The 72,089-nt window shown below is 47.6% G+C and overlaps 1 protein-coding gene across 1 annotated transcript; it reads right to left on the bottom strand.

Moving 5' to 3' along the window:
- Nucleotides 1-34,207: 34,207 nt before the first annotated feature.
- LOC134056896 (serine/threonine-protein kinase PAK 3-like) lies at nt 34,208-52,430 on the bottom strand. Its single transcript, XM_062513853.1, is given in 15 exon segments — nt 34,208-34,294; nt 35,631-35,768; nt 37,210-37,406; nt 37,861-37,960; nt 38,652-38,769; nt 40,154-40,266; nt 44,144-44,485; nt 44,751-44,831; nt 45,986-46,108; nt 46,544-46,581; nt 46,966-47,084; nt 51,410-51,499; nt 51,771-51,917; nt 52,150-52,230; nt 52,363-52,430. Coding segments are annotated over 15 exon segments (1,842 nt in total).
- Nucleotides 52,431-72,089: the final 19,659 nt, after the last annotated feature.

The following is a 72,089-nucleotide window of genomic DNA, read 5'->3' on the forward strand; positions in this document are numbered from 1 at the left end:
TCCCCAAGGATTCTTTTCTCCTTCCAAGGGCTGCTGACACACTTATTAAAATGCTCTACCTCCTCCCACTCAGTTCTCTTTCCCTGCGCCATCTTCGGGACGTGCCCAACCTGCAGCATCTCTGATTGGGAAAGCTCCCGTGTCTCTCGTCGACCACGGGGCTTTTTGTTTCCAGTCATTTGCTGGAAGTCTTCACAGGCTGGCACGTGAGAAGTGAACATTTCCACCTCAAGTTAAACAGAACAAAGCAGTCAGAGACTACAGGTTGTCCCTGTGAGCCAAGAGTCATTGACTGTGAGGAAAGGGAGAGAACAGATTTACTAGGGTTACAGACTGTTTGTTCCAATCCTCCATCTGGGTCACCATGCCCCTCTGTAAAAATACCTCAAGAAAAAAGGCATGCAGGAACAGCCCAGCAGGAATCCATTTGTATGAGTGCTAGCATAAAGGCGAAAGGACTAGCCTCACTGTGCAGGGCAGCTTCAGAGATTTGGCATACCAGGAGAAGTCCTTCAGAGTGGCTGTGATGGACCCTACAGCAGGATGGCACTCAGAGGCATCACCCCACCCACTGCTACTCTACACTGGAAAGGCAAGAAGGGCAGAGACCAGCAGATGGGTGACTGCACTGGCTATTGATGTTCCACTCACTTGCTTTTGTACAGCCTGAAGCAGGGGATTATGTTTCTCTCTGATAAGTTTTATTTCTTCCCTCAGCCTCTTCTCTCTTGCCTTCATCCCAGCCTCAATTTCATGCAGCTCTGCATGCAGGTTGTCCTTGAGGTTCTGTAAAAAACAAGAGACATCTGTCACGAGTGGAGTGTCTTCCACTCTTGCACTCACCTGGTTTTGTTGATCGCCTGTCTGCTGATGGAGATTCATCTCCTCTTGGATGCTTCTCATGTCTTCCTTGTGCCTTCTCCTTACTGCCATGATGGCAATCGGAGCTTCGGGCAGCTCTGCTTGTGGCTCTGCCTTGATGTTCTGCACACACAAATGCAGAGCAAGTCACAGGGAGCTGCCACCAGGCTCAGCTTTTTCCTCTTTCAGCCTCAAAACCAAATTCATTCAGCCACTTCTTTCTGCTCCCCTACCCACCTCTGCTTCCATTGTAACCCTCCCGTGCTAGCGCTGATCTCTGCACATCACAAGGCCCTGTCCTTTCAGTGTCTGTGGCACTCCTGGCCTCCTCGGTCCCAAGAGCTCTGTTTTATGCCTCTGCTCCTCTCCTTCATTCTGGCACCTGGGGAGCCAGGCTTACCTGGCCATTCTCCTGTACCTCTTCCACCTGCTGCCTGAGCTGCTCCTCCTGCTCCTGGGCTGGGAACAGCTCTCCCCGAGTCTGCTGTGGCACCTCTGATAAAGCACTCTGCTTGTGCTCTTCCTCTAGAAGGACCTGCACAGAAAGCAAGACAAGAAGGCTTTCAACATCCCATACAACATTTGTGGGCCAGGTCTCAAAGACTGATGGCTTCACACGTTCCCAAAGCACTGTGCTGCTGCTGCTGCTCTCCTGGCTCGTTCTCTGCCCATGGGGAGGCACAGATTCCAAAGTGACACTGGCAGTACAATCAGGGTCCATCTGGGACTGAAGCTCCAACAGCCTCTTAGGCAGCTGACAGGGAAGGTGTGGCATTTCTCAAGGGTCTGCTGAGGGCCTCCCTCCACTTCTGCCGTGTCCATTTTGTCTTTCCATCGTGACTGACACTCATCCCTCTCTCACAGCTCCATCCTGCCCACTGTGGGCTCACTCCTTGTGAGAGACACTTCTGGAGTTCACGTTCTCTTCAGACCTGCCCCACCATTCCTGCCTTTCTGACATCTACCCTCTTGTCACAAAATCCTGCTCATTCAGGACATGAGGATGCCTGCACAGCTCCTCTGATGAAGGTCAGACAGCCTCTACAGCCCCCTCAGTATCTGGAGGAGGGCCAAGGTGTTTATTCTTCCTCTTTGTCAACTGAGAATTCAGACCAGCTCTAAGAGAGACCCTCCTAAGGCCCCATCAACAAATGAACTTTCACATCCTTAGGGATGCCAAGGATGAAAATCATGTGGCATGTAATGCATGTATGACCAGATTCACCAAACACCACCTAAAACATGGAATTGTTCCACGTCACTAGGAAGGGGAGAAATGCAAAGAATGAACTGGGGGCTTCAGGGCAGAAGAGGCTGGAGGACAATTGCAACTCTGAGGGGAAAGAACAACCATTTCTGGAGGGGCAACATCTCAGCCTGCTCAGGATCTGTTGATAGAACACATCTCTCCTCTTCTCCTGAAGGGATGCCTTTGGGTGAGCTTTGCACCTCCAGCTGCCTCTGCCCAGAGCCAGGAATAGTCAGTTATGGAATAGTTACATAGATAGATGGATAGATAAATAGATCTCGTGTAATTTGTCTTACTGTATTTTCTATTATGACACACCATAGCACGTGGCTGCCAGTGCCCCCATCAGCAGCAGGAATCCTGAACTTGCTCTCCTGTTGCTTCATTAAACCACATCCCTGGGGAATCTGGAGCATGTAGGTCCTTATGGAATGAGATTACACCCAGACTACTGCTCTAGGAACTGAACTCCTTGTGCATCAGTGCTTGGGCAAGTTCTTCTCTTGCTCACAACCACACTGACAATGCTCAAGTGGCTGTAATCAGAAATGAAGCCCAGTCCCTCCCAGCTCCTCTGATCTCTGAGCACCAGCCAGAATGCAAGGGACTTGATTTCCTGTCTAATGCCCAAATACAATCCTGATTGAATTATTTGACAATTGCTGAACCACAAGGCTGCCAAAAGGTAAGGGTTCTGTCAACACGAGAGCGATGTGCTGGCTGGCCTGGCATCAGAGCAGCTCCTTCTGCACCAATGTCCCTGCCCCAAACTACATCCTCTCGTGCAGGAGAATGTTGTGATAAAGCGCCTTTGCTAGCCAGAGGAAGAAACTAAACAGATCTCCTCCTAGCAAATCAACAACCCAACAAAACAAACCATCAAAGTGACACCTAGTCCAGTGTCTAAAGCATCTGGGTGCAGTGAGGGGATTCTTGTCATGGAAGTGGTCCTTGTGAGGAGCACTGTCACGTAGGCATTTATGGAAGTGTTCCTGGAAGGACTCTCATGAGCCTCCCTTTCCCCAGGCTAAAGCTCCCTCAAGCACCTCCTCACTGGGTTTGTGAAAGCTCCCACTTCTCACCAGCTCCCTTGGCCTTCTCTGGACTTGCTCCAGCCCCTCAATGTCTTTCTGCATGAGAAGGGCCCAGAACTGGACACAGCACTCGAGCTGTGGCCGCAGCAGTGCCCAGCACAGGGCACAGCTCACTGCCCTGCTCCTGCTGCCCCACTATTGCTGACACTGGCCACGATGGCCTTGGCTTTCTTGGCCACCTGGGCACACGCTGCCTCATGTTCAACTGCTGTTGACTGCAACCCCTGGGTCCTTTTGAACAAGTTGCATGTGTGTCTTAAGATACAGCATCGGGAATTCCAAGATGTCTTTCCTGTAGTTATCAACACAAGACAGCAGTCAAGGACTTGCAGCTTCACCTAAACTCCAGGCTCCAATGGAGTTTTCAAATCTGCAGACTACACCACAAAATGTATCAACAGAAACTTGCCCTTTCTGGTTTGTGCCTCAGAAGAAGGGTTCAGAATTATGCCCTGGGTTTCTTTTGCCACAAGGGACAAGAATGTCCCCCACAGCTTCACGAACAGCACAATCATCTCTTTGCAGCTTATCAAAAGCCAAAAGACAGGTGGGCAAAACCAGTCTCTGGATGTGAAGAATTCCTCAAGGAAATGGCAGAGGAATTCCACAAGCTCCAAACACAGCATTTCAGAAAGGGAAAACAAACAAAGCCCTGTGATCTGCAGCGCTACCACATGTGCCCTTTGGCCATAGCACTGCAGAAGCCAAGTGTGCTGGTTTTACCCTGGGGGAAGGGCACACTAGGAAGTTTTATCTGCATGAGAATTTCCTCTGTGGATTGATGGGACCACTTGGAGGCTGGTTTAGATGTTGACAGCCTGAGAAACCAATTGGAAAAGTCGGTTTGCTCCGTGAATCCCATTTGAAGCAAGTAAACCCCGGGAAAGCTCTCTTGCATTGCCGGCCTTTCACAAGGTAACACTGACCTGGCCCGGGCCCGCTTCCAATGCGGCCAGGGCCAGGCGGGAGCGGGCTCCGGAGGCTGCTGGGCCTCGTTTTAACCAGGGGTCCCAGCGGCCAAGGGGAGGAGAGCCCATTGCTGGGATTCTCGCCTTTTCCCGGTGTGGCCGTGCTCGGCGGGGCCCTGCCCAGCCGCCCTCACGGCCTGGGGGGAGGCAGCTGGGCCCGGTTTGGGAGAGCCCCCCACGGCTTTGTGTGCTGGGCAGGGCAGAGGGAGAACCCCCGGCCCGCGGCTGGAACTGAATGCAGTTAGTGCGGGAAGAAAGCCATGGAGCCAAAGGCTTGTCACCCATTTCTCCTCTGACTGGACTAGGTAGTTTTCATCCTGCCCCTCCAGCGTGGCCTGGGCGGCCTGAGATCCTGACACAGCTCCAGCATGGCCTGGCCCAACTCCTGCAACTTCCGTGTGAGATTTTAATTTTTTTTCGTAATGTTCAGATATCACTTACAGACTTTTGTCTTTCCTTGAGTGAGAGGGAGAAGAACAGAAAGGATACACTAAAATCAGTGAAATAAAAGCTAAGTCTCTAAATGGAATGAGAATGATGAAATGACATGAAGGTTGGCTGAAATATCTTTTTGCAAGTTGTAGGCATGGACTGTACTTCACGAATAAATTCCTTTAAACTATGGGAAAAAAAAAGACATGGGGGGTGGAGCAAGGTGTAAAGTGTTTGAAGAATCCTTTGCCCTGAGGAAAAGGAGGGGAATCTCTCTTCCTGGGAATGAACTATAAACAGAGAGAAGTGAGCAAAAGAGAACTTTTGCCTTGGAGTAGCTCAACCTTAAAAGTAATACCTGATGACTATTTAACATGGTCCGCAACTCAGTTCTGAAAAGACTGTATAGTGGGAGGAAATTCATGATAGCAGGTCCCAGGTGCCAGTCAATCATGAAAAAGTGGATTCCAGAGAGCAGTGGGGATTTCCTCTCTTGATAAAAGATCCTTATAGCTAAACCAAAAGAAACTCCTCTCCCTAAAATAAACTGAAGAAAATTATTTAAGTAGGGAATTGACTGAAGTGTTCCTGTGTGTTGTTCTTCTGTAACAACAGGGGAAGGAGGAACTGGCCTGAAAATCTGTTCTGAATTTACTATTTTCATTCTTTGTGTTGTTAATAATTTTTTTTCTTTATTGCCTTTTTTAAGTTTTAGGGTTGCTTCACTTTTACTCCTAATCCTATTTCACAAGAAAAGGTAAATATATTACAATTGGCAAACCTTAAACCATTACACCAAGAGACAGAGCGTCACTGAGCCAAGGATCCAGATGCTCACCCAGAGGCACCAGATTTTTGGTACCTCAACATGACAGACCAAAGCCCAGTTTCCAGCTCTCACTAGCTGGGGGAGAATTGCTATGTCCCAGCAGGTCTCCAGCTCTCAGCATCCTCAGCCACCAACAGCAAGTGCTGGCTGCTCAGAATCTTGCAGCTCTGTCTTGCACTAAAGACAGCACCAGCCAGAACTGGCACTTACCGGCTCGGAATATTCAGGTTGTGCTGTGAGCACAGCTGGAGGATTGCGGTCATTCAGCTCCTCTTTGGCCACATCTCCAGGAACTGAGAGAGTCAGTGGAGAGTCTGCTGTGGGTTCAGGGCTCTGTGAACAGACAGCAGCATGAGGGACAGGCAGTTACCTATCATTTATAACCTTACTCCTATTCAGCTCTACAACCTGCTCGACTAAGGACAAATGATAAACTGCCATTGCAATGTGATTCTAAGTCACTCCAACAAAATTAAAATGGGCTGGTTCAGCAGAATTTCATATGGCTCTGAATTCAATATTCCCTGTGCTTACTATCAGCAGGTAAGGTTCCCTCTGAAAACTGAGCTTTGAGTGTTTTAAAGCTCCGAAATGGAAAATTAGGAAACAGCCAGTGATGCCTTTGCAATTGCTGATTCAGGTATGGGAATGGATTTTCTTTTAAACTACCCAGCTGGCCATCTACACCCTACTACCACAGGCCAAGCTCACAGATTCCTTCACAATTTTTAAACGTCAGGAACATCCAAGGTTCCTTTCTCACTCGCCTCAGGATCAGCATGTCTGAATACACGTCTCAGGTGTCCTGTAGAGGGCAGGGAAAATGAAATAAATTATTTGAGAAAACTGGAGAGAGCCGTAATGTTTTTAGAAATCCTTCTGAGAACATCTCCCAGTCTGCGTTTTCAAAGTTGTCCTGCTTGACCCAGCAAACTGAGGAAATGGCAGACTCTGCTGCCACAGACTCTCCCGGGGAGGGAATGCAACCCCTGCAGGTTCCTTGCAAATGCTGCCCGCAGCTCCCTGGCTACAGACACCCCGTCTTTAGCAGAACAGGTTGACAGGAGCTGTACCAAACCAGTGGCATCCTCATGCTCTTTCTGTTCCAAAATCAACCGGGTCACTAAAACAGAGCAGGAAGACATCTAAAAGCCAGATTAGGTTACACCCAGGGAAAATCTCTACTTACGTCCCAGGCTAGTCAGATAATATCCTGAATAACCAATGCCATAAACAGTGCAAACTGCAGCAACGAGTTGCTCAATCATGGTAGCACTGCTGTGCAAGTTTGCAGACTCTTCTGAAACACTAGAAAAAACAAGGCTCCTGTCACAGTGTGCAGCTGCCCACTGACAAACAGGAGGATGCTCCTGCACTGAGCACAGGCAAGAGCTGCTCTGCCACTGAGGCCTTGGGTGCAGCAAAGCAACCTTCTGATGTCACCACAGCAACGTGGCAACCGTGCCCTGACATCACAAAGCAAACGTTCTGCATTGGTCTGTGAATTTATGCAAAGCAGCCCAACCCTCCCTACAGCAAACACAAAATCACCTGGGACGTTCTCCTCTGTCACAAAGCAGCACAAACTCCCCTGGTGGGACAAGCCCTGTTGTTCAAGGGATCCTAGAGTAACTTGGAGATAGAAAACAAAGAAAACTTGTAAGCAGAGTGCTTACAAGAAAGCTACTCAGTGAAGGCAGGATGGATGTAAAAATGTCTCTAAAATGGCACAGGTGTTGGAGGGAAAACTATCTAAGCATTGGAGATGAAAAGGTGAAGGCAGTGACAGAGCTGTGTGCAAATCAGAAAGGGAAAGCTGTGTCTTCCTACACTGCAAAGAGATCTCACCTGCTAGCACTAGGGCACACAGGAGAGTTCCAGCTGAAACACACACCAGTGTATCACAGATATATTGAAAAGATCAATCATTTCTGACAATTTCTCAATAATAATTTCTTTATGAGTTTCAGCATCCTTGAAACACAGCTAAAGGTAACTTCTCATTCTTAGCCACAGAGTACTGTGGAAAAGTCCATGTAACCACAACTATACTACAGGTGGGACTAAACACTCCAGTGGACAATGCACTTTTCAACCACCTGCTTCCTCATCTCCAGCAGGCCACAGGGCCACTATTCCTGTGGGTCTCATGACTCACAGAGATTACAGAGGAGGCCTTAAAAAAGAGGCTTTGCTTGATGCAGCAGCACACAGATGGACATGTGGGAAATAAGGGCCATGCAACATCAAGACAGATGTCCCCTCTTTTCTGAACTCCCCTCTTCTCCTGCTGGCCTATTCATCAGGAATTTTGTTGTAATTCAGTTGCTGGCTTACTTTCTGGCAGGTTTCTTACACTGCGTTGAAAAAAAGACCAACACCATCCAGCCAAGGTGCAACATTTGTAATTCATGTTCTGTTTGAAGCTATTTAAGATGAAACGGGAAGAGATTTTCTAGGCAGCGCATTTCAATTTTTCTGAGAAAGCCAGCACACAGAGGAAAAGATAACAGGGCATCTTGGAAACACTCACTCCAAAAGACTGCTCCAGAATGTGATGGGACCAACAATCCTTGTGTCAGCATGTCACCCACAGGGCAGTGGCTGAAGTGACAGGGCTGGGCTCCTCACAGAGGGACCTGGAAGGAGGGCAAAAGAAGGCAGTGTCGGCCAGAACTCCAGGCAAGCTGGACGTAAGGAAAATACCCACTGTGTGTGGGGGGTGAGCTTCTGCCATTCCACCCAATATACTCACATGAGGCCTCATGGTGAAATGATGGAAAGACATAAAAAAAGGGGCATGAATTAAAAGAGATGGGAGAAATAGGTCTATATTTCCCTGCTCTGAAAAATTTTTCCATTTCAAGAGAGCGTTTAAAATAAAAAGAAGAAGTGACACTAAGCAGATCATTGCTAGATCACCTTTGCCGGTTTACGTTGAAGAGACATGGTGGTGGGAGGGATTTTTACATTGTAACTCTCCCCTGATTGTGGGGAAAAAAAAGAGAAGAAAACATTTCTGAGGAAAGAAGAATGCAAAACCTCTTAGTGAAGACAGCAGCATGAGTTCACTGTCACTGTAAGCAATGAATGCCTCGGCTAAAGCAACATCCTTCCAGGCAGCAGGACTCTAGGTCTGATGAAAATGCTGACAAAATTGCTGCCCCTTCCTGCTGCTGCTGCTTCTATCTCCAGAGAGTGAGAAATGTGCCAAATCTGCTGAGGACAGGCATAGACAGCGAGAAAGAAGCAATCAGCTGGCTGGAAAAAGGGGCAAAAAGAACGTCTTCCATTCTCTCTTTCCGTTTCCCCTTCTCGCACTTGACCTCCAAAGGGTTTGCAGCTCACCCCGCCCCGCCCCGCCCCGGCCCGCCCTGCGGTGCCCGGCCAGCCCCGGGAGCCGCCCCGCCCGCGCTGGTCCCGCAGCCCCGGCTCTGCGGCGCTCGTCCCCGCCAAGTCCGGCCCGCGCGGGGGCCGCGAGCGGGGCCGAGCGCAGCGCCCCCCTCAGGCCGCGCGCCGCCGTTGCAGCCGCGGCCGTTGCGCCGCGGGCGTTGTGGCGACAGTCGGCGATGGGCGAGATGGCGGAGCTGCCGCTGCCCGCCGGGCTCAACGCCGACACCTTCCCCGCCAAGCTGTGGCGCCTGGTGAACAGCCCCCGCGTCGTGTCCGTGCGCTGGGACGGCCGGGCCCAGGGGCTGCTCGTCGACCGCTGCCTGTTCGAGCGGGAGCTGCTCAGCCCGGGCGGCGCCCACGGAGCGGGCGCCCAAGGGGCGGGGCCGGCCCCGGACTCCTTCCAAGCCACGCACTTCGGCAGCTTCGTGCGCCAGCTCAACCTCTACGGCTTCCACAAGGTGCCGGGCGATGTCGGGGGCTGCCTGCACTTCAGCAATCCCAACTTTCGCCGCGATCGCCCCGACCTCCTCCTCCGCATCAAGCGCCTGACCAGGGCCAACAGGCAGCGGCTGGCGGCGGGGCTGGAGGTGCGCAGCCGCCAGCCCAGCCGCTTGCAGCAGCTCCACACGCAGCGGCCGCTGCTCGCCTTCTCTGCCGGGCAGCCCCCCAGAGCCGGTGAGACGGGGTGGGAGCTGCGGGCGCCGTGGCCGCTGCTGCTCCGTGCCCGGCCCGGGGATGCTTGGGGAGCTCTCCGTGAGTGAGTGTGAGCCGAGGGGCTCGGTCGTGGTCAGGCCCAGCCGGAGGGAGCCTCCTGCTCCTCTGGGGCGCAGGGGAAGACACCTGGCAGTTGGGTTCCTGGCAGTTGCTTCCTGCCAGGGAATGGCAGCAGGACACTTTTCCCAGGCAGTTGAATGAACAGGGGAGAGCTAAGTAGGCAAGGAACTGGGTATTGAATAGCCCCAGAATATTTTTTTTCCTTTTTGCTTCTTCTTTTTTCTCACCTTATTTGGCAGGGGGGGAGCTTTTTGTCTTCCCTGACAGAAGTGCACTTGCTGCCAAGGGAAACACACGCAAAGACCACTAGTGACCCAGGCTTTCCTTTGCTTCCTTTCTTCTCTCACTGCTGCATAGCTCCGTCATGCCAGAACTTTGCTGCTGCCTCAGCTGAGGATGCAGAGCTGCTTCCAGGCTCTTCCAGGGGACGTGCAGGTGCTCAGGAGTCTGAGGCTTCCCCACCACCTGCCAAGAAAGTCTGTGCCTCCTCTGGACTTTCTGGGGCTTTAGCAGTGGAAACATCAAGGGAGCTCCTGCGCAGATTTAATCTCCACCAGCTCACCATTCCGCTGGTTCACATCGAGCCTGAAGCTGCCTGCAGGGCCCTTGGAGAGAGCAGCAGCTGCACCTCTTCAGGGCAGCACATCCCAGCCAACAGTGCTGCCTCACCTGAGGATGCAGAGGTGCCTCCAGGCACCTCCAGGACAAGTGCAGGTGCTCAAAAGCATCAGGCTTCCCCAGCATCTCCTGAGAAAGTGTTTGTCACCTCTGGACTTCTTGGTGAGTCCAGATCAGTGGAGGCAGGCACGTACAGATTTCAACTCCGGCCTGAGCTTATTATTCCACTGGTTCCTGTGCACCAGCAAAGCACTTTGGTGACAGTTCCGGAGCGGAGCAGCTGCGCATCTCCTGGGCAGCGCTTGCCAACCTACTGCCCATCAGGTAGGGAAATAGTTTCTACCCTTGCTTTTCAGAATGGTCATGAAAATTAAGCTTAAAATATTTCCCTGCACTGCTCTGTCATGGGTAGGTCTCAAGTGATAATGAGGAGGAAAGGGGTAGGTGTTCTAGGAAGTGGAACCATGAAAACAGAACCCATCTCTGTCTGCTTTTCCTGTCCTTGCTGCAGATTTGGGGGCGGGTTCTGGGCATTTTCCAGACAGCCAATCTGTAGGGGTGCAAGGGCAAGGAACAAAAACCCTTTGTCTACAACTGGTCAGTGCAAGGTAAATGGCCATCTTTCTCGGAATGAAGCCAAACTAGGAGTCCGATAGGGTATTGCAGTGTTTCTAGGTTGTCTCTCCTTCAAATAATGCTATTAAAATTCAGTGAGCTCTGTGTGTTCCCAGAACAGCTGCAGCGGCAGAATACAGCCTCACCCACAAGGCTGCTTTTTAGAATAAACTCACACTTTAATTTCAGCATGTGTGTCTGCAGATCTGGGCTCCTCCTGGGTGAATCCACTTTCTGTGGTTTGTTGTGATGAGAAACTGCGAAGCCACCAAATCCAAAAGCTAATGGGGAGATAGAAAAGGCAGTGATTGTCAAGTGTTTTTTTGTATGTGTAGATCAATTTTAGAATCCATCCTTTAATATACATACACGTCCTTTAGAAGAAAGACTTCTCAAGAGCTAGAACTCACTCTTCCTATTTCCTGGGAAATTTGAACACAGGTCTGGAAGTGAGGTTGCTGTGTGCTTCTTGTGATGTTTCATCCAAGGCAGCATAGAGCTCAGTGTCCCAAAGCCGCATTCTGGAGCCTGACCCATGCGTTTGAATTGTTGCAGCCAATCCAGGCACTTCAGCCCCCAGTGCTCCAGCTGGCTGTGCTGCTTATGCACCATGGAGAGCCCCCAGCTGGCTCTGGAATACTCCTGGGGAAGAAGAGTTGCCACCCCCGGATCTGGACATGGTGCTTGAGACACTGGAGGAGATGCTTTCGTCCTCCCCATGTGAAAGGTCTTGCTGTGCTCAGGTAAGTGCACTGAAGAGGGATGAAAGGGACTGGACGGAGAGCTTTGGAAAGTTGTTACATGGCTGAGAAGCAAAGGCTTCTTGAATTCAGTTGTGAATGGACAGGGAAGGATTTGCTTGCTAAAGGAAGGTTTCCAAGGGAAGGGGAATGAAAAAGTGTGTGCCCTTGGTGAGGATGAGAGGTGTCAGCCTGTGTTGGCCAAGTTTGGGTGCTCCTTTTCCTGGGCAGAATGCCTTCTGCAGGGGCATTAGCGGTGAGGAAGTGGAAGCTTTGTGCATTCAACCAGGCTTTGTTTGATGGGGAAGAAGAGAGGAGTGTTTGGAGAATGCTACTGAAGGCCAAGTGTCCCTTGCAGGGAGGGGCATGCGAGAGGTGCCTCTGCTGCAGCAGCAGATGTGGGCTCTGCCTCTTTGGTGTTGGAAGGCCAAGGGAGAGCAAGGGCTGGGCTGGAGCTGCTGCAGCTGCTGTGTGAGCCCTGCTGTGTGTGTAGGTGCTCCCAGAGCTGTGTTTGGGGATGGGCTGGAGCTGCAGCTCTCTTGCCCTCTCAGTAACCTGGTGCCTGCAGTCCAGTTTCTGTCTGGGAAATCCTCCACTGGGCAAACTGGCCAGTCTTGCTCTCCATGTCCCAGAGCTCGGTCACCTTGCTGTTGGGCATGTGTGTGGGAAGAGTTGTGTGTTCCCACACAGTCCCTGCAAAGCTGCAGCCTGGGTGAGACTGTTCTGCAGAGGGCTATGGAGGGAGGAGCACATCCCTGTGCCAGGAGCTGGCAGGACTCCTTCCTCAGCAGCCAATCTATGTGTTCAGTGTCACCGCCACACTCAACACTGTCAGCTTTGACAGCTTTTGGATCATGTTGGAGAAGTCAAATCTCTCTGGCTTTTCAAGGTTTTTGGGGTCCACATTTCTTGTTAGGAACAAGAGATGAAGTATGTGAGCCACAGAGTTGTTGGACCAGATGTCTTGTGTAACTGGTAGGAAGGGTTTATTTCTTTGTGTTTCTCTTTCAAGGGGAATATTTATGTTGCCCCTGAGTCTTCAGGAGGGGAGCCTGTGACCAAGGCTGCAGCAGAGGGAGCTTTGCCTAGCGCTGCGAGCTGTGGGAACAGTTCCCAGGAACACGAGGAGCTTGGTAAGGACAGAGCCCACATTGGTTTAGGGAGGTGTGGGACAGCTGCTCTGAGCCTGCGTGTGGCAGGAAGGGAGATGAGAAGAGTTGAGTTCTTGTCTGCAGGGTTGGTGCTTCTGGGAGCCTTTAGTTCCAATTCTGCAGTGACACAACCTCCCTGAGCCCTGCCCTCCACGCTTCGCCAGAGGCTCTGACACTGAGTCCTCTGCTGTGGCAAGAGAGCCAGGAGTAAACCTGACCTTGTGGGAGTTGTGTCAGCCCCAAGCCGGGTGTCCCCATTTGGTTTCCTAACTCAGCTGCCAGCAGCCTTCAGCTTCAGCCATTTCAGAGAGGACTGATGTCTCTGTCAGCACAGACAAAGAGCAAGGCTGGGTTTCTTTGTGGGAGCTGAGACTGTCTGTGTTTCAAGGTCTGGATTTGGGTGCGATTTGCGCCGTGAGTGTTGAGACTTTATCGAGATACTGCAGTGCTATCCACAGGTTTGAACGCTTGGATGGATCCCTGCTCTTTAAAGAGCAGGCTTCCAATTCCCAAGTGAGAGTCTGCCTTTCAGGCCATCTTTTACACTCTTTGATAGAAGGACAGTTACTTCCAAAGGAACAGATGGACACAGGCCTATATGAACTCAGTGTTTCCTTTGCTTCCCAGATATCCACCTGATCTACCTTGCCAGGAGGGCTGCCCTGCGTGCAAAGGAGGGAGCAAGGGAGAGCCAGTGATCATTGGGCAGGTGGAATCCCTCTTTTTATATGTAGAAGTATAGGTGTCTATATAGTTATATTTATACATGCTTATATTTACATTTATAGATTTATGGAGTTATGTTTATGCATGTATATGTATTTATAGACCTATATAGTTAAATATATATATATCGAGTTATAGGTTAGATTAAATCATGTCTATGCAATTATATTTATAGATTGGCAGAGTGCATTTATATATGCGTAGCAAAATATTTAAACATAGACGTAATATTTATAAGTACCGTAAACATAAGTAAGTATGTAAACTTGCAAGTAATAAGAAGTAATATTGATGAAGTTGCATTGTTGCATAGTTAAAGTTATATGGATATTTAGGTGGATAGATGGATATTTGTGCAGGCTTAGGCTGCATTTTTACTTTCTTTTTTCCCTGTCGGATGCCTTTCTCATCTCTTGTCTTTCCCCTCTGTCCCCTCCTCCTTTACTGGGTCCGAGCTGGCGGCCGGGCCGGGCGGAGCAGCAGTTCCAGCCCCGGGTGTCCCTGGAGAGGTGGGAGCTGCCGGTGGCCCCAGGCACTGTCCCCTGAGGAGCTGCTGAGGGACGGTGAGACTGAGGGGGCTGAGGGGGCTGAGGAGGCGGTGACACTGAAGGGACGGTGACCTGGAGGTGCTGCTGGGGCTGAGGCTGTGGGGCAGCAGAGGGCAATGGTGGCACTGAGGTGAAAGGGAAGTGGCACAGGCTGAGGAGGGTGATGGCGGGTCTAAGGGGATGGGATGGGTCAGAAGGGACTGAGGGGGGTGAGGGAATTGCGGGGCTCAGAAGAACCTGAAGGGGACTCGGGGTTTGCCGAGAGCATGGCGGGGCTGAGGGGATGGAGGGGGCCATCAGGGAGCACAGAGGGCTGAGGGACTGCAGCTCTGGCAGGCCTTGGAAGCCATTGCTGAGCCTCCACTTGTGCCACAGCTGCAGTGAAGATCTGGAAGACAGCAGGAGCACTGACAGGAGGCAGCAGGGAGGAGCTGAAGGGCAGGAGCAAGAGGAGTGAGCAGGGAGCTGCTGCTGCCCCACGAGAGCCTGGGTGAGGGCACAGGGCCGGGGAGGCAGGGTGGGGGCGAGGGTGCCGTGGGCTGTGGCCGTGGGCACTGCCCGGCGGAGCAGGAGCGGGCCCTGCCCGTGCTGGGGCTGCTCAGCGCAGCTGCCCCGGCCGGCACAGGGGCTGTCCTTGGGCAAGGCAGCTGTGCCGGCAGGGCCCGGGAGCTGTGCCGGCTGTGCCGGGCTGCCGGGGGCTGTGGGACAGTCCCGCCGCGGCTGCGCTCACCACAGCCTGGCCCGCTGGGCCTGCTTTTTCTTCCAACCCTCCTGGGGAGGTGCTGAGGTTTTCTCTTCGCTTCCCCGATGGAAGGGCAGGTGCTGCCAAGGGAAAGGGCCTGATCATGACTCCGTGTTCCCTTTGCTTCCCAGATGTGCCATGTGCTGTCCCTGTCCAGGAGAGCTGCTCTGCACGGGACGAGGAGACCGAGGGAGAGGCTTTGGAGCTGGGGCTGCTGGAATCCCTCAGCGTCCTTGTTCAAGATAGATGGACTTGCACATAGGCAGCAGTAATTATATGGAAATAAACATATGTGGATTGCTATTTGTATAGAATTATATTTATACGTCTGTTGTTATATTGATGGACCTATGCTATGCATATATGTATGCATACACATACATATTTGTTTGTAGTTCCAGATATGTGTATATATGTGTCTAAGTAGATGTGTATATTATGCTATCTACTTTTAGTTCTGTTTCCTATGTATACGTTTTTCTGTACATATGTATCTATTTGTTTTGATGCAATTATAGGTAGATGGCGTTTTAAATAGGTATATTGTTATTTGCATAGGTCTATATGTTTTATTTTTAGATGTGTAATAATCAATTTCTAGATGTCATTCTATTCACATTTGTATCCAATTGAATAGCTCTGTATTTGTACAGGTGCAGTTATATGCACATTTAGTTTGGCACAGAGATATTTTTAAATTTATAGATAGGGTTTTTTATATATTTGTTTACCTATATTGTATTTAATATGTAATATTTAATCTATCTTTACATCTGTGTATAGTTATATGTTTATATGTATTTATATATATGTATATATGTATTAATTGAGTTCTATTTCAACGTGTATGGAGTTGTAGAATGGTATAGTTTTATCTATTTAGAGAGGGAATGCATATATTTGTACTTCTATATGGACTGTACACTTGTAGTAGTATGTAATAAATTAGGTTGTTCAACACTTAATTGATCTTTGTGTATAGTGAGTTGTTGTAGATGTTGGCAATAAATTAATCTTTTTGTTAACTGGAGTTAGTATTTGTATATATTTCCATAGCATTGTTGTCCTAATGTAATAAATTCCTTTTTTTAACCTTAACAGAGATTGGTGTCGTTCTGTATTGTCAGCACGGGTGTCACAATTTGTAACAAACTCTATTTTTCAGCTGAAATCAATATTCTTGTGTGTTTGTCGATCAGCAGTGTGGCTGTAGCAATGTGCAAGAAATGACATTTGTCGGCTGAGATGGGTGTTGTGTGATTTGTGCTGTCCAAAGCAATGAGCAGGTGTAAAGGCGATGGCGCTGGGGGATTTTGATTGTGAAAATCTCCAGCCATGCCCAGCACAAGTCCCACGTGCACTCAGGCTGGGCAAGGAAAGGGCAGATTTGGGATGGCAGCAGAGGCACACGTTCAACCAAGAACTCCCTGCAAAGCCTGCTGAGGAAACTCCAGGACTCCACTGGGCACAGAACTTGTGCTCTGTGGATTTTCAGATCATTCCATTGATGTTTGGTTCTTTATATGCCAACATCCATATATACAAATATATATATATATATGTATATGTATATGTATATACATGTAGGAAGTACTCAGTGAGCTGGAACACAGGAAGGAAAAGGATAGCTTTTCTTTAGTCATGCAGTGTGGAATAAAATGGTGTAGGAATAGCCACCAACTAAGCTGTGGGAACAGCTCATTCTTGGTCTTGACAGGACATTGGGTACAAGAAAACACCAGAATCGTAATGATTCACCTCCTGACTAAAACCAAAATGGTTCATGGTGTAAAACTACCTGGTGATGGAAATAACCAATGTCCCTGGGCTGGGGCAGAAGCCTGGGAGTCAGACGCTTGGAAAAAGAGACCTGGCAAAGCCAGCCCAAGGTGCAGGCACGTGTTTGGCTCAAGGCAAGAGGGAGCTTGGACTGCCAGCACTGGAAGGCACTCCAGGCTAAGGAGCTGGCCGGTGGCAGGGAGCAGCTCCTGCTGGCACTGCAAGGGAAGGACTGGCAGCACGCAGGAGGAACGGGCACATTGCTGATGGACAAGGGAGGTGTTCCTGAGCTGCCAACAGGACCACTCCTGGAACTGCAGTTACAGATCAGTTCCCCATCCTGCAGGCTCTGCTTGGCGTTTGGAGCTCAAATCCACTGCCGAGAGCAGACCTGATTATAAATGGGATCAATGATAAGACTTCAGCGCTTGTTGCCCCACTGTTAATGCTGATTTTTTACTTTCTAGGCTATCTCTGCATTACATACCCTGGGTGTTTCAAAAGGTAGTGCTCAGCATTTAGAACCATGTCTTCTCTCCTTTAGCAGATTTCTAGAACACTCATGCTTCTCTGTGAAGAAAGGGCAAATTTAAGAAAGGTTTTACAACAGCATGGTTCCATAGAACTTTAGTTCAACTTATTTTCTAAGGAACCTCTAGTATCAAGACACTTTGCTAAAGCACTTAAGGGTGAGAATTGCAGGGCTGGTTTAGAATTGAATCCAAATTCTCTTTCAATCTTTGCAATATTTCCATTAAATCAGATTAATGTCCAGGAATCAAAATCTCGATTTCCCTTTTGTTCTCTTTCTTCCTAGTAAACAAGGCGTGTGTATATTTTTGATTTTGATTTTAATGCCAGTAACCCACTGAACTAATTGATACCATGCAACTTCTTTATCATTTACAATTACCCATGGTTCTCAGGAACACAACTGTTAAAGGAAGGGAAGAGAGCAAATCCTTTAAAGCAATGACCTGATAGGTATTTTGCATCAGTTTGTAAGCCCTTAGGTAAATACACTATAATCTAAATACACTGTATATATGTATAGGTATGAAGTATCAGCTGAAGAAATGCTCTACATAAACAAGATCTCATCTACAGTTTTTGCCAGCTTCGTGTTTTGTTCTTTCTTAGTAAAATCAGGAAGAGAAATACTACTGTCCTTTCCAAAATTAATTGGTTAAAAAATTGACAAGTTTGATGAAGTTTGATTTAGGATAGTTCAAATAATAATTTTAATTCTCTCTTGCTGAAGAGAAACAAAATTGACACTTTGTGAGTGGTAAGCAATAGACATTATTAACAGGAGCGTTGCACAAAGTATCTTTGGGATATTGTAGAGCAGTTAATATGAAGATCTCATAAATGACGGAGATAAGAGACCTCAGTGCCGAAGATGAAAACATCATTTGATAACAATAAAAAGAGCTTATCTAGCTCATCTTAATTATACTTAAAATGTGCTTTATATGGATTAGATGTATAGTGATTGAAAACTCATCACTTCTTTTATGTTGCTGAATAATTCATGCTGATCATTTTAGTCTCAGCCCACAGATTTAAAAGATAAACTCATTGCTGCAGCTTGCAGTATTGAAACAGTGTCACTTGATTTGGCACTGAAGGGTCAGAAAGCGTTGTGAATGACAGAGATTGCCAGTGTCAGGTATTCCCAGGAGCTCTTGAACATTGCAGGAAAACATAGGTCTGATTTGCTGTCTGCCAGCCGATTTGCTGAGAGCAAAACAAATCTCAGAAATAGCCATGGCTATAAAGCAGAAGATGGGCCAGTAGAAGAAAACTTGGTTGACAGATATTGTAAGAAATCATAAAATGACAATTAAACCACATGATGCAGAATTATAAACACAAGTGACCAGTATCATTGTATCCTGTTTTGAAAGGCAGAAAAAGTCAGTTTCTGTCCTAGTTGATTATTGTACTCATTCATCTGGCAGTTGCTGAGGCAGCAGCAATGTAATTCAATCTTAAAGATTGGTTCTTGTTTAGACCACATTATAAAATTTCTTGATTATCCATGTGCAGCATGATTTATTCTATCAGCTAATATTTGTGCTTTTCTTAAAAGGACAGTGCAGCTGTGGATTGTAAGAGAAATTTTAGATCCCAGAATTTATGCTTTCCATCTAGGAAAAGTAATAATAAAAAAGCTTTCATCTTCTCCCCCTCTTATTATTTTAAGCCATCTAAACCCAGAATCACTTTGACTTCCATTTTTGTCTTTGCTCTTCTGGGCTCCTCCACGGTTGTGTATGAAGGATTGTCAAACCTGTGATAACCAGATATCTAGAATTTAATTCCATGGTTTCAGCACAGCCCTCTGGAACAATTTTAAATACAAAATGTCCATAAAGGACCTACGGATATGACACAAAAGCTGTGGAACACAAAAGCCCTTTTGGATAGGCAAATAAAAAATGGCATCTACCTTTCAAAATGCTATCAAACACTCTCAGACAGCTCCACGAAGTTTCTCTAGTAGGGCTGCATGTTCTTTGCATTCCTTATATCCCCAGGGAAAATAGAGGTGTACTAGAGTTAGATAGTTCATCATTCAGGGTTGTCCTTTAGTTTTCCACGTACCTGTGCCTCCAGGGGAGCTGGGTGTCCAAACTGCCTTTAGGGCTGGTGGAGATCTCATCCTTGCTTCAGGTGCCTTAAAGTGGACCTTTTGATCCATTGAATCTTCCCTGTGGGATCTGTTGTGCCTCATTTGCTGCTCCAGAAGGAAATGGGTCTCCCATACACACCTGCACCCCTACAGACATGGGCTGCAGGGCAAGTGTCTTGGGTACAGGAGATGAGCTGCTGAAGTGGAGGATGAGATATGCTGCTCATCCTGTTTTGAAATAGAAATAGATATAGAAATAGAAATAAATATAGAAATCAATTCATATAAAATATGTATATAAATAAATCTAGGTCAGTAGTGAGGCATAAGGGCCTGCAGGAGATGTTTGGAGCTGCAGAGGTGCTCCGCTGGCACATCTGCTGTTAACTCCCAGGAGAAATCCAAGAAGCTTTGTTGAGGTCTCTATTGGTGAAAGACAGCTTCTTGAAGGGCACTGACTTTGGAAATAAATTAATCCCTTTGCTGAATCACTGTGATATTTATGAATGATGATAGCAAGACTCACATTAGGAGAAGTTCACATATGTATGTGATGTAGCAATAAAAAACCACAAAATAACCCATGCAAATTTGCTTTTTTTGACTCTTTACTCTGAGCTTTCAACCCTTGTTGTCCCTACTTGTGCAATGCTAGAAGAATAGCAAATTGCTTTCCAGAAAGCCAATTTAATTTCAAGAGCCATCTGGAATACCAAACTAAGACTTAAAGAAAACAGAAGAATGGTTGTGATTTATGAGTATGTATCTCATTTAGATTGGAGAAAACAGAGACTGAATACAAAGGATATGCTGATCACTTCAATCTTTTCTCTGTGATCTTCTCCCAAAGTATGCGGTTTCCAACCCACTGCAGTCAGCAAGAGTCCTTTCACTCACCTCAACTGAACAAACTTTTGATCATAATATCAGACACTGCTGCATGGATATTTACTGAAGATGTGATAGCCAGTCTGCTGCATGACTGAGAGATGGGACTGCAAAGGAGGGGTACAAAAAGTAATCCAAGCAAGAAGCCAAAGTCCAAGCAGAAAGAAGTCAGATTTGAAGTTGAAATCAGAGTTGAAATCAGAATTGAAGACATTGAAGTCATTGAAGTTCTTGAAGTTCTTGAAGTCACTGCAGTCACTGAAGTAATGTATTGTTCTCTCAGGTCAGCCTTCTAGACCGTTGCAGCCCCAAGCAGTCACATCCCCAGGCCAGAATGTCCCCCCAGTTACAGAATCAGCCTATTGTTCGCATTACTTGGCAGCCTTACAAAAACACATAGTTCCAAAAAACCTGATAGCTGCACATGAAGCTCTTTGCTTCATATCTGTGCTTTCTTATTCCATGGTCTGTACCCGACCAAAGCCAGAATGTCTCGACCAACTGGGCTCTGTGTTCCACACCCTACTTGTTTTCCTATACCATCCCTGTCTTTTCTACACTTATTCTGGTTTGTGCTACTCTTCCTTTCAGTCAGTGACTTCTCAGCAGACTTCAGATTGCTTCAGAAAATACTTGACATAGTTTGACAGTATTTGATTCTGCCTGTATTTAACATCCTGCTTTAGTCAGCATTAAGTGTACTTCATGTTTTTCCTTACATTATTTGTACAGTCCCACTTAAAAGTAAATGTGAAAAAAAAGATTGAAAACTTGTACAAGTTGAATTAAAAGATACTGAGTTGTAGCCCTTAGGTGTATAAAATGGGTTAATATTTGAAATATGTGTTTCTGTGTTATTATTCTCAATTTTAAGCTAAATTTCTCTTTGATCTGTATATTGCTTCATTGCCTTCCCTGAAGGGCAACCTTCTCAGGCAGGTCTAGGGAATTCCTCAATGTAAACATCCTTTTTGTCTTTTGAAAACTGACTTTTTTCTTACTTGGAAATCACAGATCACATCAGGAGAGGATGTTTTTCCAATATCCTTTACCTGCTTTATCCAACACTAATCCGAGTCTATGCAGATTACCAGGTACCACGTGAAATGCAAGTTTGTCCATTCAGGCTTTACTCATTCTGCAGTTCTTGAGGTTTAGAGAGGGATTATCCATCAGTTCCTGGGGAAAGCAGCTCTTGAGCATACCAGACCAAACGGCATCATCTCAAATCATGTTCTCCTGTGTGTTTGGTACATCTGCTTGCCCTGCAAGACACAAAATCCAAACTTCTGAGGTTTAAGTTATGATAGAATGGAAGAGTTGTTTGTATTGTTTAATGCCACTTTTGCCCATCCATTCAGGATGATAAGAGGAAGGACTCAGAGTCGCTGGGAGCATTCAGTTGTTTATTGCAACTTGAGGACTGAGACACAAGGTAAGAGAGCTACAGAGACAGGTACAACAGGCCTTTGCTGCAGTTGGTTACCTAAAACTCTGCCTACAGTGATTTCCTGTTACACATGTTTGTAGGCTGTGTTTAATGCAATCTGCAAAGAAAACATGAATTATTGATTGTGTTGTAACTTTACCTGTAAGGTGTTTCTAAAGACAGCTGTGCTAGTTTGTGAGGAATTTGTCTCCCCCACAATTCTCATGATAATATTAATTTGGGATATATGAAAGTTATGTAATTTAATTGCTTTAAGTGCTCCCACTAATTTCTTTTTTTTAAAACCATAAAAATATTGATTGATTGATTGATCGATTGAAACCCTTGAAATGCTTATCAGACTGGCTGAGAATTAATTCACAAGCACACTTTTCTGCAATGCTTCTACCAACACAGATACTGAGGCTGCTGTGGATGTGCAGGAGCTTTTCACAGATGTTGCACTCTTCCTGCTGGGCTCAGGCATTAGCACAGAGGAATTAGCAAATGCATGTTTTGACACCACCCTGTTTGCAGTAGTCTAGGAACTGTGATTAACCCTGGTGCCACTGACAGGTCCCTGGCATGTGCTGATGCCTCCAGGTGGGGAGAAGAGACATCAGGCTCCTTGGCAGCATTCCCAAAAAGGCCACGGGACAAATGGGAAGATCACTCACAGCCAGCTGGACTTTGCTGCGGGCTCTGAATTTGGGGATTGCAGGGATCAATCCAACAGAACACCCACACTTCTGCAAAGCCTGCAGCAGAGCTTTGCAGAGAATGCAGCACTGCCCACAGTGCCCGGGGCTGACGCTGAGCGAGCCCTGCATGGGCTGCTGCCCCAGCACCATCCGAGGCTGCCTGGTGACACAGCAGGAGCTGGTCCCCACTGGCGGGGGTTTATCCTGTCCCTGGAGGAGCTCTCAGGAGCCCAGAGAGGAGCACAGGGCATAGAGCACGGGACGCTGAACTTCCATGCCCTTGTTGGTGACACTCTGGGACAGGCTCGGATCAACGGGCCGGAATGATCTGAGCAGCTCAGATGCTGGTTGTATCCACACCTGGGGCAAACAGGGCTGTAGGAAATGTATCACTGGCAGCTATTCTTTGTTTGGCCATTTTCATGGTGAGGAAAGCATTTGTATCTGAGTTTGGCTTTATTTGACTGTGTACTTCCTGGGAGCACAAAACATATTTTTCATGAATATAAGAAAAATTTTTGATTGCTATTTTATGTGTACATGATGCTACATGTAAACCATCCTTATTTTACATACCAGTGGCCTGCCTTAAATAACTATGACTTTGCATGTATTATTGCCATAATTTGGTATCTTTTGGAGGAAGCAGCACGGTTCATTTGAACCAAGTCCTTCCTTACATTTCAGAGGTAAAACAAGTTGTGTGAGAGCTCTGGTGGCTGTGAATGCAAGAAGTGAAGAATTTTACTGCTATGGGAAGTGCACATTTTTCTCTGAATTCTTACATGCTGACTTCCTTGGCAGTGACATATTCTGTGCTAAGTGCTGAATTGGATAGCTTGGTTTGGGGAGATGCCTTTAGTTAATGGCACACAAGGGTCTAAAGAGGGTGTCTGGGTGTCCCTGTGCTCTGGCACCAGCTGAGGTGTGGAGCACTTCTAGGGCTGCCCCCAGGTGTGATGGGCTGAAGTTAAAGCAGAGCCTTCTGCTGAGCAGCTGCTACCACCTGACAATGGACAACTGGACCTAATATAAGAAACAGAGGCTTCTTCATTCCTTACTGAGGCCCAGAGTCTGATAAAATGGGTTCTTCATCCTGCTGTGATCAGTGAATCTCAGGATGAATTTCCACAAATTTCCCACCCTGTTTCCTTTATACCTGCCAGCCACATGTGCCATGATATCCTGCTGCTCAACTTCCTTGAGAAAAGCTGTCATCTCTTTGGGACAGGCTTCTTCACTAATAGTTTGACTCAAAATTGGCTCACTGATGTCTCTCTAATTCCCAAGTTATTGCAGAGCTACAGCTGCCTTCTAGGGATGTACCCTGCTGCTCCGTTGATTCCTGTGGGGTCTTCTTTGCCTACCTTTTTCAGGAATGAGCTAGAAGAAGCCATTAAATGTTCAAGGGAAGGACTTGTGTTTCCTACTTCATCCAGGGTCATTTAATTTGAAAAGTTTTAGACTCTGATTTGTAACAGGGGGCCAGGCTTAAAAATCTGACCAGTCTTTGGTCCTGACTTAAAAATCTCTCAGCACACTCCTGTTTTCCACATCAAAGTTTTTACACTCCAAAAAAGTATGTTTCACTGAGTTTTAGTAAAATATTAAGTGGGTGAAGAGCACTCCACTTAGTATTTTTGCTTAATGGAGATTCCATAGTGATCCAGAATGAAGTGCTTGATTTGCGCACTCCTGAAAACCCCATGTCTTCCTTCTGTCATGCTATTTGTTGCCAATGTGTTTGTTTGAAGATCATGCATTTAGTAATGTTTTGTTAAAATCACCTGATACAGTATCACTTCCCAACTTGAAAACAACATGCTTAATTTTTGCACCACACCTAGACATGTTCTTCATCTACTTTCTCTATTATAATTGACCAGTCCATTCTCTCCTGGATCACTAATTTGGTCAAATAAGACTAAAATGCAATGATCCCTTGAAACATGGTAATCTAGTCAGTATATTTCATTCTTTTCCCATTTGTTAGGTATCAAGACTTAATTCTGACATGTAGTAAACAAAGTCTTTCTGTTTTAGGTGGCCGAGGACGTGAATTCCATTGAAATTGGCTCATTGATTTTATTGTCAGAGTCACTCATGAACTGTTTCAAGTTTGGATAACTAATTAATGCATCAGTGCCTCTAACAGACAGGGAAAAGGTGATTATGAGTAAGTAAATCATAGCTTGCTTTGGCACGCAGCAATCTTCATTTTAAAAAGAGAATTTCATTACATTTTGGAAGTTTTGAAGACACAAAAGGAGACAAAAAATCTTTCAATTTTTAGGAAATATCAGAGATAATTATGCAAGTCTTAATGTGAGAATCTACAGAGTATCCTTCTTAATGACACATGTAGCTGTGCAGGTTTATCATTCCTACATGGAAAATATGAGGAAACAACCAGAGGTAAAGGATTTTTTCTAAGACTTTTCAGGAATATTTATATCTGATGTATATTCCAGCTCTAAACTCTGTGTGTTGTTGAAAGAACACCAATGCCCAGATAGCCTGGTTTCCTTTGACAAAACTCTTTTTTCCAACTAATTTGCAACTTGTTCCCTGTTCTGCTTGGGTCAGCAGAGCAGTTCCAGTCTGTCTCCAGCTGGAAGCTGTCTTTCCCTTTCTTCTTCCTGGTCCAAAATCTCCTTTAATTCCTGCCTCCCACAGCTCTGCCCACTGACAAGTAAGTGCAGCACCAGTTCGTGGTCTGGATCCCTGTGCGTTGTTTGATGCCATTCTGCAGAACCAAGGGGAGATGTGTGGGCTGTGCAACTATTTGTGGATTTCTGTGTTTTTACTCCTACATATTGTCAGATTTAATGCCACTTCTGCCCCTGAAGTGTGTGTATGTCCATTTATCTACTGCTATTGCTCAGAGCATAGTGTACCTTGTGCTTTTCAGCTGGGCCAGAATTCTTTTAGCAAACATCATGTGAATTTTTGAGAAGATACCGTGTAAGAGAATTGAAGAGAGCTGCATCATACAGAACAAGAACAGTGTGCAATATGAGGAGAATCTGAGGCAGAGGGTATGTAGTTCTTACACACTGGATAACAGCCAAAAGTACCTATTGTTACAGAGCACCTTGCAGACTCCTCCTATGCTTCCTTTGTGCTCAGCCTGAGTTGACACATGCTGGTCTCTGAGCTCATGTATAGCCAAGCAAATTGCCACGGAGGGTACTGTAGAGCCTCCAGAATGCAGAAGAACTTTAGGACACATTTAAGCCTCACAGACATGCAAAAAATCCCAAACCAAACCAATACACCACAACTCACTGAAAAAAAAAAAGTCTAATAAAAACCCCATGGAGATTTGTTTACAGGTTATAATAAATTGTCTCATGTCTCCTCCATTCTGTAATTCAAACTACACTTAAAGTTAAATTAATAGGACAAAGAGAGATTTCATCAAGACTGGCAAAGTTTTGGGATGGGTGGAGCCCACTATCCCCTGCAGAAGAGCCTGCTTCCTCTGCCAGTCTGTATGGATTGATGGCATAGCCCTGATCTATGGCAGAGCAGCCTCCTGTGGCACCTACAATGTGATTCAACAGCAGTGTAAGCTACTCTCACGCTGGATTGCCCAAGTGCTGCTCTGGCAGCATCCTCAGTTCTCTCTTGCACCTCCTTCCCTCTGTGCATGCTGCCCTGGCAGCTGAAAGCCCAGCTGCATGAGGGAGTGTCTGTGCTCTTAGCCAGAATTTGGGTTTGCTCTTTGAATATTTGTACTGCCACATGCTGTGGAACCCACAGGTGAGAGCTTCACGGCAACAAAAAGAGGGCCTGAGAGGAGGGGGAAAGGCTCTGAGGTCAGGCAAGAAATGAGGGAAAAGGGGAAAGGAAAAGGACAGAAGAGAAAATTCACAGGAATCGGTAGTTAAATCTTCCCCGCAAATTTTGCATACAAGTATTGTTTTGGATGTCGTAAAAGATCAGTGGTGTCTGAGTTTATTATTAAATACAGGAGATAGAAAAGAATACCAATTAGTTCATCATTGGCTATTCTGACCCCTGATCATTTTGGGATCTGCAAGAAAGTGGAATGTGTGACCATGATACTAAAATATGCATATGCACATAAATATATGGGAATCAGAAGCACAACATTAAAAAAAAATAAAGATCAAATGAATTCTGGCATTTCCTTGTTTTTAAAGTGAGGAACCTGTGCTGCAGGTTTGCTAAAATTCTTGTAGGTACTTTTATATGTAACAGAAGCTTACAAAACTTCAGAATGGGGTCTTCAAAAGCACTACATCTTCACTGTTTTCCAACAGTTTTCAAAAGAGTGAGAGACAACAAAAATATCAAAATTCTAGAAACTCTGAAGTCCTTTCATCTCTACTCCTGAAAGAATACCTAAGTTAGGTGTCTTCTGAAACATAGGCATAACTATATTCCACGAAAAGAGACTTTTGTCTTGGTGGGGTTTTTGTAATCAGCTGTCTACTACTGGAAGGAAAGCAAGATCTTTCTTGTGACATAGAATGGTAGCAGAAAGAAGAATCTGAGAGACTGTATTTAGAGTTAATTTTTCTTACTGGTTATTTTTTCCTGGTTTTGGTTACTTTAAGTAGCTAGAAACAGCCAGAATTGCTCTAATAGAGTGATGTCTTCAAAGACAGTAAGAAGGCAATACAGGAAAGTGCAGGTCAGTCAGCCTTGCCTCCATCCCTGGAAAGGTGATGGACTAAGTGATCCTGGAAACTATTCCAAACAAATGGAGAAGTTGATGGGGACAAACGGTTAACCAATCTTATGCCTCTCATAGGACAGCTAAATTGACACGATATGGGTAGAGCAATGGGTGATGTCTCCCCAGCTTTACCCAAGCCTTTGAGACTCTCCTACAACTTCCCTAAATACAAACAATCAGAATGCCCAGGGAGGAAGACTGAAAAACGGATGGGTGGTTGGGCCCCAAGGATTGTCCTCAGTGGCACAAAGTAGAGCTGGAGGCAAGTCATTAGTGCTCTGACCCCTGGTGCTGATACTGGGGCAGATACTCTTGAATGTCTTCATTAATGGCCAGGCTGGAGGAGCAGTTTACCCTCATCAAGTTTGCAGAAAATACATGATCTCTCCATAATCAGGTCACGTACAACCAGGGCTGCAGAATTAGTCACAGTGACTCAAACTGAAGTAGAAAAAGACTGCCCAAAAATTTCAGTTGGAGCACTGCTATTGTTCAAGCGTGTAGCTCACAAAGAAGCCCCCCAGCACTTGCCCAAGCTCAGGAACTCATATACTATTTTAAGTTATTCCAGCACATTGCATAGCTGTATCATGAAAAGGTGTATCATGGGAAGTAGTGCTGAGGAATGCACCTGGTGCTGCCTGTTCCATGTGCAGCTGCAGTACCAAAGAATAAAGAATCTTTCTCTTTTTTTGCCTGAAGCAAAAGCTTCTTGAGATCTGTCAGGCCTGGCAGCACGTCCTTCCAGCAAGCGGCAGACAACGCCACGTCAGCTGGAAGAATGATGAAAATCAGATTATTGGACAGCCACAGGCAAAGTGAGAGTTCAGAAATCTGTTTGTACTGACATGTACAATTTTTATGACTCCCAAAAACACCTTTTAAGTTTCTTTGCTTTTCCTGTGGAATTCCAGCCTTCAGCCTTCATTTGGTTACCTTTTGTCTAAACACAGATTTCAGCATTAAGTGCCAGCCTTGCCGGGGAAATGAGTACATACCTTCAAATCAGCTCCAACCAAGCTCCACAAGTCAAATGGGCTGGTACATTTCATCAAGAAGAATATCTGAAAGAAGCAATTGATACAGGGGGTCTGATGAGAGGAGGATTGGTCCCTGGTAGAAGTAAGGATTAACTGCCTGGAGTGCCTCAAACCAGCCAAAAGTGGCTTTGTGCTCTGGAGAAATGCAAAGGATCCAAGGAGCATGCGTGAAGAACAGAGGTGAAAAGTTCAGTGTGAAGAAGAGGAGCTTACTTCCTCTGAAGCTTCCTGGCCCACAACCACCAGAAGCTGCTGCGCAGACACAGCCAAGAGGAGCCAAAGGCTGGGACTATGGAAATTATTGCCCTCTACTCATGCTAATAAAACCCACCTTTTCGGAGAAAAGTCCTAAGTATGTATAGGCTGTGTCACAGTTATCTTAAATACGTAACATCTTTATGTCGCAAGACAAAGTAAATCACCACGGTGGATGTGCACATTCATAGCAGAGAGATCCCTCACACGCCCGGCGCTGAATAAAACATACCGACTTTACAACCTCGCTGCTTGTGGAGTCTTTACCCTGTCTGTCACAATGGCACTGCACTTTTCTTCATCTAGATTAGGATATAGAGCTGATATGAATAGTAATTTCTTCCGATGAATTCAGTCTCCAGTCACGAACCTAATGACCACTTCCACCACCAACAAAAAAACCCTTTATTCAGAAAGGAAAAGGAAATTGGTTTAGAAGCGCATACTGTAAAGGCAGAACAACATTGCACATTAACATTCCTATGTATTTCACACTCAGTATTAAGGTGTTGGCTTGTTGGGTTTAACCTGTAATCCCATGAATGGCTGTGTACCTTAGAAGGGCCAGAAATACGATGTTCAGATATATACGAACTGAGAACGGTCGTGGCTTTCTTCTTTTTGCTGACTTTACTATAAGACAGAATATTCAGGGTTTACAGTGACAGTGCAGATCCTACTGCGTAAGGGGAAGTGCCATGGAAAAGGAATTGTTTACAGCCAGACTGGTTAGAGGCTGTTTCTTTAAAAGTTTTGTTCAGGTACCACAGAACCAAGTTCTGGCATAGAACAAAAAGTGAAACTCTGCAAAGATTTTGGGCCAAATCCCCATCTCCCATGACTCAGCCTCAATGTAGAACCTTGTCCATGGGGATATTTTCATGTGACATGAGCAAAACTGCTGAAAAATCCCGAGAACTGAATGACCATTGCATCTGAGGCAGGCGTTGATCCAGCAAGCTCACCCACACTGAAGGTCTGTAAAGGATAGCTGTGACTCGCAGCACAACACCATCTACCCACCTCCCAAAACACTCTACAGATCTTGTCAAAATACAGACTATAAATCTCTTCCTTTCAAGCATCTCCTGAATGACATCTCAAGTTTGTTTTTCAAAGGATTCATCTATAAACCAGCACTATATTATACAGGGATTGTTAGGAGATTGCATTTGCACAGACCCACCTCAAGTATTTAAGTATGGGGCCTAGAACAGCAAACAGTGCAGCTCTTTGTGTCAGAGATTGCCCTTAAGCATTTTCACACCATCATTCACAAGAACAATTCAGTCCTGCTGGCAGTGACTCAGATTTATTACAGCCTAAAACATAAAGAGGACTGCAAACAGATTTTACTCAAATGTTGAGATTCAACAACAACAACAGCACCGCTGGAAGAAAAAAGCAACCCCAAATTGCAAAGAGTAATAATTAGAAGCAAGCAATAAATAGAGATGCTTGATGCACCAACTCCAAGACTCAGAAATATTTTTTATAATTTCAATTATTTTTAATAATATATTGTCTATACACTTAGAGTATTTCATTCTTAATATTTTAATTATTGAATATTTCCACACAGAAGTGACTGATTACTGAAGACATTTTTACACTACTACAAGAACTACAGCTTCCACTATTGCATGGCATCTTTTCTAATTCAGAGTACCACAATGGGCATTTTCCTATTCAAAACTCTCTGCTAGCTATTCATAAACTTTTGGGAAAGAAAAGTCCCAAAACTAAACTGAACTAAACTAAACCCCAATGCAGAGAATTAATTAAAGCAAACAGCATTTTGTAAGTCACTACTACGTGGCAACAAAAAAGTATTTTACCAACTGCGCCTGTAACGAAGGGACAGGGTCTTCATGATGTGCTTGCAGGAAACTATGAAGCTGTTTATTGATACACAAAGCAAAGTTTATATACTTTTTCAGTTATTTCTAAAAACAGTGCACTAATAATATTAGTGTAACTAGGCTATGTTGCTAACTTGTAACTCAAGAACATTCCTTAATCTATGCCTGGCTTTAAGCTAACCGGATACATGTAGTACTTTGCAGGATTCCCCATAAAACTGCATGCTAAGCACCTCGTACCAGGTAATTTATCTCTTACATTCCTTCTTCAAAGTCCCACTCACTCTTGCCATGGCTTGCAGCCTACTATGGCTAACACATCTGTGTGGGTTGTGGCAAGCTGAGCAGTGCTTTCAGTCCTGCTCTCTAGTTGTAGTCCGGCATTCGACATCTCGGTAATATTTTCTTCTAGTACATTACTCAAAATTATTCATATTCAGCACTAGTCCAGCAGCAAATAAACCCACCATTGCAGCAGGGGGGACTCAAAATATGACAGAACCTCCACGGAAAATGTAGTTGTTTTGTAGGAACTGCATAGAAAAATGTCTCCAAGTTTTCTTTACTTAATAGCCTGGGTGTAAATCCAGACTCCCACTCACGATACCCAAGAATTTACTACCAGGGTGAACACACCAAGCTCTGACACACAGGGTCACAAGGACACGGGGACACGGGCACACAGACACAGACTGCTGGATGCTCACACATCCCTCTCACCCACACTTGGAAGCATCTTCCTGCTGAGTTGAGGACAAGAAGCGACCGAAACGGCCCGAGCACTCCGGCTTCACTGCAAGACATCCGACCGCCTTGAACGTCCAAAGGGAGCACAGGTCTGACCTCTTCTTGTCCGGAGCGAGCCTGGAGGAGCTCCCACATGCCACAGCCCCTCCCCAGGCACAGCTCCTGGCGCAGCCAGGGCCGCTCTGCCTGCGGTGCTGCAGCTCCTCCCGTGGGCCGGGGCTGACACGGCCCCGCTGTGGCCCCGGTGCGGCCCCGGTGCGCTCCGAGCTCCGAACTGTGCTCCGGGCTGGGTAATGGGGCGGGCTGGGAACAGACGGACATCCCGGGAGAGGGGAGAGAGGCCTGCGAGAGAGGGGAGATTGTGGAAGAGGGAGGAGTGATTGGGAGAGGGGGAGATCCTGGCAGAGGAAGAAAAGCACTACTTACAGCCCAGGAGATGGGGGAGAACTGGGGAACGGGGTGAGAGCCTGAGAGAGGTGCGAGCCGGGTAGAGCGGAGGGAGACTGGGAAAGCCCTGGGAGAGGAGAGCCCAGCGTCGGGAGCCCGGAAGCAGGGGCTCCTGCAGCCGGACCAGGAAAGGGGGAGCCGGGACGAGGGAATCCTGCAGCCGGGCCGACAAAGGGCAAGGGTCAGTGTGTTTGGGAGAGCGCGGCTGCGGGAACGGAGCCGGAGCCCGAGACACGTGGAAAGCGACTGCTCGACAGCCCCGGCGGCACTGAGAGCACAGCCCTGCCCGGGGAGGCAGCGCCGTGGGCACCGCTCGGGTTCCCAATGAGGCAACGGCACCACTCGCAATTGCCACCGTATCTGCGGCAGCTCAGAGCATCGGTCCCTCCTCGGGCTCAAGGGTCACCTGCGCCAGGTGCGCCAGAGCATCGCCTCTGTCTTGAGAACCCACAATGAGCAGTGCCGGGCAGGGACTGCAGATCTCCATTGGTGACTGGGAAAAAACAGCAAGGGATCTTCCATGGCAGAGGACATGGAGTAGGAGAGAGGTGTCACCCTGGAATGATTTAGGATGCCCTCACAAGGACACTACTGCTCTTGGTTCAGAACATGGAAAAGAAATGGGGAGACATAAATCAGAAGCTGGGTGTAATGTCCAGGGACCAGCTATCTGGATAAAATCCTACTCAGCTGCTGGGAAGCTTTATGGAAGACTAATTACCACTTGCCAAGTAGTCTGGACTTGTTAGGGGCAGCCTAGACATCTTTCAAAAATGACTCAGAACCCATGATTAAGAAAATTCTGAAGAAAGGTGCATAAACCTACATTTCAATGCAGTTACTGTGGGTTTGATAAATGGAATCTCCTTTTACGCCATGATTCTCCTGGAGGTTTGTATTGTAGGGGGTTTTTATGCAGGAATGCGTGAAAAATTTGGGGATCTAAGTTAAAGTGCTTCTGTAAAGGATATTGGAAGGGACTGGCCTTGGTTCAGCAAGATGTAAGTGGGAGACAGCTGAGCCATTATTATTGAGAAGAAGAACAGTCCTATCATAGAGGTGTAAGCCCTGCCATGTATTTGTTAAAATCACCTTAGGCAGGATCAGTTAGAAGGTGGAGTGAATGGCTTAATCCTCTGGTGATTGTTGTATGGACTTTGGGATAACTACACCATTCCAAAAGGCTTCTCCTTCGCTCAGAAGAGACTTTGGTCTCTTTCAGAAATTGCCTACTGATATTCTTCCACTCCCTTCCAAATCAGTTCAACACTCAAGCACCACCCTCAGGCACATCCCAATATTTCCTGCCTGCCAGCAGCTCAGAGGTGCATCTCACAGTGCTTGCTGTGCTCCAGAGAGCACAGAGCAGGCTGGCCTGGTGGCCCCAAACATTTCCGCAAAACCTTCTGCATGTCCCACCTTTGCTGTGGCTCAGTGCAGAACTCCAGGACTGCAGGCGCTTCCTGCCAGAGCTGTGGGAGGCAGATGTGTCTCCTGCAGATGTGACCTGACCAGCTGCCAGTGCCTCCCGCTGGCCTGGGTTCCCCTGGCAGAACTGCCGTGCCTGAAGGACGCTGCCCTGGGCTGGAGCCTGCGGAGCAGCCCAGCTCCCTGCCCTGTGCCCAGAGTGCTGCACACACTGCTGACCTTTCCCAGAGTTACAGGGCAGCGGTGCCAGAGTAGGAATCCTCAGCCACGGCACCAGCCTTCGGCTGCTCTCTGCCTTCCTCTCCTGCTGGCCAAACCCCAGATGACCAATGCCAGCAGTCTGTGCTGTGCCCAGCATGGCTGCGCTTCCCCTCGGCTCCAGCCAGCTGCCAGTTTGTCTGTGAGAGCAGAGGATTTGCCCGGTGCCAGGAGGAGGCACCCAGGGCCGGGATGCTGCCTCTTACAGCTACAAGGGCCTCCTTACAGCCTGCCTCTGCCCAGGCTCAGCCTGCTCCGGGCTGTGCCAGGGCTCTGCTGGGGCTCCACCTCGGGCAAGGCTGGACTAACTCTCACCTCACAGTAGCTGACACCTCTGCACCAGATCCTGGACACCTTTCAGAGCACCCTCACTGATCTTTCTGCTTTCTCAGTTGAGACAAACTCTCCTCCAGTCAAAGAGATTGCATTTAGGGATGTAAATCCAAGTGGCAGGAGCCCAAATGCTCTTGAGTCACCACTGAAGGCTGTTGCAGTTGAGATATACGAGACATGACACTCTGTAGTTCACACAGCAACAGCCAATTTTATCGAGTGCTGTTCCTTTTTATACAGTTTTAAAAAACCTTCGTGGTTGGTCTGCAAATTGGCTGAATTTGGTTACTACCCAGCTCAGTGGCCAAGAGTTTCTCGTGTCCATGCTTGCCAGGGCTTGGCTGGCGTTGTTTGCATTTAAATCTCCCAGCTTTCAAATGCCTTCCTCTTAGGGATGTTTACCTCTTTTCCCTAATAGCATAGACTGGTGGATCTATAATTAGGGTAGGTATGAATGTGAACCCTCCAGGCCAGCTATTAGCTATCACAGAGGGCCTGCATCTACATAGGATGGCTTGGCTGCCCCCTCCTCCTTTGGTTTTGCCTGCAAATGCCATTGTCCTTTCTGCCTCAAATAGAAGCACCATGGCTGGGCAAAAACAGGCCAGTGTGCCATATTCCAGAGGCAGTGGTCTGGCAAGGATAAATGTAGAAGAGCGTGCCCCACTTAGAAACCATAGCAAAAATGCCATGAGTTTGAAGTGTCATTAAGAAACAGCTGGTAATCCAGAAGGAAATGTTGAATTTTCTGAATGAGTCAGAAGGAGGGGAATCATCCAAATGTGTTGAGGTTTGAGAAGCTTTCTTTCTTTCTTTATTTATTTATTTATAATCCTACTCTATAACCCTACTCTACAGTCCTAATCTACAGTCCTTCTCTAAAATCCTACTCTATAATCCTACTCAACAATCCTACTCTAGGCTGGCTGTGGACATAATGTCGTAACATGATGGTTACATTCTTGTCTCCTTCTTCTTCTTCATTGAAATGATGAGTGGTGCCAGAGTTGACAGTGGCTTGGCTGATGTTACAAATGGATGCTGTCCACAGGAAAGAAAAAACAAACAACCAATGAAACATGACTTTCCAAGCTCAGTGCTTCACAAGCTCAATCAGTATTCCTCTGGTTCATAGAAAGATGCAGCAAGAGGACCAACAGGGCCATCTGCACCTCAGCCTTCACATGCAGGACCTTCCCATCACAGGCAAACCTGGCCCAGAATCCCACTCATCTGTTCATTCTGGTGTCTTCCTCTTGCTGTGACTTTTGCCCTGCCAGGGCTCTGGAAATGGTGCTTTCTGTCTTTGGGGTTTCTTCCTTTCAGGAAACTCCAAAGACTCATGTAGGTGCCTTCTTTGAAAGGCAGGCATCATGCTAATTTCCACACAGAGACAGAACAGTATCTACCTTTCCATGCCCTCCCTCCCTTCCTGGAATCCTTCCTTGCTTCCCAGCAGGGACAGCCGAGTGGCACTGGGTCCTGCAGTTCCCTCTCTGCCCCACAGCCTGGCAGAAACCCTGGGGCAGTTCCTGTCTGCTTGACCAGGCCAGGCAGCAGATGGGGCTGGGACAAGTCCCTCTCAGCTGTCCCTGTTTGCGTGGCAGAAACCTCTAAGAGTGGGGTGGGGGGCACAGAGCACGGCCCCTCAGAGGCTCACTCTGAGCCCACCACAGCCCCTCCTTCCCGCAGCCAAATCTCGGACTGCTCAGTCAGGTCTGGCTTCCTTGGCTTCTTCCAACGCTGTTTCATGCCTCTGCACCCAGCATTGCTCTACTTAACCACCACCAAATTACAAAACAGGGCAACAGAAACAGTCAGAGGACAGAGAACCTCTTCTCTGAGGACAGGCTGAGACACCTGGAGTTATCCAGCCTAGGGAAGAATAGGCCCCAGTGAGACTTTATTGCCACTTTCCAAAACTTCAGTGTGGTTTCTGAGGGAGTGTGGGACACCGTGTTTAATAGGTCCACTTACAATACGATTTGGGCTACTGTTTTGAAACAAAAAGAGGATCAAGTCACAGCAGGCCTAAGGAAGAAATTATTTACTAGTAGCATGGTGCCACAATAGAACAAGCTACTCCAGGAGCTGGGAGGTGCCCCATCCCTGGAACCATCCCAGCTCAGGTGGCACAGGGCTCTGAGCAACCTGATCTCCTGAAAGTTGTCCCTGCTCATTGCAGGCCACTTGGACCAGATGACCTTTACAGCTCCCTGCCAGCCCAGCCCAGTCTAGGGATTCCCTGCCCTTTTCCTTTCAACAGCACCAAGACTAGAGGTGGGGAGGAGGGGGGCTCATCTGATGCCTTGGAATTCAGTGGAGGAGGAACCCATCCCTGGCACACTGTTTCACCTGCAGCCCCTTCACATTTTACCTGCAGGAGCTCCTTGGCAGTCCAGCGCCGAGCCTCATCTCTCTGCAGGCAGCAGCTCAGGAAGTGCCACAGCAAAGGAGAGAAGAGGTCGGGCTGCTGCAGTTTTGGTCTCCCTCCTGTGGCTATCAGGAGCTGAGGCTGCAGAAAAAGGAAACACGAGGCTTCACCTGCTTCTTTCACATCTGTAACTGCTCTCCCAGATGCCCTTGTTTAACCTCCACTCTGCAGTGGCAGTTTCTGCCCTTGCAAGAGAGAGAGAGAGAGAGATGACTTTCCTACACCAACAAAACACCCAAAACTCCAAGCAGCCACAGCTTTTCCAATATCCAGGGGATCTCACCTTGATAGAAGATTTCATTGACTGACCTCGTTAGTGGGAACTACATCAGCAAAAGCAAGTGTGCTTCCTGGATGATTCACACCATCTTAACAGGTTTTTGGTAGACAGACTTTGCTATATTAACTAACTCTATTATTTCCAAGGGTTATTACATGAAAGGCATCTCTTAAGTGCTTGTTGGTCCCTTAAGCACAGCAGCCATAAAAAAGAAATCATCAAGATTTTAAATTTGATCTTGAAAGCAATGGTAATTGGAAGAAAAAAGTAAATGGAAGAAAGGTAAATAATGTAAATGGAAATCTAATGTAAAACAGTGAACATATCTAAATGAAAGAAAAGAATGGGTATCATCCTTTATTCCTTGGGTAAGGAAAAAAACCATTTGGAATCTATTTTTCACTACAGACAAAGGGAGATGCATGCAGAAGTGTAGGGGAATGAAAATCCCTCTTTGGGCACACAGGAAACGCCTACAACTCTCTCTCTCTCATCAGTCTTAAAATTTCAGCTTCCTTTATGCAGCAAAAAGAAAATTTTTGTGGTCAAGTCAGAAGGAGGAGAAGTGCCATCCTTTTGGTAATCCTCTGTTCATTTGGATACTCAAGTCAATGGATTAATGGTATGCCCATCCCAGAAAGGGCAAGGAAACAAATAGGAGGTTTTGGCAGACTCTTCACATCACCAGGCTCCAGCTTGGTGATGTGGAGAATGTGGCTTGGGCTATGAAAGAAATATGGTCACTAAGGGTTTCAGCAACATTGCACAAGAAGCAGAAGACACTCTGTGGCCTTTACACTCTCATGCCCAGGTTTCAGGCAAGTTTCCCATTGACAGGAAACTGCCCAGGGGATGCACTGCATCTCTAAAAACCACTGTTTTAGAACCTTTGTTTGGTTTGGGTTTCTTTCCTTCATTTATGAAAAGGTAACACCAGTTCTAAGATGCTTGTTTCCTGTTATTAGGGCCATCTACACAGACAAAAGAGCTGAAATGACTTATAACCCAAAGGAAAGTGTCGCCAGAGAATGGAGATTGCTTGCATGTTGTAAGGCTTCAGTTCCCCGCCATGCTACAACCAGAACTACAGCAGATGATGATGTGCTGAAATGCAGGGACGTTTTTAGAAAGGGACCTTGGTGGATGTGGTGCCAGGAGATGGCAATGGGATTTTGTGCAGTGGCACACAGAACATGGGACAGGTGAGAAAGACAACGGGATGAGAGAGTATTTACAACTTACTGAGAGGGAACGTTCACTCTCATAAGGAACTTCTCGTTCCACCATTTCAATTCCCACAATTCCAAAAGACCATATGTCCACTTTGTAGCCATATGGTTGACCTTTCACAATTTCAGGTGCCATCCACCAAGGAGTCCCAATCACTGACAACCGTTGATTTTGCTCTGGGGTGAGCTGAGCAGAGAGGCCAAAATCAGCTGAGAAGAAAGGAAAATACATTTTTTATTTTAATAGCGTGCAATTAGGAAACCGAGTAAAGTAACTCCCTATTGTAAGTCTGAAAATGTGCTGTTGAACGTCTTGGACAACTGTCCCTGCTCTGTTTCATCAGGACTTTACCCAAAGGAATATTATATCAGCTACTTAAAAATCCTGACATTTTTACAGTGCCTCTGACAGTGGCTTTTGTTCCCAAGAAGCTTTAGACTTGCTGCTCCCTCACTCTGGAAGGGACAAACACAGAGCAGTGCCACTCTGGACAGCTTGTTCCTTGCAATACCTCTGTGCATATTGCAACCCTGTCATCAGTTCAAAGCAGGGACATCTGCACTCCCACTCCCAAGAGCACCATTTCTGGGGAGCTGGCAGTCACTCATAGCAGCCCCACACCCCACATCCCTGAACTGCTGCCCCGACCAAGAATATACTGACCCAGCTTGACAGAGCCATCGCTTCTGAGAAGGATGTTGTGGCTCTTCACATCCCGGTGGATGACAAGATTTGAGTGAAGAAAATCCAGTCCTTGCAGGCACTGGAAAGGGAAACAGAAAAAGGAGGGCAAAAATTAGTGATGGGAGTTCATCACACAAGAAAGGAAACAACTCCAAATGACTCCCTTTCCACGGGAATAGGGAATCATGGCAGAACACTGTGCCATTGAGAGGAAGAGCATGCTGCTCCAACACTAGCAGAGCAGGACCTTTCTAAGGAAAGGCACGTCAGCTTTGGAAAGAGCAACAGCAACTGCTGTTGTAGACCGTCCCCTGCAAACCAGCCAGAATGCCTGCTCCTGCAGTGGATGTGCTCAGAGTCAAATGGTATTTTGGGTATACTACTATCCTCTTCAGCTGAGGACTGTGAAAAAAGAGACTTTTTATTTTCTTTTTGTTTTTTTCTTTCTGTTTGCTTCAAATCCTGCCACCAGCACTTTTGTTTTTACAAACAAGGAATGCAGTGCAGACAGGTGAAAGTTTAGAGGGGCAAGATGGAGAACAGCAGACACAAGAGACAGAGTGAGACTATAACAGCAGGTGATAAGAGTACAACAGAGTACAGTGAGTTCTGGGGCACTGGTAGACAATTGACTTGAGATGCTCTAGCTTCCCCATAGCATTCTAGCAACACAGAAACAAAGCTTGGCACATGAAATCTCTCCAGTTCTGAGCCCCACTTTCCCAGACAATCCTGCCCAAGGCCCTGGAAGCACAGGTGGGATTCCTGACCTGGTGACTGACAGCTGCCATCTCATCTTCAGACAGGAAGGTCCTGCTGATGACATTGCTCAGAGTGCCTCCATCCATGTACTCCATCACCAGCCAGAATTGCTTATCCACAAGGTAGCTGAAAGAAGGAAACAAGGGCATGGATATGAACATGCATGACTACGTTGCTCTTTGGAAAAGACAAGGGTTGATTCTTGTTTCTGGGTCCCTCTGTGACAAAGATAGAGTAAAAAGAATAGACATTCCCTCTGGGCTGTGAAGTGTTTGTGGTCTGTGCTGGCTGAAGGAGAATGACACATCTGTGAAAAAGCAGATGTGTTAGATGGTGTTGGGGGTTGGTTTTCCCTTTTCTCTCTGTGGAATTTTCCCCATTGTCACACTAAGATACCTGTGGACCAGGCCTTAGTGGCAGGGTTAAGGGGGGAGGAGAGGGAAGAGGGAAACCCCACAAGATTCAAACATCCAGAAGAGGAAGCAGAAAGCTCAGCCTTGGCCCATTTCCGCCACGGAGTTTGGACGAGAAGGACGATCACTGCCTGTGGTCCCATCCCTGCCATCCCAGCACAGGGAGCCATCCTCACTGCTGTCTGACCCTGCACTGCTGTTTTTCTTGCCTTAACCTGCCATCATCCAGCACTCTGCTGAGCACCGTGACTGATGCTGTGAGTAGAGGAATCTCTCCTCCATCCCTCTCCCGCCTGGGACAGCGCTGCCATCACCCCCAGCCCTCCTGCAGCTCTGTGGGACCTGCCCGCCCCCAGCACCGGGAACTGCAGCTCAGGGAAAAGGTGCCTGCAGCCAGAAAGGACTGGGACTGACTTACTGTTCTGTTTGTGGCTAATTTTATAGCTGCTGTTGTTTTTTTGTTTGTCTTTAACTTCAGATATATTAGTAAAGAACTGTTATTCCTATCCCCATCTCTTTGCCTGAGAGCTCCCTTAATTCCAAAATTATAATAATCTGTAGGCAGGACGGATCACACTCCTCGTTTCAGAGGGAGGCTTCTGCCTTTCTTTAAAAAATACCTGTCTTTCAAACCAAGACAGATGTCCAGCAAGTGAAAAGAGCAGTTTAGTAACAGCCCAGATGAAAAACCTGTCCTACTGTGTGTTTCTGGAAATAAGCACCTAGCGTCCCTGGCATGCAGAACAATGGAAAAGAGGTGCAGCAAACTGAGGGAAATCCTCCCTCAGATGGTTCATGAATATTTAAAAAACTTTAAAAACTCAATCCCAGAGCAATGTCTAGCCAGTTAACTTAGAGAGTACTTATTTACTAAGATACAGCTCATCCAGGATTTTGAAAAATTTTCAAACTATGTGTGCTAGGGAACAGTCATACAGACAAGATGCATTCTCTTCTTATCTATTGGAGATGAGTAGAGAAATAATAATTAAGCAATAATTAACAGCTGTGTTTTCTGCCAGTGACCAAAGTGGGTTTATAACCTGTCATGCTTGTAGTATAAAAAACATTAATGGGATAAGACCATGCCCACTCACCTGTCTAAATAATTCACAACACAAGGACTCCTATTCCTCTTCATAACCATGACTTCATTAACAGTTACTTGCATCTTCCTCAGTGAGTGGAGATTAATTTTCTTTATGGCCACCTAAAATGACATTCACAATCAGTAACTTGAAAAGTTGGTGGCATGAGACCACGGTGCACGTGGAGTGAGTGATTTTGCAATGACACAGTCAAGCTGAGCCAAAGTGCCTTGTGATTAGACATTGGAGTAATTAGGAACTGACATTCCAGCAGCCCATTTCTCGACTCCATTGGAGTCCAGTTTCAGGACATGTGGCCACTGACATTTTGTGTTGTCCACTTGGGAACAAAGATGGCTCTACTATCACCCACAAAGCTCTGACCACACTCTCTACTGCTCTGTCTAGGATTCAAAAGCAATCCCTGCCTTTGTATTCTGTGGATACATCCAGATCTATAAGCAGGGCTTAGAGCTTTGAGAGACAACTTGCAGATCTCTCCCTACGTGCAGTTCCCAAGTGCAGCACTGCAGGTGGCTAAGGAACTACCAGTAACATTCAGACATATTTGCTGGCAGCCAGAAATGAGAATAGAGCTCTGAAGCTGTAGCCCCAAAGAGCAGTGAGATGCTCTAAGGCACCAGCTTTGTTTCAGCAGCTGAGAGCGAGTGAGCGCGTCCTTCTCTGAAAGGAACCGCTGCCCTCCTCGCCTTCCTTCTGGCAGCTGAGAAGGACAAACACTGTCCCTAATGCAATTTGCAGGCTGGCACCAGTCTGGGCTTCTTGTGCCTTTGCAGCACAGCTCTACCCAAAGCTCCAGCCACAGCTCACACCAGAGGGGAAAGCTCTCAAGAGCTGCAGAGTCTGCAGGGGCTGTTGACATTTACCTCTTCTCCTGTGGTAGTGTCGAGTGCCCTACAAACCTCTCCAAAAGTCCTAGAAACAAAACAAAGCAAAGAAAGGAGAAGCCATTTGGACCTTGGAGTGAAAGCTAGCCCAGACAGAAGATTTGTGCTGGAAATGCCTTAAACATGCAGGATACAGGTGGGATCTGCCAGAAGGCAGTGGCTGCATTTTCCTCTCAAGTGCATGGGCACTGGACCTGTTCCTGGAGTGACGCCTCAGCTCAAAAAGAGACCTTATTCTTTCTTCTCAGGTTTCCGTTTGTAAACTGTGCAGTTCTTATCCTGACCATGGAGTATTTCCTTCAACAAACTCTTGGAAAGAAATGTTCCTGTGAACTCTTATCTCACAGCTATCATAGTGGGCAGGTTGCTTTTTAAGGCAAGCAAGGTTATTGTCCTTTCATTATTGTGGCTGTATGATGTGAAGATATTCAAAAATGCTAAGGCAATTAGCACAGAGATGGCCCACACTTGATAGACAAGAAAGAAATCTTCCAGGTCCTGTTCCTTGCTGCAGGCAAGGCCTTGGAAACATGACAATGACTTCTGACCACGCTCACAAATTCTGGCCAGTACTGAGAAGTGGGACAATCTAACTCCAGTGTCTGAATATGTTTGCAGCTTACCTGACTCTACACTTGATAGACATTCTACCAGCAAATCCCGTGGCCCATGCTTGTCTAAAAATAACTGTGGTTGGACTTACCCACTGCCAATATTTTCCAGTTCAGTGTATTTAATCTCAGGATTCCCTGAATTCACCATTCTCCCTGAGGGAAAAAAATGCAATATGCTGGCTTTAAAGCAGAGATCCCAGCTTCCTGGAGGTACAAAAGGCAGCCCCAGTGTCCGGGTCTCTGAACCCTTTGTGGTCAGCTGGGTAACAACAACAGCAACAACAATAACAGCAACAGGAACGGCTGCTCTGCAGCACAGATGGCCCACACAGAGACTGAATTTGGACAGTCCTTTGTAGAGCTCTCTTGCCAGGAAACAAAGCAATGGGAGATACGGTCCCAGGAGAGAAGGGCATCTTCTCCACCTAGCAGCAGTTTTCCAGAAGAATGCCTTTCTGTTTCTAATCCAGAGCAGTTCATGCTATGAGCAATCCCAACGGGGCTTTCACCATCAGAACCCTTACCCTTTATGAGCAGGCTAAGCTCAAAGATGCCTTTGCCCATACCCCATGTGAGGAACCACACTGCTTCTCTTCACCCTGACAGTGTGGATCAATTGCTCCCACTGGACTTGCCCTCTCAGCACTGCACACATCCCCATCTTCCCAGCTCGGCACAGCAGACAAGAGCAGCAAGGACAGCAGTGCTCCTCAGGTGCTGGCATGACACGGACAGCTGCCCAGAGGAGATGCTGCTCCTCTCGTGAGTCCAGGCCTTGAGATGCAGAAGTCAACCCAGAAGAGGGGTTGCTGCCTCAGGGCAGCTCCGTGCTACAGCAGCTGGGCAGCAGTGGGACTCTCCCAGCTAAGGAAGGCTCTGGCCTCTGCAGTCACACATCAGGGGCAGGGCAGGTACCACAACAAGGCTGGCAAAGCCCAAGCACGAGCACTGACAAGCAAGGGGAAGAAGCCACAGCCAGCCTGAGCCCCTTACAAGCTCTTGCCCCTGTAATGAGAAATTAACCTTTATGTTCACTGTTAATCAAAAGAATAAAATGTAAATAAATATGTAACTGCAGATCTGCGTGTACAGATCTACGTGTATAGTCCATTCACGTCACTAACAAAGAACCACAGGGAACAAATACTGCCATAACAATTAACCATAACTTATCTTAAGAACATTGTAGCCCAGGGTCAAGGGAAGAACATAGAAAGGACCGAAGAAGATTTTCATAGGTCTTCCTCACCGACCATCAGGAGGAAGGACTGTGTGCATGCGCAGAAGACACCGGAAGAATGACTCGACAAAGACTGTGAGCATGCGCAGAAGAAACCGGAAGAGCGACTCGACGGAAACTACGGATGCTTAAAAGGGGGGGTCATAACCACACGCGGTGCGGCAGTTGGTGGAGCGGTGATTCCCCTGTCGCCCAGCGCTGCAACTTTGCTTCCTTAGCTTTTATAATAAACTAGATAACTAATTGGCCTATATAGCCTGTTGTGCTCATTTATGACAGCCCCCTTTTCAGGACTCAATAGGATTGGCTTGGATATCAGACACACTGAGGTGTAGATCAATGCCCTTCTTGTCCCAACAGATGATGGCAGACACAGAATTATCTGGGCTCTGTTCTCACCCTCGCCAGGTCTTATCTAAGAGCACAGCACTGGCAGCTCTTATGGACAAGCACTTTAAGATTAAATGGGTTGAGCTGCAGAATCACAAAAGTTTTTATGTGTATTCCTAGAGACTGATCTGAGCAGGGGTTGTGCCAATGGGTAGGACTCAAGCAGTCACAGAATTCTGTTGATCAACTGCCTCTGCCTTGAGCAGATAGGGAAGCTCAGATAAACCCCAAGCCAGTCCAAGCTGCCCTCTGAGGCAGCAGGAGCATCCAGCATGCTCTCTCGCTGCTTGGAAGCACAGCAGTTCCTGTGGGGAGTCCTAAATGTCCCTGTGACATCAAACTCAGGAGAAGCATTTGGTACAACTATGCTGACATGCACACAACACACTGTCCCTCAGAGAAGAAATACACCAGACGTACTCAGTAGCTCCAGGTACTTCTCCTCAATCTCCTGTTTCTGAGCAGCTGCAGCCACACTGGACCTAAATGAGCTGAAAAGGCTCCACTTCTCAGCTTGGGGACTGGGGGTGTCGTTAAACAGCGCTGCTGCTGCAGCAAGTTGCATGACCGAGCTTGTGTAGATCTGGGAGAAGAAATGAGTTTGTGTCAGAAAGGTGGCTGGCAGAAATTGCCCTGAGACCCCATTTCAAACGCAAGCCCTTAGGCAGGTGCTGTCAGCCCCATCCAGGGCAGCAGCTGAGATTCAGCAGCCCAGGAAGTGTCCTTCAGAGATCAAAGCAGGACGGCACTCAGAGTAATCAGCCCACCCTCTTCTGCTCTGCAGAGGAAAAATAAGGGCAGAAACCACCAGTTTAGTGGCTGCAGTGGCTATCACTCTTTCACTCACTGTCTTTTCTAGAGCCTCTTGCCCCTGAAGGAGATTCATTTTCTCTTTCATGATTTTCATTTCTTCCCCCAGCCTCTTCTCCCTTGCTTTGAGCATAGCCTGAGTTTTATGCAGCTCTGCGGGCAGCTCCTCATTGAAGTTCTGTAAACAACAAGAGAGAGAAATTTTCTTGAGTGGAGTGGCAGCCACTCTTACACTCACCTGGTTTTGTAAATCACCCCTCTGTCTATGGAGATTCCAGTGATCTTGAAGTCTTCTCATGTCTTCCTTGTTCCTCCTCCTCACTGCCATGATGGCAATCGGAGCTTCGGGCAGCTCTGCTTGTGGCTCTGCCTTAATGTTCTGCAGACACAAATGCAGGGAATTGCCACCAGGCTCAGCTTTTTCCTCTTTCAGCCTCAAAACCAAATTCATTCAGCCACTTCTTTCTGCTTCCCTACCCACCTCTGCTTCCACTGCTTCCTCTGCTTCCGTGCCAGTGCTGATCTCTGCCTATTACAAGGCTCTGTGCTTTCAGTGCCTGTGGCACTCCTGGCCTCCTCAGCCTCAAGAGCTCTGTTTTATGCCCCTGCTCCTCTCTCTCATTCACCTGGGGAGCCAGGCTTACCTGGCCATTCCCCTGTACCTCTTCCACCTGCTGCCTGAGATGCTTCTAATGCTCTTGGGCTGGGAACAGCTCCCCGTGAGTCTAAAGCATCTGGATGCAGTGAGGGGAACATTGTCATGGAAGTGGCCCTTTTGGGGAGCACTGTCATGTAGGCATTTATGGAAGTGTGCCTGGAAGGACTCTCATGAGCCTCCCTTTCCCCAGGCTAAAGATCCCTCAAGCACCTCCTCACTGGGTTTGTGCTCCCACTTCTCCCCAGCTCCCTTGCCCTTCTCTGGACTTGCTCCAGCCCCTCAATGTCTTTCTGCTTCAGAAGGGCCCAGAACTGGACACAGCACTCGAGCTGTGGCCGCAGCAGTGCCCAGCACAGGGCACAGCTCACTGCCCTTCATCTACTGCCCAACTATTGCTGACTTGGCCACGATGGCCTTGGCTTTCTTGGCCACCTGGGCACACGCTGCCTCATGTTCAGCTGCTGTTGACTGCAACCCCTGGGTCCTTTTGTCCCAGACAACTCCCCAGGCACAAAGTTGCACATTTGACTTAAAATACAGCATCCAGAATTTCAAGATGTCTTTCCTGTTTTTAGCAACCCAAAACAGCATTCAAGGGCTTGCAGCTTCACCTAAACTCCAGGATCCAATGAACTTGTCAAATCTGCAGAGTACCCCACAAAATGTATCAACAGAAAACTGCTTTTTCTGGTTTTTGCTTCAGAAGAAGGGTTCAGAAGTATGCCCTTGGTTTCTTTTGCCACAAGGGACAAGAATGTCCCCCACAGCTTCATGAACAGCACAATCATCTCTTTGCAGCTTATCAAAAGCCAAAAGACAGGTGGGCCAAAACAGTCTGCGGACGTGAAGAATTCCTCAAGGAAATGCCAGAGGGATTCCACAAGCTCCAAACACAGCATTTCAGGAAGGGAAAACAAACAAAGCCCTGTGATCTGCAGCGCTACCACATGTGCCCTTTGGCCATAGCACTGCAGAAGACAAGAGACAGACCTTCAAGGAACCAAGGAGCCAGATGCTCACCCAGAGGCACCAGCTCTTTGGTACCTCAACATGACAGACCAAAGCCCAGTTTCCAGCTCTCACTAGCTGGGGGAGAATTGCTATGTCCCAGCAGGTCTCCAGCTCTCAGCATCCTCAGCCACCAACAGCAAGTGCTGGCTGCTCAGCATCTTGCAGCTCTGTCTTGCACTGAAGACAGCACCAGCCAGAACTGGCACTTACCGGCTCGGAATATTCAGGTTGTGCTGTGAGCACAGCTGGAGGATTGTGGTCATTCAGCTCCTCTTTGGCCACATCTCCAGGGACTGAGAGAGTCAGTGGAGAGTCTGCTGTGGGTTCAGGGCTCTGTGAACAGACAGCAGCATGAGGGACAGGCAGTTACCTATCATTTATAACCTTACTCCTATTCAGCTCTACAACCTGCTCTACTAAGGACAAATCATAAACTGCCATTGCAATGTGATTCTAAGACACTCCAACAAAATTAAAATGGGCTCATTCAACAGAACTGAATATGGCTCCGAATTCAATATTCCACCCTACTTACTATCAGCAAAAAACTTTCCCTCTGGAAACTGAGTTTTGAGTGCTTTAAAGCTCTGAAATGGGAAATTAGGAAACAGCCAGTGATGCCTTTGCAATTGCTGATTCAGGTATGGGAATGGATTTTCTTTTAACCTACCCAGCTGGCCATCTACACCCTACTACCACAGGCCAAGCTCACAGATTCCTTCACAATTCTTAAACGTCAGGAACATCCAAGATTCCTTTCTCACTCACCTCAGGATCAGCACGTCTGAATACACATCTCAGGTGACCTGTAGAGGGCAGGGAAAATGAAATAAATTATTTGAGAAAACTGGAAAGAGCTGTAATGGTCATAGAATGCCTTCAGGGAAGGTCTCCCTGTCTGCGTTTTCAAAGTTGTCCTGCTTGACCCAGCAAACTGAGGAAATGGCAGACTCTGCTGCCACAGACTCTCCCGGGGAGGGAATGCAACCCCTGCAGGTTCCTTGCAAATGCTGCCCGCAGCTCCCTGGCTACAGACACCCCCTTTGAAGTGGAATGGGTTGAAAGGGGCTTTACCAAACCAGTGGCATCCTAATGCTCTTTCTTTTTCAAAATTGACCCAGTCACTAAGAAAGAGCAGGAAGACATCTAAAAGACAAATTAGGTTACACCCAAGGAAGATTTCTACTTACGTCCCAGGTTAGTCAGGTAATAGCCTGAATAACCAATGCCATAAACAGTGCAAACTGCAGCAACGAGTTGCTCAATCATGGTAGCACTGCTGTGCAAGTTTGCAGACTCTTCTGAAACACTAAGAAAAACAAGGATCCTGTCACAGTGTGCAGCTGCCCACTGACAAACAGGAGGATGCTCCTGCACTGAGCACAGGCAAGAGCTGCCTGGCACTGCTGCACATTCCGTGCAGCAAAGCAACCTTCTGATGTCACCACAGCAACGTGGCAACCATGCCCTGACATCACAAAGCAAACGTTCTGCATTGGTCTGTGAATTTATGCAAAGCAGCCCAACCCTCCCTACAGCAAACACAAAATCACCTGGGACATTCTCCTCTGTCACAAAGCAGCACAAACTCTCCTGGTGGGACAAACCCTGTTGTTCAAGGGATCCAAGAGTAACTCAGAGAGTGCCCCAAGCACCCACAGCCTGTACCTGAACGGAGCAGTCAGATGGGAACAAAGCAAAGGAAACCAGAGCAGGAGAATGGCTGAAAGCATTGGACGGAACCAGAATACACTATTGGCATGAGAGCTGAAATAATTCCTAACAAATGTCTCTGTATTTTTGTACATTTATTGGACATGCCCAGGGCTCTTGTGCATGTACATCTCTGTCTCTGCCTTTTTCGGTCTGTCGATATTTGACACTGGCCAAACGCCTGGTACTCACAGAAGTCATTTGCTTATCTTCTTCTGCTGGAGCTGAGCAGAAGAGAGGGACAAAAAAACTAAAGAAGGGCTCATAATTGAGAGAAAATATTCTAGGGCAAAACAGGCTCAAGTTTAAGGAATAAAGGAAACCTATTATTAAGAGTTAGAGGAGAATATTGAGAAATGAAAATAGGCCTTTAAAACACCTTCTTTTGACCCAGCCCCTCCCTCCTTTCCACCAACAGCACAGGACAGGGTATGGGAGTTTTGGTCAGTGCATCACTTGACACATTTTTTGTTTGATTAGGGAGAATAGTCTTCCTTCTGCTGTTCCATGGGATCACTCCCACAGACAAACAGACATCCCAAAACTGGTGTGGCGTCATCCATAGGGTGCAGCCTTTTCAGAATAGGCTGCTCTTGTTTGGAAGCATGGGATCTCTCTCCATCTCTGAAAGCAGCAGCCCTTTCTCTCTGTTCAGGTCTCCCACTAGATCACAGCTTTCTCTAATATCCACCTCTCCAGCATGTACACTTTTCTCCTTGGCTGCAAATGGATTTCTGCATCCCCTGTGGACTTCATGCATTTCAAGGGGATATTTTGTTTTACCACGATCCTCACCGTGAATTGCAGAGAAATCTTGGCTCCAAGGTTTGAAGCACTCATCCCTCTCTTTCTTTTCCACTGACCTTGGTGTTGCCATGTTTTTTCCCTCACATATTCTCACTTCCTCCTCTGGCTAGAAGAAAAGTGCTGCTTGTAGGTACTGTTGTCAACAAGTTCTACTAATTCAAAGATTCTTGCAAGATCCCACAGTGCCCAGAAGTTGATCTATTTAGGTTCCGTGTCGGGGAATCACTCGTCACGCTCCTGCTGCCGGCCATGTGACCCTGCCACCACTGTGCAGGCAGTGGTGGCCGCCGCCACACTGGCACTATTTAACACCTCTCTTCATGGGGGGCTCCAGGAAGGGCAAGCTGCCCCCACCGCCCCTGCCTTCCCCCTTCAGCGCAGCTGGCCAGGGGTGGCCAGGCAGGCAAGGCTCGCCGTGGGCTGCACCGAGATGGTGGTGGCTGCTGTGCATTGCTGCGCACCACGCCAGGGATGGCCCCTGGCAGCAGCCCTTTGCCACCCTTCAAAAAAATCCTGTGCATGCGCCATTTTGATTTTCTTCTTAAATATGTCATCACAGAGGCATTGCCAACCTTTCTATTTGGGCCGGCAGCATGTCATCATCAGAGGCATCTGAGATTGGCTCTGTTGGACATGCTGGAAGCTTCTAACAGGTTCTCACAAAAGACACCCCTATGGCCCCCACCCTGCTACAAAAACCAGGTTGTGCCAAACCAACTCATTGTCTTTGGAAGTAGAACGGCCAGGATCTGCCCACCAGCAGGAACTGCTCCAAACTGGGACCATGACTGGTGGTGCTGATTTCCAGAGGTTTCTGTCTTCCAGGTGAAGCCAAGGCAGGAGCAGGTTGAAAGGTGTTGGCACTGCTGCTGCTCTGTGCCAGGGAGCCCCGGCTGAAGTAAGCAGATGTTGAAGTAGCTGTGATCTCATGAGAAATTTGAACAGAGAGAGAGAGAAGAGTGATGAAGACCCTTTGCCTCCAGAGAAGAGGACCTCTGTTCCCAGAGCTGAAGATGATCTTAGAGTTAGATGAAGAGAACTTGTACTTTTTTAAAAGCTTGTTACATGTTGCGACAACCATACAGCCCAGATATATAAATACAAAAATATCCTTATCTCTCTCTAAAACCAAGAACTCAGGAAACAGCATTATACCACTAGACAACTCCATACATATTTAAATAGAACTGAATACATATATAACCAGCACAATATACAGATGTGAATATAGATTGAATTCTACAAATTGTCTGCAAGAAAGAGATACATAAAGCAAACCTATCTATAAGTAGACAAAGATGACTACCAATCTAAATATCCATACAACTGCATCAATACAAACATACAGCTATACATCTGGATATATATGTCAATATAATTACATATTGAAATAGATATACATATAAAAATATAAAAATAGACATCTATACAGATACAAATACCTATTTAAAGGCCCATGTAGCCAAAACTATATCAGTAGAAATAGATACCCATACAACTGTATACATACGTATAGAGTTAACTGGGGTCTTGGTTGGAGAGAGATGACATGACCCTCTGTGATTGATGTGACAAAAGCTTCTTTATTGTTCCAGACCCTTCTTAAATAGAAGGTTTGAAATCCCTGGCTCATGACAGCTGATTTATTGGGAGTTTAAACTGCCCAGCTCTCTGACCAGTGAGGTGTCTGCAGCTTAGAATGGAACGTCAGGAGTGAAATCTCTGTTTAGGCTTGAATATATCCTATCATTGCTCACCTAGGGGCCTGTTTACTGCACCAGGCTAATCAAACTTAATTGCTTATCTATTGCCAAATTAATTGCTTAGCTACAAGCCAGCTTGTGCTGTGACACATATGGAAATAGAACTAAACACAGCTATTACAACATCCATGAAGAACTAGATACATATACACAAATGTGGAACTGTGAACCAGTATGAATATAACTATATGTACATATATGCATAGTAGATTCATAAATATAAGAACCTATGTAGAAAAATATACCTGTACAAATAGCAAGCTACATATGTAAATATCCATATCATTCTCACTGTCTGTGTGCATGTCCACAGATCTTTAGACAGAAATCTAAGCAGAGGGATCCCAGCTTCCCCATCTTCATAGCCTCTCCCTCAGACTCTTTCCTGCCCTGCAGAGCAGCTGTCCTGTACAGCTGCCCAAAGAGTGCCCTGCTGAAGCTGGATCCCTCCTGGTGTGGTGCCCAGACAGTCCCAGCTGGGCCCCACCACAGAGCAAAGGGCCAGGGCAGTCACCTCCTGGTGCTGCTGTGCCAATAGTCCCTGCTGCTACAGAGGGAAAGAGAACCAAAGGGCATCAGTGGAGTACACCAGGCCAGCACTGCAACCTGCCCTGCCCTGCCCTGCCCTGCCTTCAGCACTGTACAGAGTGGCACATGTGGCACCCAGGCAGGTAGCCAGCAGGCAAAAGTGTGGCTGCGGCTCGGAGGCTCCACTGAGATAAGGTGTCACCTGGGAGAAGTCGCCCCAGCTCTGGGGCCTGGCCTTCTCCAAGCTGCAGCAGCAGCGCAGGCTCTCTGTCCCCTCACAACCTCTTCCAGTGCCCACAGTCCAGCAGGTGCCAGCCCAGGAGACACCCTCTCCCAGGCTGCCACAGCTGTATGGCTACACCTAGGGAACAAGAAAGTACAGCTTGGCTAGAAGAGGTCCCCTTTCCTTCCCAAACTTACCTGGGGAGAGGTCAAGTCCTTGTACATTGCCAGACCTTGCTTGTCCTGCTGTGGGCAAGAGAGGATGGCTAGAAGGTGAGCATCTCTGTGGTTCATCTGGGAGAGCAGGGCTCAGGCACAGAGCCCAGAGCAGAGAGACATTCACTGCACAGGGGCAGCTCAACTTCTCCAGGGTTTGATGACACACGGGTCACTCGGGGCCCCCTGGGTCCTGTGCAGTGGCAAAAGGGATGGGCAGAGATCTAGGTGAGCCTCAATCTGCCTGTGCTCCCTTGTCAGGCGGGTGTGCCCGACAGCTGCCCGCAGCTGCAGGGGCAGCTCCCCCCAGCTGAGGAGCTGTGCTGCCCCATGGGGCTGCTTTGGAAGCATCCATCCCTGTGCAGCACCAACAGCAGCAGCTTACCCATGTAGTGTGTCCACCCACAGCTCCTTCAGCGCCTGGGAGTTTTTGACAGAGGGGAGAACCGGCATCAGGCTCCGCTGCTCCCAGCCTCTTGGGCAGAGACATTTGCTTGCACAGCCCTGCCCCATGGCCAAGGACACAAGGGCAGGATGTAGCTGCTGCCCAAGCCCTGGCTCCCTCTGTGCTGAAAGAGTGGCGGCTGTTGCCCTTCCCTTCTTGAAACCCAAAAGTTACCAGGGGACACGGGACACTCCCTGACCACGCTCTGCACAGACGCCACTGCAAGGGTGACAAAACTCTCCTGCTTCACGTGGCTGGGAACCTCTCTGGCCCTGCCATGGAACCTGGCACCAACACTCACCCAAGTTTGCCAATGCAGGAGCCACTGGGCCAGATGATGGAGGTGGAATCCTCATTGCTGCCTTCTTGCTGCTGCTCTAGTTGTGTCTGCAGAGCCACCTCCTTGCTGGCATTCAGCAGCCACATCTGGTCCCTGGCCAGGCAGAGCCTGGGAGCAGGGTGATGCAGAGAGCAGAGGAAGGCAGTGAGGGGCAGGTGGCCTCCTTGGCATCCCCCAGGGCAGAGCCCTGGCATGTCTCCCCTCTCCCCCCACCAAACTCAGCACACACACTGGTACACCCAGCACCAATGGTGTGGGGCCTGGGGCTTAGGCCAGGCTGTCTGAGTCCTGGTCCAAGGTCAGGGATAGGACAAAGGCAACTGGGCTCTCAGGTTCTTACTGCAACTTGGTGACCACCGGTTTTCCCTTGAGGAGGAAAGGTGTCTTTCGCTCTTCTTTGGGCGGCAGCTCAGAGCCACAGCTGTGCTCAGCAGCACCTCATCATCACTGAGAACCTTCCTGCAGAGCAGAGAGCAGTGGCCGTGAGCAAGGCAGCCCCTTCTGCTGCGTGCCTGGCCATGCCTGCATGTCCCACAGCTGTGGGGGAGCCCACCTGGAGCCGAAGCAGCTCCTGGCCTGGCCCATCCTGCCTGGCCCAGGAGGACCCTGGCCTTCCCACATGGTCATGAGCACTTGTGGGCACTCTTGGGCTCTCATGGGCACTGCTCACTGAGAGCGAGGTTTGGAAGCAAGATGTCAGAGATTAATCTTTCTCCGCCGTCCAGGAAGTCAAAATCAATTCCAGAGGCCTAAACAGGGAATTAATTTGTTATGACTTCAGTAAGCTCTCTTAGCTACCTATGGCATTAGTTTTCTTCACCAGATAGAAGCTGTCATGGCTCAGAATGCTCTCATGAAGGACACAGGTGAAGTGGCAAGGGATATTCATTTAGTGATGTACTGTGGCTGCGTCTTTCCGTGTTTATGTTCGTTTGTGTGCATGGGCAATGGTGACAGAACAACTCCGGGAATTTATTCACATGTGGACATTCTGGTGCTGCACTGGACTGTAAACTACCTGCTCATTTTGGCCTCTCTGATATGAGACTCGCACACAAAATATCACCTTTTAATTTAAATGGTAAGTTACTTAAAGTATTTTCCTTTTGTTTCTTAAATTACCTTTTTAATAGAATAAAAGTATTACTGAACAAGCAATACAGTCTGAGGAGCACAAAAATAATTTGCAAATGGACTCTTAGATCTTAGATCAAAGAAAACATGTTAGAGAAGCAGCTGACTGAATAAGATTTGGGGTTGCATGTTGGGTTGGGCCCTAATGACAGGTTCTCCCCACACAGAGTAAGTTGAACTCTGGTTGCTTTCATTCTGGGAAATTTTAGGGAGGGTATGGACAAAGTGGATTTAAGTATTTCAATAACGCAGACCTATACCATGTGCAAAATTTTCCCGTAGTACCTCTACATATTAGCACAAATATCTGTGTCTCCAAGTGTAATAACTGCTTTACTGCTTTCCTGAAATAATGCCTTTTTCCTGAAGTGCTGCTCATTTCCCAAAATACTTATTTTGCTTCAAGATAATGTGCAACAGAGATGTTACTCTATGGTTTTCATATTTCGTCCTTTTAGAACTAGAAACGGGATCTCTGTCTTCATTATATATGCAGGTAGTAGGTGTATTTCTTTAATTTCATTTTCTACTGAACAAGGGCTAATACAGAATTGTGTTAAATTTCTATAACGGTTTTGAAACATAGGGAACAATAGCTTTTATGTGTATCTCTCTATTTATTTATGTACACGAGTATTCATGGTTTTGAGAACAGATTTTGTATTAATCTTTCCCTTTTGCAGTATTTTTCAGATATAAAGCCAAACAAGCATTTGCTTAAAAACAGGTGTCTAGCACTGATTTTTGCTGCCAACAATTCCTGCAAGTTACAAAAAGAAGATTGAAACAGAGTAAGAGACTAATTTTTTGTGGTGTTTGGTTTATCAGGAAAGCTAAGTTTTACACATGTTTTTGGTTTTTTTTTCCTAATTCTCTACTTCAAAAGAAAGCAGGAGAAAAGGAGGTAGAAGAAATTCACCCAAAGCACAATCTGTAAAATGTGGAAATGAGTGTAGAAGGGTTTGGCAGAGGCCTGTGTGAAGCCAGGCTGTGGCACTGCCTCTCCTGGACTCCAGCTGTACATCTCTTCCTCATGGTCATTATTTCCCAGTGTCTGACCTGGTGTCCCCTCTCAAAAGGACTCTATTGCTCCCAGTTTGCACAGTTTTTAACTGCTTTTCCTGGGAATCCTAAACATGCTCAAGAATATTTCAGGCTGTTCCCACAATAGATCCTAGGGAGCTCAGTGAAAGCTCAGTCCTTTGGCAGCTGCTTTGGGAAGCGAAGGCATTTTCTGCTGAGATGCTGGTGACTCTTCATTTCAATTTATAATGGCTCATGACTCTCCAGCCTGGGCCCTCAGCCCTCAAGACCTGCTAAGCTCTTGGTTGAACAAAGGGCTATGATCACTTTGTTGAGGATTTTATTTAAGAGGCTCTCAGGAATTAAAGAAGGAAAAAGACAGAGCTGGAAAAAGGCAGCTGTGTCTTGGATTTGGCAGGGTTTGATTTTTGGTAGCAGGGGAGAGTCATGGGGGTAGCTTCTGTGGAAAGCTGCTAGAAACTTCCACCATGTCCAATGGAGCCAGCCTCGAATCTGAAGATGGACATGCTACTGGGCCAATTAAAGAGGTTGGTAACGCCACTGTGATGACATACACACATAAGACGAAAATGAAAACAGCAAAAGTGCAGTTTCTTCCAAGGACTGGTGAGGCACTGCTGCCAGGGCCCATCCAGGTGCAGCGCACGACAATGCACTGCCACGGCTGCTGCCATCCCGGTGCGATCTGCGGTGAGCCTTGCCTGCCGGGCCATCCCTAGCCAGCCACACTGGGGGTGGAAGGGCAGGGGAGGCAGCAGCAGCTTCTCCTTCCCAGCACCTGCATGAAGAAAGGCGTTAATAGTGCCAGCCCCATCGCAGCCACCTGTACTGCACACACGATGGTGGTGGGGCCGCCTGGCCAGCAACAGAAACGTGATGAGCGACTCCCCAGAGCAGAATTCAGAGGAGATCACCATTTTGGCACTATGAGATCCTGCAAGAATCTTTGAATGGGTGGAACGTTTTTGGCAATGGTACCTATGAGGAGCAGTTTTTCTTCTAGTCAGAGAAGAGGCAGAAGCGAGGACATGTGAGGGAAAAACAACATAGCAACAACAAGGTCAGTAGAAAAATATGGATATGAATAAAGTGAGACAATCCATTGGGTCATATCCCTGTGGGGTGTCTCTTGAGTTTTTGGAGGACACAGCCTCCTTTAATCCTAAACTGCAGATTGGACCTTGCCCTTTTCCTTTCCCCTTTGGCTGAAGTAATAAGAAGGTATAGACTTCCCAATCCACGTAATCCACTTAACACGCATTCCCCCTCATCAAGCATTGTATGACCATTAAAATGAGCTATAAGCCCATCCTGGGCTGAGGGCATGGTCCTGTGTTGAGATCAGCTGCCTGAGCTGCCCATTCTGCATTTGGCACTGACTGGCTTGCAGGGAGAAAGCACTGCCCAGAGACTGTGTGAAAGAAATAACACTTCATTTCCTTTTCCTTCAATGAAGATTTGTGAGAGCCCTGCTAGAGTTGCCAGAGGGTTGGCCTCTTGCAAGACTAGGGAGAGTCCTGAGGTCTGGGGACCCTTCTCTTAATGGGGTGTAAGGGTCCTCATGGCAATGGGTCCCAGCCCAGGACAGGGGTGGAGAGACTGAAGCTGCTGCTCTGGGCAGAAGGATCAGCTGCTGTCACCACCTCCTGCCATGGCTATTCCTGTGGCAGGTCCCACGCCATGGGGACCAGCACTGGTGGGGGTTGCAGGGATTCCCGAGGAAAGCAGCGTCCAATGTGCCAGCTTCCTCCTCCACACCATAGACTTTGAGGCCATGGGCAGGAGCCCCCATCCTGGAGCTGCTGGCTTGGGAGCTGCTGGAGCTGGAGCTGGAGCTGGAGCTGGAGCTGGAGCTGGAGCTGGAGCTGGAGCTGGCCACAGAGCCATTGTTCTCATCCCTGATGGCACCAGAGCGCAGCAGCCTCCTCACTGCACTGGCCCACAATGATGCTGATGACGCCATGCACCAGTGGAGCTGTGTGGCACTTGAGGACAGGCCGCAGCCCCTGGACCAACACCTCGGCATTCAGCCCCTCGACGCACAGGTTGTGCAGGATGGAGCTCTCTGTAGCCTCAACCAGCCACCACCAGTGCTGGGATAACCCCTCCAGCTGCTGGCGTAGCCAGGGCCACACGGGCTCCAGCAGCTGCGGCTGTCCATGGAAAAGTCCAGCCCACACCTCTGGCAGGAGGCCACCCAGGAACTGCAGCCCCTAGGGGCCCTGCTCATATCTTTGCCTGAGAGCTCCCTTAATTTCAAAATCATAATAATCTGTAAGAAGGAAAGATCACATTTTTCAGTTCAAAGGGAGGCTTCTGCTTTCCTTGGCAAACACCTGTCTTTCAAACCAGGACAGATTATGGCCGCCCAATGTGGGGCCCGAGGGCATTGAGAGGAAAGGGTGAAAAAGGAATAACAGTTCTTGAGTTACCTCAGTTTTGTGTTAGGTGGCATCATGTTGTCCAGCTTACCCTGGTTTGGGCTCCATGTGGCCACAGCTTTATCTCTCCCATTTGCAATCCCTTACTTGAACATGGGTCCTATAACTCAGGCTGCTGTAACTATTATCCAGTTCATTTTGTGGGCTGATAACATGAGAAATTCATGGATTTTTAACTTCCTCTGGAAGGTGGGTACATGGATTCAGGGCTATCACACTCTAACTGTATGTTTGGGGTTACATTAATAATGGTACATACTGTGAGGATATGACACCAGGAAAAATTTTGTCCCAACCCCTTACAGAGTTTTTTGGGTCTGCTCCACCAGTTTTTGAAGGGTTCAAATGTCTTCTAAGCGGTAATGATATCATACAGTGGCTGATATTGCTAATAGGCCTTGTAAACCTGTTCTATTTAACATTCCGAGATGAGGGGAGGTTGACTTGGATGACAACCCTGATACGTTCCCTAAGAATCAGGGATTCTGTCCCAGAGCCTGGCCCTGCCCCAGAGAGTAAGGATTCTGCCCCAGAGCATGACCCTGCCCTAGAGGTTAAGGATATTGCCCTTGAGCCTGACTCTGCCCCAGAGCCCACCTCAGAGAGGAACCACCCAGAGTGGGTGAGGTTTCTAGTGAAGGAGATGGGCCAAATGCTGAAGGAGTACCTTTCCCCAGCTCTTGAGAAACTCTCCCCCTGCCTTAAAGAGGGAGAACCTGATGGTACAGCAGTGGAACCCACAGATGTTACATCTCTCCAGGTTCCAGCTGAACTGCAAGGGCACTCACAGCCAGCAGCAGTTGCCCCTGTGGAAACTAGAAAGTCTAGGGTGAAAACAAAGCACCTAGATAATAATGATCAGAAAGCAGGGCCCTCACAACCAGCAGGGGAGCCAGAGATTGAGATCGTCACAGAGTCCCTGTCATACAAGAGTCTCCGTAATCTGCGTAAAGATGTTGTGCGAAGGGGCCATGAGGCTTTTACAACGTGGTTACTGCGGGTCAGGAACCTTATGGGTAAAGGTGTGCAGCTGGATGGTAATGAGGCAAGGAATTTGGGACCCCTGACCCAGGACTCAGGCGTGGATCACGTATTCGTAAGGCAGCCAGGCCTCCTTTCCCTCTGGGAGCGGCTTTTAATGAGTGTAAGAGAGAGGTTTGTCCATAGAGAGAGAATGCAGAAGCACCACCATAGAATGCACTGGAAGACCCTTGAGGAGGGGATCCAGCAGCTGAGAGAAGTGGCAGTACTGGAGATACTCTTTGGGAGGGGTGGACAACATGACAATGACCCCGACAAGGTCAGGTGCACAGGGCAGATGTTGTGGAATCTGGCACACCTGGGGCCATCTCAATACACCACATTCATTGCAGCCATTAATGCTGACAACAACCAAGAGACAGTGGGTTCTGTTGCCAATAAGCTCAGAAATTTTGAGAGTATAATGAATGGCCCAATGCAGGCTCAGGTCTCTGCTGTGATTAGGGAACTCAAAGAGGAGATAAGAGGGGTGAAGGAGGAGATGAGGAAGGTCAGTGCAGCACCAGTGCGAGTCACAGATCCCAGAGTTAGAGCCCAACGTCCCCCAGCTAGGGAGAGAGGATACACCCCACGAGCTGACCTGTGGTTCTTTCTGCGTGACCATGGGGAAGACATGAGAAGGTGGGATGGGAAACCCACTTCTTCCCTGGCAGCACAGGTGTGTCAACTCAGGGAGGGAAATACTAACTGTGGGAGCTCCACTAAAGTGAAGGTAGCCTCAACTTCCTACAACCAAGATGCAGGGTATTACAAAAGGGAGGATGATTTGTCAGATCCCCTTGAGGGAACCTCCAATATGTATGCCCAGGAAGGAAATAATAACCAGTGCTAGAGAGGCCCTGCCTCTAGCCAGGGAGAGGCACGGGAAAACCGGGTCTTTTGGACGGTGTGGATCCGATGGCCTGGCACATCAGAGCCACAAAAACATAGGGCATTAGTTGCTACTGGTTCACAGTGCACCCTAATACCATCAGAACATGTGGGGGAAGAACCTGTTTCTATTGCTGGGGTGACAGGGGGATCACAGGAATTGACTTTGCTGGAGGCTGAGGTGAGCCTGACTGGGAAGGAGTGGCAGAAGCATCCAATTGTGACTGGCCCAGAGGCACCATGTATTCTAGGCAAAAACTTCCTCAGGAATGGCTATTACAAAGACCCAAAGGGACTCAGGCGGGCTTTTAGAATAGCTGCTGTAGAGGCAGAAGGCATTAAGCAAATGAACACCTTGCTTGGACTGTCAGAGAACCCATCTTTAATGGGACTCCTGAAGGTGAAGGAGCAGCAAGTGCCAATTGCCACCTCCACAGTGCACCACCGGCAGTACAGGACAAATTGAGATGCCGTGATCCCCATCCACAAGATGATCCGTGAGCTGGAAGGCCAAGGGGTGGTCAGCAAAACCCACTCACCCTTCAACAGCCCCATCTGGCCTGTGCTCAAGTCTGACGGAGAATGGAGATTGACTGTGGACTATGGTGCATTGAATGAAGTGACTCCACCGCTGAGTGCTGCCATGCCGGACATGCTGGAACTCCAGTACGAGCTGGAGTCCAAGGCAGCAAAGTGGTACGCCACCATTGACATTGCCAATGCATTTTTCTCCATTCCTCTGGCAGCAGAGTGCAGGCCTCAGTTTGCTTTCACCTGGAGGGGCGTGCAGTACACCTGGAACCGACTGCCCCAGGGGTGGAAACACAGCCCCACCATCTACCATGGACTGATCCAGGCTGCACTGGAAAAGGGTGAAGCTCCAGAACATCTGCAATACATCGATGACATCATTGTGTGGGGGAACACGGCAATGGAAGTATTTGAGAAAGGAGAAAAGATCATCCAGATTCTGCTGGGAGCCAGTTTTGCCATCAAGAGGAGTAAAGTCAAAGGTCCTGCCCGAGAGATCCAGTTCCTGGGAGTAAAGTGGCAAGATGGGCGACGCCAAATCCCCACTGAGGTCATCAATAAGATCACTGCGATGTCTCCACCAACCAACAAGAAGAAAACAAGCTTTCCTAGGTGCCATAGACTTTTGGAAAATGTACATTCCTGAGTACAGCCCGATCGTGAGCCCTCTCTACCTGGTCACCCGGAAGAAGAACGATTTCCACTGGGGTCCTGAGCAGCAGCAAGCCTTTGTCCAAATCAAGCAGGGGATCACTCATGCGGTAGCCCTCAGCCTAGTCAGGACGGGACCAGAGGTGAAGAATGTGCTCTACTCTACAGCCGGGAACAAGGGCTTGTCCTGGAGCCTTTGGCAGAAGGTACCTGGTGAGACCCGAGGCCGACCTCTGGGATTCTGGAGCTGAAGTTACAGAGGGTCTGAAGACAACTACACCCCAACAGAGAAGGAGATCTTGGCTGCTTATGAAGGAGTTCAAGCTGCCTCAGAGGTGATTGGCACAGAAGTACAGCTCCTCCTGGCACCCCGACTACCAGTGCTGGGGTGGATGTTTAAAGGGAAGGTCCCCTCTACCCACCACGCCACCGATGCCACATGGAGCAAGTGGATTGCCCTCATCACACAGCGCGCCCGTATCGGAAACCCAAATCGCCCTGGGATTTTGGAAATAATTACAAACTGGCCAGAAGGTGAAAATTTTGGTCTTGCCAATGAAGAGGAGCAAGAACAAGTGACCTGGGCTGATGAAGCCCCACCATACAACCAACTGCCAGCAGATGAAAATCTCTATGCTCTTTTCACTGACGGTTCCTGTCGCATCGTGGGGATGAACCGGAAATGGAAAGCAGCCGTACGGAGCCCCACACGACAGGCTGCACAAGCTACCGAAGGAGGAGGTGGATCAAGTCAACTTGCTGAACTCAAAGCCGTTCAGCTGGCCCTGGACATTGCTGAAAGAGAGAAGTGGCCAAAGCTTTACCTTTACACTGATTCATGGATGGTAGCCAATGCTCTGTGGGGCTGGCTGGAAAGATGGAAAAAAGCTAACTGGCAACGTAGGGGAAAACCAATCTGGGCTGCTGATGAGTGGAAAGACATTGCCAGTCGGGTAGAGAAGCTACCCGTAAAAGTCCGTCATGTAGATGCCCATGTCCCCAAGAGTCGGGCTAATGAGGAGCACCAACACAATGAGCAAGTAGATCAGGCTGCAAGGATAGAGGTGTCACAGATAGACTTAGACTGGCAACACAAGGGAGAATTGTTCCTGGCTTGGTGGGCCCATGATGCCTCAGGTCATCAGGGCAGAGATGCTACCTATAAGTGGGCACGAGACCGAGGGGTGGATCTCACCATGGACAGTATTTCCCAGGTTATCCATGACTGTGAGACGTGTGCTGCCATCAAGCAAGCCAAGCGAGTGAAGCCTCTCTGGTATGGGGGGTGGTGGTCCAAATATAAGTATGGGGAGGCCTGGCAGATTGACTACATCACACTGCCTCAGACACGCCAAGGCAAGCGCTACGTGCTGACCATGGTGGAAGCCACCACTGGATGGTTGGAGACCTACCCTGTGCCTCATGCCACTGCCCGCAACACCATCCTGGGCCTGGACAAGCAAGTCCTTTGGAGACATGGTACCCCTGAGAGAATTGAGTCAGACAATGGGACTCATTTCAAGAACAGCCTCATAAACAACTGGGCCAGAGAACACGGCATCGAGTGGGTGTACCACATTCCTTATCATGCACCAGTGGCTGGGAAAGTGGAACGGTGCAATGGGCTGCTTAAAACCACCTTGAAGGCACTGGGTGGGGGGAATTTCAAGAACTGGGAGATTAATCTACCAAAGGCCACATGGTTAGTGAACACCCGAGGTTCCACTAATTGAGCAGGCCCTGCCCAGTCTGAGCCCTTGAGAACACCAGATGGGGACAAGGTTCCAGTGCTGCACATGAGAGGTATGCTAGGAAAAACTGTTTGGGTGAACTCTGCCTCCAGCAAAGACAATCCAATTCATGGGGTGGTTTTTGCTCAAGAGCCACATTGTACCTGGTAGGTGATGCAAAGGGATGGAAAGACCTGATGCATATCCCAAGGAGACCTTGTTTTAGGGTGAACTACCTATGATATTGTGCCTGTATCTGTATGTATGTCTATGATTTGAAGATTTTAATTTGATGTAGCATGATGGTATGGGAAAATTCGGGGTGGATAATGTTGGGGGTTGGTTCTTTCCCTTTTCCCTCTGTGGAATTTTCCCCACTGTCATGCTAAGATACCTGTTGACTGGTCCCTGGTGGCAAGGGGGAGGGGAGAGAAGACGGAAACCCCACGAGATTCAAACATCCAGAAGAGGAAGCAGAAGGCTCTGGCTCAGCCCATTTCCCCCGCAGAGTTCAGACAAGAAGGCCGATCACCGCCTGTGGTCCCATCCCTGCCATCCCAGCGTCGGGAATCATCCTCACTGCTGTCGGAACCTGCACTGCTGTTTTTCTCGCCTTAACCTGCCCTCATCCAGCACTCTGCTGAGCACTGGGACCCACACCGTGAGCGGAGGGCTCTCTCCATCTCTCTCTCCCCCTGGGACAGCGCTGCCATCACCCCCAGCCCTCCTGCAGCTCTGCGGGACCTGCCCGCCCCCAGCACTGGGAACTGCAGCTCAGGGAAAAGGTGCCTGCAGCCAGAAAGGACTGGGACTGACTTACTGTTCTGTTTGTGGCTAATTTCATAGCTGTTGTTGTTCTTGTTTATCTTGTTAGATATACTAGCAAAGAACTGTTATTCCTACCCCCATATCTTTGCCTGAGAGCTCCTTAATTTCAAAATCCTAATAATCTGTAGGAAGGAAGGATCACATTTTTCAGTTCAAAGGGAGGCTTCTGCTTTCCTTAACAAACACCTGTCTTTCAAACCAGGAGAGCCAAGAACAGGACGTGCCCAGCACCAGATCTTGGCTGCCTTGATCCTCTTGGCCTTGCAGTCTCGCTCAGTAGGAGTTCAGGCTGGAGCCAAAGTGGCCCTGCCAATGTCTGAATGGAAGTATGAGGGACACAATGCGACAATCCATCCCCCTGTGATATCACAGTCCACTGCTCTCTGACACCAGCCTCCATCCCCAGTGACAACATAAAAGGCATTCCATGTCCTTGGAACCCCAAGATAAGCAGTGAAGGACGTGAGGTCACAATCCAGTGCTCAGCAGTGTCACCATCTGCACTTCAGACTCCTCAATACTGATAACAGAGCAGGCCTTCTGTCCCTGCAGGCACATGTTGTCAGGAGAAGAAAGGAAATGTTGTTTCCCAGTTTCAATTTCTACTTCTCCATGATTCTCTCCCTCAGCCACCTGCATCACGAGTCCTTGGCTTGTCCCTAATCCCTGCTCCACGTCATGCAGAGAGATCCAGAGTGGAGTATTCCTAAATCATTCTGTGTCGAGACAAGTTACTCCTGCTGCTCACTTTGCCTTTGGCATCTGCTGCCCTGCAGGTGCCCGGCTGCAGCAGATTTCCTGCGGGAAAAGGCACTGCCCGCATGGCCCTGGGCCTATGGCAGTGCCCCTCAGGCCATGGGTGCCAGCCATGGTGGGGCGCAAGGGCAAGGGCAAAGGAGCCAGAAGGTTGAGGAAACAGTGCCCAGGGGCCGTGTGAGAGAAATAACAATTTATTTATTTTTTCCTAAATAAAGAGTTGCAAGGGCCCATTACTTCTCCCTGCGGGGGGACCTCTTGCAGGTGGGGGGGGAGTCTTGGGGCTCAGGGGCCCTTTTCTTTGGGGGATGCTGAGGACCAGGGGATCTGGGCCTGCTGCTCTGGGCAGATGAACCTGCCAACATCACCACCTCCTGCTCTGGCTCCTGCCTGGGCCAGTCCTGCCCTGCGGACATGGTGACACTTATGGGGTGGCTGTGACCCCTGGGCTGGGCAGCGTCTCCTGTGGCAGCTTCTTCCTCCTCCATGGAGACTGCAGGGCTGCTGCTGCTGGCTGGAGTCCCCATCCGAGAGCTGGAGGAGCTGGAGTTCAGGTTGTTGGAACTGGAGGAGCTGGAGCTGCTGCTGGCTTCTGGGCTGTCATTCTCATGTTCAGCAGCATGGGAGCGCAGCAGCCTCTGGGCCCCTGAGCTGCAGTGTCTCACAATGATGTTGATGGTGTCCTGGATCAGTGGCACTGTGTGTTCCTGCAGGACGCTCTGCAAACCCTCGATCATGATCTCCTGGTGTGGCCCGTGCACACAGAGCATGTACATGATGCATCTCTCTGCCAGCCACCACCACTCCCCACACACAGTCTCTGTCCTTTGGCGCAGCCAAGTCCTCACAGGGTCCAGAAGTTCCCGTCGTCGACGGAAAAGTTGTGCCCAGACCTCAGGCAGGATACCGCCGACAGCTTGGGCTGGTGTCTCTTGAGGAGAAGAAGGATGGGGAAGCATAGGGGCATGGGGGCTGTTCTCGTCCTGGCTGCCAGGAGCTCTCCCTGCCTGGTTCGTGGCTGCCGGCAGCTGCTCAGGGGCTGCAGTGACAGTCCCTAGAGGCTCTGCATCCGCGTTGTCGAAAAACCTGAGAGTCTCTATTGCTCTTCTGCAGAGTGGGCACACAGGATTTATCTGTGCCCACTGCAGGATGCAGCCCTGGCAGAAAAGGTGGCCACAGGGCAGAGCAGAAGCCATGTCATCCCAAGTGTCCTGGCAGATGGCACAGTTGTTACCCATCTCTGTGGCCATATCTGGCATCTGCAGCACATGGGGAGAGCTGAGAATCGGGAGTTGCTCTCTTCTGCTGGTGTCACACCCTGCAGGAGAGGGGAGGAAGGAATGGCCAGGCTGCTGGACAAGGACAGCCCCCTGCCCCCTGAGCCCCATGGCCACCCTGGGGGGATGTTTTCCTGCACAGCTCACTTTCAGTGCTGCAAGCACCTGCAGTGCCTGGCTGCCTCAACCAGGCAGGGCTGGGAAACCCTGCTGGTTGCTCTGGAACTGGCACTGGAACCTGCCAAGAGCAGGCACCACTCAGCACCAGAGAAACCTGGCTCCATTCTCCATACCTTGCAGTCATGCTCAGTAGGAACTCGGGCCAGATCCAGACTAGCCCCAGCTCTGCCCACATCTGTATTTAAGCAGTGAGGTGTAAGATGTCACAATCCTGAGCTTGGTGATGTCACAGTCTGCCTCTCATTGATGTCACCCTCCATCAGCAGGTGACAAGTGCATGTTCCCACCAGTGCATGTTGTCAGGAGAAAGGAGAAAGTATTTCTTCTTGTTTTCGACTTCTGCATTTCCATGTTGTTGCTCTCCCTTGGCAATCTACATCATGTGCCCATGGCCCTGTGTCTCATCCCCACTCCTGACACTTTGCCAAGGTTTTCTGTGAGCAGAGGAGTGGTGGGACCAGTCAGCATGGGCTGACTGTGGCTGGATGATGCCTCCTCCTGTCACTGCCTTTCCCTGGGCAATGCTGGGATTTGGAGAACCTGGGTGCTGATGGCCAGCCCTGGGTGAAGGTCTCCCCACCCCTGTGCGTTGTGTCACAACTTGAAGGAGAAGCAGAAAGGAATGTTTTGCTCCAGCCCCATCCACTCCCACTGGGACTCGCCCACAATGCCAGGTCCCTCTCCACTTCCCAAGCTTCTGTGTTTCTGGAAGCCAGTGTCTTTGTGCTCCTCCCCAGAGCTTCAGGAAGGAGTTTAAACAAGCTTAAACAAAAGTTTACTTCATCTTTAAAAACAAAAGTTTGGGTTTTTTCTTTAAAAAAAACCCAGAATATTTTTACTGTTCAAACTTAAGAAATTACAGTAACTTCAACATTTATTTACTTCAACACCAATGCGCTTGCTTATATTTACAGTTAAAACAGTCATATTTACTTCCTAATATTTTTATGTGTTATAAGGAAAAAACCCTTTTTTTTTCCATAATATATATATAAAAAAAATTGTCCATGACTTTTCTCTTCCCCTCAACCAAAATCTAACTTTTCCTTTTGTTTAACCTCAACAGTTTCATGTTGTTTTTGTATGTATTTTTATCTTTCTTCTTTTTTTAAATCTAAGACAAAGTAAGGCGTTTGTAAGTCTTATTTAAAGTAGTAAAAAAGTTTATATTTTGTCTAAATAACAAACAGTTTTGTAATCTCTTCCAACCACACCTAAAATTTATTTTACAATACAAAGGCTTTTTTAGTAATTGTACTAAGTTAAACTAAAATTTTAGTAAAAACAAAGTTAGCTAAAAACAGTAGCATGCTGTTTAATTACATTTTATTTAAAAAAACCCCCTTAGTTTAGTCTCTACCTCCCCAGCTTCAAAAACCACAACAAACAAGCTTGACCTAACCCCCACCACAAAGCCAAAACAACACAACAAAGCAACCCGTACCCAAATCTATTCCTAAAAGTTTTAATGACAACATTTTTCTAATACATTAAAATAACAACAACAACAACAACAACCAACAATAATAATAATAACTATTATTATTATTATTATTATTATTATTATTATTATTATTATTATTATTATTATTATTATTATTATTATTATTATTTTACAACCAACATTTTAACAGCCCAAAAACCTCCCCTCCCCAGCCCAGCCCTGGCCCCAAACAGGCCCGCAGGTCACGCCAGGCTTAGCCCCAGCCAAACTAATTGTATTCTAAAAAGCCAAAAACGAAAAAAAAACCAAACAAACAACAACAACAAAACCCAATCAATCAAACAAACAAACAAACAAAAACAACAACAACAAAAACCAAGCTTCTTCCAAGGTTTTTTTCTTTACATGTACACTTCACAGAAACACATAAACTTTCTCATTAACACAACAATAGATTAGTCTTAAAAATCCAATTAATTAATCCTTGTTAAATACAAAAAAACCCAAGTCTCAACAAATAAAATTTTTTAAAAACCTTTACAAACCACCACACCCCTCTAATATGCACCTCCATATTGTACTTCATAAAAAAAAAAAGAAAAGCCTATTTGTAATTCTATTCAATTGTTGCTCTTTTTCTCTAGGTCCAGACATTTAACATATTTGACTGAGCAGCAGTCTGTGTTAGTAACTTTTTCTAGAACTCAGTTTCTTTTGAAACCAGGACAAACCAGTTACTCTCCTATTGTTATAGTTTGGGTTTGCCAATTTTCATATATTTACTTTTAGTTGTGAAATAGAATTAGGAGCAAAAGCAGAGTAGGCTTAAAACTTAACAGGGGATAAAGAAAAACTTTATTAATAACACAAAGAAAAGTAATAATACATTCAGAATACATCTTCAGACTACTCTGTCCTTCCCCTTGTCACACTTTAACAACATAGAGAGACATTTCAGTCAATTCCTTACTTAAATAATCTTTTTCAGTTCACTTTAGGGAGAGGAGTTTTTTCTTGTTCAGCTACAGGGATATTTTTAAGAGAGGGGAAAAAAAAAACAAAACCAAAAATTGTTCTCTCTTGACTTCACTTATTCAATGAATAGCAGCAGCCCAGGATCTGCCATTGTGAAGCTCCTCCCACCTTCCCAGCTTTGCCAGGGCTGTGCTTCTGGGCCATGTTGAAGTCATGGGGTATTACTTTTAAGGATGAGCTGCTTAAAGGCAAAAGTTCTCTTCATTATTCCCAGGAACAGAGATCCCCTTTTTCTCTTGGGGCAAAGAATCTTCCAAATGCTTCCCATAATCTTTTGCTCCCACAGAATCTTCTCCTACTCTTCAAGGAGCTTCTCTCTGCTGGGCTCCCAAATCAGGCCAATTTCCAGAGTTCCTTCCCAAACTGAGGAGCAGCCCATGGCCTCTTCTCTCCAGCTGCAGCAGAAGGAAGCACAGATCTTGCTGCTGTGGGACAGGTGCTTCTCTTTCCTGCCTGTTTTCCCTTTGGGACAGCTTGGTGTGCTCATTTGATAAAGGGAGGTTTAAACTCTGCAGGAGTTGTGTTTCAAGCTGCTCCCTCCTCGAGCTCCTCAGTGGGTATCCTTGGACCAAAGGCTTCTTGGTGTGAGCTGCCAGTGGGCAGGTTAAGGAAGGAGGTTGATGTTTCAGGGTTGTGACTGCAAAACGTGGTTGGCTTCCAGATGAGGCCAGAGCTAGGAGTGGATACTTTTCTCACTTGCCTCAGCAAAGGAAGGTGGATCATGATAATATGGTTTGAGGAGGTAGTGATCAGGAATGTTTTCCAAGAGATGGGCTGGCAGAGACTAAGAAGGGGAGGTTTCGGCCAGGAGCAGCAGCCCCTCCCTGCCTGGGTCACACTCCAGGGAACCCCAGAGGGGAAGAGGTGTGAGAAGGGTTGTTTCTTTTTGTGCAGATCAGCAATTTTGTCCTCTTTCAAAATAAGATGGGCAGACCCTGCAGTCTTGTGCTGAATTGGCTGTGTGTTTGTTTTGGTGGTGGGGAGGCCAGAGACACAGACACAGAGAGCAGCTGAAGGAATAGTGTAATTTACTCTCATGCAAAAGTGCAAAATAATCAGAAAAGGATAAGCTAAGTAATGTACCATAGCACTGCTACTTGAATACATTGATACAAGAAATGTTGTCTCCACAGATTAAGAAAGATATATGAGCTGATACCCCAATCCTTTCCCCTTCATCCCCATGCACGCATCAGCTGGGGGATGCTGTCCCAGCCAAGCCCTGAAGAGCCACGGCCAGGAACTGGGAAATCCTGTTGTGCCTCCACCTTTGCTGGCCATGAGGCTTCCGACTGCGCTGTGAGAGTAGCCCGGTTTTGACAGTGCTGAATGAGCAATCTGACAGAACTTCTGGTGCAGGACATCTGATTTCATTCTTCTCATGGTTGTCTCCCTGAGCCTGGCTAGGGCTTGTGGAGAAACCTAGGCCAGGTGTGGCCTTGCCCAATTTCTTAAAGGTAATGACGTGTTTCACCAGTGAATGGATACATAGATCCTATTGATAGGAACACTTGGTTAAGGAGCAGATACCTTGATGTGAAGGTTGTTAGGGACTGAAATGGTTCACGCCTTAAACGTTGCTATGGTTTTGCCCATTATAGCCAAAAACTATATGAAGACACTACAATCACAGAAGCCTCCCTGAAGAACTTTGGAGTTCGAGTTAAGCCACCTAGGAAGCTAAAAAGCACATTACTGTTAAGTCATCTCAGGTCTAGGGAGAAACAAACAAGGCTGAAGGAGAGGAATGCGTTCTGCAAGAGAGCCAAACACAGCAGCAGAGATTCTTCCCTGGCTAAGTTTGGGTCAGGGGAGACCACAGCCCAGAGAAACCAGGTTTCCTCCCCCCAAAATGAAGGGCGGAGGAGGTTTTGGATGTAACCTCTGGTCAGAGGCAGAGAACATCCATCTTCCCTTACACAAAGCATTGCAGCTGTGGAACCCCTTACCCCAGGAAGGCCACATCCATGGGCATTCAAGTGAGAGGCAGCTGAGGGGGTGTCAGAATCCATCAGACACCCCAAAGCGCCCCCAAGTGTCCTTGCACCACAGGACTGCAATAGATTCAACAATCTTTTGTGAGAGATGATGGCAAACTCCCCCAACCTGGGAGGTGCCTGGGTTTTCCTACCCAGCCTGAGCATGCATTAACCCACCAGATTCTATGCTGTTCAGGGGGACCATCACCACCAAGAAGACCAGCTGGAGAGGATCAACAGAGCATTATTAGAATCCATGGAGTGGTGATATCTTCCTCATTCTGCCTCTGTCACTCTCTTACCTATTTTTTTCTTTCTTTCTTTCCTTTCTCTCTCTCTCTCTATTATCAAATAAAACCCATACTATTCGCTCTGGCATATGGTCTTGTTTGCACCTCTATTCAAGCAGAGGCATTTCTAAGAACTTTCATCATTTGATCTTGACAAAGGGTCAACTACATAGAGGGCATCTTTGGCTCAGGGCCTTTCTTCAAGGTCTCAGTCAGAGTCCACAGTTCAAACTAGAGTTTAACACTCTAGTGTCGCCAAGTCAGTAAAACCATTCACAACTGGGCTACTGATGCTGAGCAGCTTTCCTAGTTTTTTGAAAGTTACAATCTTAAAAAGCCCAGAGGAATTTCCTCCATGAGGATACCAGCCAGTAGCATGATGTCAATTCTTAGCACCTCTTTTGTGTGTCCCTGATGCTTTTAAGAGCTCCTCAGTCCCCAGCAGGAACGAAGGCACGTGTGATAATATAAGTGATTTGAGAGCTCTGTGTTGTGCCTTGCCACATGAGTATTCATGACAGACTGGACACCCCACTTGTGGGTCTGTTGAGTTCAATTCATCCTAATTCTGTGCAAACAGCAGCCCCGAGATGCTGAGAAGAGCAAGGCCAGTGGGTGCGTGTGCATGTACACACCCGGGGGTTGACCGCTGTGTGGGCAAAAGGTTTTGGACAGCAGTACATCTTCACTCTCCAAAGTTGGAAGAATAGATCAAATCTATATGCAATTAAAATATACATTAAAAATAAAGCCTATCATATAATACATATTAATACATATGGAATTTGTATAACATATATTGTAGATGTGGAGATATATATATATATATATATATATATATATACCCACATATTTTGATAAATATCATATCATACATACAACAGAGAAGAGATACCGTTGGCTTTTCTTGAAGCCATTGCTCATGGGGCATATAGATAATCTCCTACTATTTGTACATTTTTGCTTTCTGGTACTATTGACCGTAGCAACAGCACCCCTGGGAGCTCCTTAGGGAACTTCACTAAAAGGGCTTCCATCATTTCAGCACTTGTGAGAATTTGTTGCCTCACAGTTCTCCAGCATCCTTCTGGATTTTGGAGCATCTCAGCACTAGTGTCCATGACCCTACGCTCATCCCCAGCCTGCAGCAGTTTTCAGACATTGTTGTCTTCACCTTGCACCAGCTCCTTTGCCAAAGTGCTGCCAAAGGCAGCAGAGATGGCTCAGGATCCCTCTTGGATTCTGGTGTCCAGGGTGACTTTCAGAGGAACACTTGGAGCACTTCCTAAAGAGCTGCCAGTAGGATGGGGGATGGATTTGTCCTCCCCAGGTAGCTCCTGGTTGGAGTTATATGCTCAGTGGAGTCCTGGAATTTTCTCAGCAGGCTTTGCAGGGAGTTCTTGGCGAACGTGTGCCTCTGCTGCCATCCCAAATCTGCCCTTTCCTTGCCCAACCTGAGTGCACGTGGTGCATGTGCTGAGCATGGCTGGAGATTTTCACTGCCAAAATTCTCCAGCAACATCACCTTCACATCTGCTCATTGCTTTGGATAGCACAAATCACACAACACCCATCTCAGCTGACAAATGTCATTTTTACAAATTGCTGCAGTTGTGCTGATGACATATAACTATACAGATCTCAATCAAACATTAAGAAAGGCAATTTATTTCATCATTAAAACCCCCTATTTAAGAACATAGAATTATCACCTTCTGTTAGCAAAAATTATTTTATTGCAAAAGTCTACAACCACTCACTATATACAAGGACTAACTGAAGATTAACAGCTGTGCTGGTTCTACACATATGATGTCTGGGGCAAAGGGAAGAAGACACGCAAGGAAATAATTTTTTCTGAGAGGAGCTGCTGAGAGCTTCCTCTGTGTCTGACAAAGACCACTGGGTGATTTTCCATTTCAGTGCTTTAAAGAAGTCAAAGCTCAATTTTCAGAGAGAACCTTGCCTGCTGATAGTAAGCAGGGGGAAATATTGCATTCAGAGCCATATGCACTTCCATTGAATCAGCCCATTTTAATTTTGTTGGAGTGACTTAGAATCACATTGCAATGGCAGTTTATCATTTGTCCTTAGTAGAGCAGGTTGTAGAGCTGAATAGGAGTAAGGTTATAAATGATAGGTAACTGCCTGTCCCTCATGCTGCTGTCTGTTCACAGAGCCCTGAACCCACAGCAGACTCTCCACTGACTCTCTCAGTTCCTGGAGATGTGGCCAAAGAGGAGCTGAATGACCGCAATCCTCCAGCTGTGCTCACAGCACAACCTGAATATTCCGAGCCGGTAAGTGCCAGTTCTGGCTGGTGCTGTCTTCAGTGCAAGACAGAGCTGCAAGATGCTGAGCAGCCAGCACTTGCTGTTGGTGGCTGAGGATGCTGAGAGCTGGAGACCTGCTGGGACCTAGCAATTCTCCCCCAGCTAGTGAGAGCTGGAAACTGGGCTTTGGTCTGTCACGTTGAGGTACCAAAGAGCTGGTGCCTCTGGGTGAGCATCTGGCTCCTTGGTTCCTTGAAGGTCTGTCTCTTGTCTTCTGCAGTGCTATGGCCAAAGGGCACATGTGGTAGCGCTGCAGATCACAGGGCTTTGTTTGTTTTCCCTTCCTGAAATGCTGTGTTTGGAGCTTGTGGAATTCCTCTGCCATTTCCTTGAGGAATTCTTCACGTCCGCAGACTGTTTTGGCCCACCTGTCTTTTGGCTTTTGATAAGCTGCAAAGAGATGATTGTGCTGTTCGTGAAGCTGTGGGGGACATTCTTGTCCCTTGTGGCAAAAGAAACCAAGGGCATACTTCTGAACCCTTCTTCTGAAGCAAAAACCAGAAAAAGCAGTTTTCTGTTGATACATTTTGTGGTGTACTCTGCAGATTTGACAAGTTCATTGGATCCTAGAGTTTAGGTGAAGCTGCAAGCCTTTGAGTGCTGTTTTGGGTTGCTAAAAACAGGAAAGACATCTTGAAATTCTGGATGCTGTATTTTAGGTCAAATGTGCAACTTTGTGCCTGGGGAGTTGCCTGGGACAAAAGGACCCAGGAGTT

The sequence above is a fragment of the Cinclus cinclus genome, chromosome Z (genome assembly GCF_963662255.1).
Source record: "Cinclus cinclus chromosome Z, bCinCin1.1, whole genome shotgun sequence".
Classification (NCBI taxonomy): Eukaryota; Metazoa; Chordata; class Aves; order Passeriformes; family Cinclidae; genus Cinclus; species Cinclus cinclus.